Here is a 60,658-nt window from a genome sequence, read left to right as displayed (position 1 = left end):
AGGACAAAGGAGTTCACACATCCTCTACTTGTGGAACTAATATGGTTAAAGAAGTTAGCACGTGCATGAGATTTGCTCATCCCTCTAGGCGTTCCCTTCACTCTTTCACTAGTTGCCTTTTGGACTTGCTGTGGGACTGAGACAGGACAAACTGCAGCCCCTGCACTCTGGTTGCCAGAGTCAAATAAATATTTAGAGGGCAGTGGTCTGTAGGAGACTATGTGGCAATCAGCAAAATAATTGGCTGTTACAGGAAAACGGAGGGCTTGTTGAGCAGTGCTGTGCCAGCAGCACTTTGATTAGTATTGCCAGCACACACTTGAACAGATGCACATATGGTTGCCTGGCTAAAGAGACAGACAAATCAGCTTTCGTTCCCCCTCCCTTTCAGCTCCCAAGAGCAGTATTAACCACAGGACACACCACACAAACCTCAGTGTAACGCACTGACCTCACAGAAAAACCTTAGTATGGCTGTGCTCAGCAGCACAAGAAAGGGAACATGTAGAATAGTCTGAAGTCACTTCTAAAAATCAAGCCCATTACTTCTGGGAAAGGGAGCTGAGACTCCACCAGGCTTTAAACATTGGCTGCATTTTCTATCGTAGTGGCCTTGGAATCACATGGGCAGCACAAGGAACAATCCACATGGAGCAAAGGAAAACTTTTCTTGCTCAATAGCAAAGACCCCAAACAATCGTTACAGCAAACTCTTCTTCAGCATATTCCATTTTGATACAAGCCAAATATTTATATCACAAGCCTTGACAGACATGTAATACAACTCACACAGAGCTATTGCTGCACAAGCCCTGAAGAGCCCGTTTGCAGTCCCTGGACCACAATATGAATCTGAAGGAAAGAAAGCACACACCTTGCAAAATGAAGGGAGAGGACAGAACCCTGTCCTTCTCAGCCTCAGCTTGCATCCAGTGAGCCTGGTGAATTCACAAGCATTCACCACACAAATTATTATGATTATGCAAAAGTTTTCAGAATATCAGCATAATAAAACTGTCAGACCCAAGATGAAAATAATTCAACAAAACACCAATAGTAACTATAGGAAGACACTGAATATTTATTTGATTTACCATTAACTCTAGTGACAAGTCAGACAAGCGTTCTAATTGCATCCATGAATAAGCTGCTCAGAATGGCTCCAGATCTGTAAGGAAATAATCTTTTGTGTATGGATCCTAATGCACAGAGAAGCTTTTTAAGAATAATCAAGTTTAGCAAAAAGTTGTACATGTAGTCATTACTGCTCATCCACAGTATTAGTAGGTCAGGTACTCAAATATGTGTAACTTCACAGAATTCAGAAGGAACACTTTTCCAAATAAGAGGCATGGACACAGAAGACTGCCTGTAGCAGCAGAACAAAGTTGCAAAAAAATACCCTTGTTGGACAAATATCTACCTCAAAACAAGCCAGTCTGCATTCCCAGGGACTCTCCACAAATCAGTGAAGTCTCATAAATGGTTGCTCCTTTGTGGGGCTGTACAGAGCAGGATCCCATCCAGACAGTGCTGCAGCCCTGCTGGAGCCCACCCAGCTTTCCTTCTGCAAGCCCTGTGTCACACAAATCCTCTCCAGTTCTGAGCCAGGAGCAGCAAGCAGCCATCCCAAGAGAGGAGGTAGCTAACACAGAGTCTCCATGCATTAAGGACATGCTTTTGCATTAAAGCCCTCTTTCAAACAAAAATCACAAAGTGAAGCTACAAGGCAGGAACCACAAGCTAAAAAGCTCCTCTTCTTTACAACTTTAAGCGAGAAAGAAAGATGCTTCAGGAAGTCTTGAGCAGAGCCTGCTGTGGGAATCCCAGCCATTGATTTCACCTTCTTTTGCCTCATACATACAGTAAACGAACTTGCAACTTTGATATTTTTTTCAGAGCAAACCTTAAAGAATCTTATTTACAATCTGTAATGACCTCAAGGCTCTGCTAGTAAATACTTTTATAAATCTCTATATTGTAGCAGGGAAAGCAAGTCCCTCATTCACCTCTCTTTTAAACAAAAACAGCTGTCCACTACATACTGTTGAGTACAACAGTGCTCCCCAGCAAACATTTACCGCTGACAGCGTACCTGTAGGCTGACAGCCAGAGGTGGAGGAAGCAGTATCCCAGTCCCCTCTTGCAAACTGAGCTTGTAGTAAAAACTTAGATAAACTTGGAGGTGTATCGGTGGGGATTCTCAATTATATTCACTATCCTCTGCTGCTGTAGTTTTCTTCAAGTTAAACAAACCCAACTAGCATTTCTAGCATATGGACCCTCCCCACAGATCAGCCTGTAAAAGCCCAGCCACACAGGTGTTTCCCATTGCAGCAGCAGCTACAACCTAGACTCCAGCATTTTAGAGTTCTGAGCAAGAAAAGAGGAAAAAAAATAAAAGTAGCATCAATATGGCTGAGTCTCACCTCTCTCCATGTAAAATACCTGGTACGGTAAGGAGAAAAGCATTAGAGGCACTGCACAAGCATTTTAAATTCAAAATTTCAGGAAGAAATCTGCTGCTTCGTTCTCTTAACAGCCAGAAACTCCCTTTGAAGAGCATTAGAATCCAGCATCAAAATTCAATATTACCAAATGCAAAGAGCTTTGAACAACTACTGAGCAATATATTTTTTTCTTACTGTGATGCTTAATTACCCCCTACAGGCCCCAGACCCTCTCCCTATTGCTTCAGTCTGCAGGCTCCACAACGGCTATGGAGCAAATAGCAATTACACATTTATTCCAGCCACATTAATGTAACCTGAGTGGATTCTGTCACTGCATAAATTCTTGCTGCCTAGCAGCAAAATGTAAAGGACAGTCTGAATTAGTAATAGGCTCCTTACTCGCTGCTGCCTCTCACATAAGCATGGCCAATAACAATGCAAGAGAGTCATACTTTATTAACATACATGAATTTCAACCATGATTCCATTCTCATGTATTAGAAAGTAAGTTCTGGACAGCTTTCTTTGCACACATAGTTTGTTGACAGTTCCTCTGGTAAGGTAGGGCAGCTGCACAGCAATATTTAACTCATTTGTTCTGGTGAAGAGGCAGCAAGAGAGCCCCAGCACAGCTTGTAGTTAGTCCTTTTCCACCCTGGTCATAAAACACTAAGTCAATTGTCTCACCCTCAAGTTGTCTTGAAAACCTCACATACAGTGAACCATCACTCCAATGCACCTAAGCTCCTATCAATTCATAGCCTGAGCTTGATGTCAAGAACGCAGATTTTGCCTCTACATGTCCCTCTGCATGAGGCTGGATTTCAGACATTTTGTAAATGTCTGATTTGTTCTGCTCTTACGTGAATAAGGGAGACACTTGCCAAAATCAATTTTAACGCTGCAACATTTATAAACATATTTTATGTAAGATTAAAAAATAATCTAACACTATTCAAGAACCAAACGACGATCTTAACTTATCTGTAAGTTTGTTTTTTTTTTTTTTTTTTTTTTTTAAAACAACTTCATGAAAACAGGTTCTGAAGGTACAGAACTATTTATGAAGTTGAACTGCTTGGAAACAAAGAAGCAACATATTTTCTTCCATAAAAAGCAATATATCTTCTTTGCAGTCTCATTCTGAAGACAGGGACTACTAGAAACAGATTCTTACAGAGCTTATTGTAAGTCACTAGGATAAAGTGCCTCTATTTATCATTTCTTCCTTGTTGCCACATACACTCAGAAGAGCAACAGAACAATGGCATAGGCTTGCTGTTTTAAGAATTGGTTTGTATTAGGAATCAAGTACAAGTTGTATAGCTCACTTGTGTGATCACATAGTTTAAACTGTTATCAAAGTGTCCTACAACAGGAGTGCTGTTTGTAGTTTTCAAAACGGCTGTAGTCCACAGCCTAAGATTATTCATGCACTGGTAACCACAAAATAGTGTTTCTTCATATTGAAATACACATATCCTTATTCAGGGTACGTATTTAGGCAAAATGAAGATATACTTGCATTCCTGAATAATCTTCATATTTTAATTCAACCTGAGCCCAGTATTACTCTTGTAAATAAGTATGCCTCCAGGATGTCCTTAAATACATAGACAGGAACTGGCTGGGATGGTAAATAATGCATTGCTGTTTCTCTGAGGAGGCCATATTCTAGGTTCCCCTCCCCCCCCCCCCCCCTATTTAGGTTCTAACCTTTTTGATTTACTTTACATGAATTTTAAAGGACAATTTTGAGATTAGAAATGTTAATCTTTAAAGAACAAGATGGCAACAAAGGTGGTAATTTATACAGTGATGTTACTTAAGTATTTTCATTGTTAATAAATATGTACTTGTTAACTCTGAAAAAGACTACTACAAGCACATAATCTCTGCTTGTTGCTTAGAAATCCATAGTTCTTAATACTTGAGTAATTGTGCAACAGAAAAAGAACTGCAGATCAGTCTCAGGACACAAGGTAAGCGTCCAACTCCTGACACTCAAAGCAAGCAACGCTGTCTAACACCCACTCTCGAGTCACCACGGCAACATTGTTCTTTTGCTGGATTGCTGCAAGACAAAAACAAAGGATAAAACAATTATAAATTATGCAAATTTAAAGTGAGCTTACTGATATCTTCCACAGTGAACTATATGCTTTGACACCTTAAGAGCCTTGATAAAAAACAAGATTCTAAAAACAACAATGTGACACTACTATTCCTTTTAACAGTGCAGGCTGTATTGCTGCTCCATACAGAATAGAAGCTCGGCAAGTGGCCTGGCAGGAAGTTTGGAACAACACAGGATAAACATTAAAAAAATCAGAGACTGCAGTCCTCATTATCCTTGAATTTAGGACCTAGTGACAGAGGCTCTGTTCCTGTCTACTCAGGTATATGGACCACATGATCTCGGTAAGAGAAGCAACGAAAAAATTAATGAGGTGTTCCCATACTGTTACTGTTTCAGGGTCTTGATTTTCTCTTTTCCCAGTACCATTGAAACAGCTGTTGTATTTGCAACATTACTTTCCTGCTCCATTGTTTTATTGCTCACTAGCTTCCATTCATCCCACAACTCCCACCATCCCATTTTAAAAGTGAAGTCTGAAACACTTGCACTTTCAAAAATCTCATGGCTGCTTCTTGGAAAAGCCTCTTCACTCCAGATATCAGTTAGTGCTTGGTAACTGTATATTCTTTCCAGACCAAGAGAATGTTGTCCCATCCAAGACTTTCTACTAGATCTTACTAATCTTCTAATAACAAGCTTTTCCACCTTTCATTAGCTTTTAGCAGTCAGAATGGTTTCCGTAAAGTCAATAACATGCAGGACAACCAAGCCTACAGCATACATACAACAGAATCACATTTACATATTGTTACAAGCTATGAGACTGTCTGACATACCACCTTATAAGACTGATTCTTGAAATAACATAGCTTACCTCTGCCTTCACAAGTAGTAGTGTTTTATTTCCATTCCTCTACAAACCTCTCTGATATTTAACCATTAAAAACACTGAGGTGATACTGAGACACTCAACGTGTACCATGAAACAATCCATGACAACTAGTTTTACCTTCATAACTTGTGCCTTCCATCCAAGCATCTGGCTGCACAACAACAACAGCAGTAGAATTCTAGGATTCCAAGATAAGAAAATAAAAATGCTACTGTTATCTATCTGTTTTCAAATGACTCTCTCACCTGTCATTGGTGAGTGGCAGAGTGATAACTGGGCTGACTCTGCTTCATCACTTGAGTGGACTTCAAGAGGTGGTGGAAAGAGAACATAAGTTTTTTTTTTCCCCTCCATTATTTTTCTCCAAGAATGCTGTGCCTAAGGTTAAGGAACTAAAGTTTCACTTTCCAGTGCAAGAAGCCTCAGTGTGGATTTCCATAGAGATTAGTTATCTGGCCAGCACAGAATACTTGGATTCATCTTTGACAAACCCATGAAGGCCACTTAACCGTTCAACATGTACATTAATTAACATGGTGAATGGTCTGTAACTAAGCACAACATTCCTTTAACACTTACTACTTTGTGCGTGAACAGATGAAGTTGTTTCACTACAGAGGCACCACAAAGCTCCACTATCCATTCTAAATGTCCTGGAGGAGAAAAAACAAAGCAAAACAAAACAACAAAAGATAGATAAACTGTCTTAATACAGTGCTCTACTAAAAGCGAGATAAGAGGCCTGTTTTGAAGTACAGGAGAACCACCTGAGCATTTTCCTGATGCACCTGCTGGGGACTCCCAAAATGAGGGGAACATTGTTTCTGTTCTATCTATATCCTGAGTAAGTGCTTTGGAATTATCAGGATAAAGGAAGAACAAGAGCATCCAAGAGGTCAAATGTAAAAATCAGTGAATGCAGAAAGTCTTCCTTCACATTTTTATATTTTAAATAAGTATTTCAATAATGAGATTTTCAGTTTCACCAAAACTACATACCTGCAGTCATATCAGTGAAAGGTCCATAGCAGCAGATCTCGAAGTCTTTAAAGATCTGAAAAACAAGGAATGTGTTAATAGAATACACATACAATATATTTACAGGACAACACTTATACCATGCTTGTTTCACTGCACGTCCAGAACTGGTTAAAGATCCAGGCACTGTTTCACAAAGCTTAACTGAAGATTTTTTCATGAAATTCTTTTGTTTTGCACATTATAAAGCAAACAAACAAAAAAAACCAAAAAAGTCAAGCTTGTGCTGTTGTATACTAATTTTATAAAAAGATATCATCCACTCTAAGCGCAGAAGGTCACTTTCATACATGAAAGGTGAGCTCTACCAGTGGCATTGAAAATACACTCTACTTGTACAGCTCCATATATAAGGAACTGGAAAATGTTCCAGATAGGCAGGCTGCAACATACCTTGAACAGTCATGGCCAGATAGGATTTTCTTTCCTGATATGCTCATACCTTTTCAGCGAGAGATTGCCTAGCCCTCTTAGGACCCTGGTGGTTTCTGCCATTGATTACATCTCCTTTAACTTCAAAGTTCTCCTGGAACATAACATAAGCAAGCAACCTTATGTCAGAGACTGAGAACGCTTTCCTGGTCAGAGTTCTGGGTAGAACAGGAGAAAGTTAAGATTGCAGAACTGGAAATTTTTACTTTTCTTCATATACTTGATTCTAAGTGTTTTCAAGAAAGAATAATAGATAGCAGTAATGGAACTTCTGCAGCATCCTACAATTACTAAAGAATCATATATGATATCAGTCAAATGATACAGAAATACAGCAAACAGTATAGAAACAACAAATTCCAAAACTAAAGTTTATCAGGAAAGTCTCATTTGATTAAAAAAAAAAAAAAAAAAAAAAAAAAAAGAAAAATGAAGGATCTATACTGATTGCTATCTGCACATATTTAAACTTCAACACCTATTTTATTTCAAGGCATTCACTTAGCATATAGATTAACAACAAATACAGTGCAGTATTTGATAATTTCAGGCCTATACCTGACTCTATAATAAACTATTTTCCACTCCAGTCTTCTCCAGAACTTCCGCGTAGCCTATTCTAACAGATTGAGGAATAGATGTCTATTTTAACTTGAAAACAACAAACAAAAAATCCCACAATTGATTTCATTATAATTGGAGGGTCTTCTCATTGCTCAAAGCAACGTGAAAATTTGTGACAAGGTTAACAGCGCTCAGTCATTTATGCAGCAACTTCCCCTTTCTTCCCAGGCAGAGAAGGATTTTGATATCCCTTTTGGCTGAGATATTTCTGAGTGTATGGATTTCAGTTCAGAAAGGGGGCATTTCTGCTTGTTAAATATACATAAAATCTGTATTGTGTCATTAATCCAACATTCCCCAAAAATCTGTACTTGAAGAATAAAAAAAAAAAAAAAAAAATCCAATCACTACCCAGAAACACACACACAAAAAAATCCCCTTAAACGGTACCGTAACAAATACGCAGTTTCTTCTAGGAAATGTACTAAATACCGGAACAAGTTTTCAGTAATCACCTTCTACAAAGTTTAATGAAAGATTTATAAAGGCACATCTATAGCTATGTATAGCTATTAGTTTGGGCAGACAGTAGATCTTTTCCTCCATTCTGTAATCCATCAATAGGAACGCTTATTAAAAAAAGTGCCTATAAGCTGTTCCAAAAATAATGGAGACCCATTATGTATTGAGCAACACTGAATACCTATAATTAAAATACGACTTCTGGTAAAACTAGAATTTCAGTTTTCACAGCTGAGTTTTCATGTATTAGATGCCTATGCAACATTTGAGATTACCAATTGCTTCAATGTAAAAACATAATTTACATACCTGACATTTCACTCAAATTAAAAACAAACAAAAAAAAAAACCTTACCTCATCCAGTATCCTGCCTTCTTTAAAAGACTGAATTATCCCTAAATAAAAAGATCAGAACAGAATCATTTTATCCAGCAAAATTTGATACCAAGCAACTCAGATTTAAATTAAGAGGGAGAAAAGGCCATTGGCAGGGAAAAGAAGAATCCAAAGTGGCTATTTAAGAGAAGAAAAGGAAACATTCAGAAGAGAAAGAAGCTTGATCTTACTGTTGTGTTGTTTTGAATATGCTAACACATTTAAGATAGGAAAAGATATACATATGTTTTACTTGGAACAACAGGAGAGTACATTTGTAGTAGAAGGGCAGAGACTACTTTTCTTCAAAATAACTTATACTCACACTGGTAACTAACTACCCATTTTCTTCCTGCGATACCCAGGAAGTACTTCAATGTCCGTTCACATACCAGCTCCTCATCTGCAGAGCAAAAAAGAGCAAAGCAATCTTTCAGTTTTGCCACTAGTGAAAAGCACTTCAGATAGTTTGTACCTAAAAGCAAAAGAATCTTGCTAAGCAAGGCAAGGGAAGTAGCAAGTCTACAGACCAAAAAGGCTCAGAAGTTCTAGCACCTTTTTTAGCTAATCAGTACAGATGAAAGGCAAAGAAACGCACAAATACTGCCACAACACAGGATACTAACTGAGGATTCAGTGCCTAACATTAGAATAAACATTTATATGACTAGCTGTCTAGGCTCCTCTTCTGCTCTACTGAGACTGGTACAACTTTCAGAAGGCAGTTCGTTCCATCTGTATTTATACAAAGGCAGAACAATGTTGCTCTCCTAAACCATGTTGTCATGCTATTTATGATACATGGAGAAAAGACACAAAAATAATTCCATTTATGAAGAATAACAGGACTTTCTGGCTCCCTTTTTATGTTAGTTTTTAAGAGCAGTAATGGCTCGCTCAAGTGAGTTTGCATCCAAACATGAGCCATCCAGAAGTGCTTCCATAACAGAATATAGCATGCCTGCATTCAGATCGGGCTCAAAATATTTTTTTCTGGCAAGTTTTTAAAAGCACACAAAGAAACAAACCACTCCTTCACTGATTCTGTGAATTATAGATTTGTATACCCAAAAGTAAATACACAAAAAATCATCTCCCTTAACTTATTTAAATTTATTGCCAAACCATCTTCTTGTTGGTTAGTTGTTAGTCTAGCTTTTTTACTTGTGTAAATATGGGGTTTATTCACATCACTCCCAACAAACCTGTTTTCATTATGACATGGGTCGTTCCATCAGTAATGTGATTAGAGAAAGTGCTCTGAGTTTTTCTGGCAAACTTCTGGACCATCAACTGAAAAGTAGTTAGAAAATGAACAGCTAGCAAAACATGTTAAAAAAAAAACCTAAACAATTCCAGTTCAAGGGAAAATAAAGTAGCTACTTTAAGTTCATGTTTTTTATTTGTGTTGGCACACATTTAACAAATATAAATACATTCTAATACACATTTAAAAAGCATCAAAGTTACCTTCTCCTTATATAAAGCTGCTATGCACACTATTAGCTTAAACCCTGCAAAAGCAGCTACCTTCCCCCCTCCCCCCCGCCCCATATAAATTAGAACATTACTTAACAGGCAAACAATAATGAACAAAAATCAGTACAACTAAATTTTTACTACTTACCAATTGCAATTTTATTTCTGAAAAGATTACTAACAAATATAAAGATGTAGAAAAGCCTTTTTCCCCTAATTCCCCTAATGTTCTCAACTGTACTTTGTCATCAGACCACCAAACACTATAAATAAATACTGAGAGGAAAGCAGATTGTTTCATTCCTTATGATTACAGTCTCAAGCCAGGTAAGTTTTGGAAAACAAACACAAAAACAGTTTGCTTTTTTTTACTAATTGAAAATTAATTCCAAAAGCTGACTGAATTATAACTGTAAATTTAAACAATAGTGGGCCTGAATTGAGCAATATGGTTGCATTAGAACAATACGGTATTTATGAAGCTGACAAGTCGATGTTTATGATCTTTGTATGCATCTTACTTTAGAAATCTTTAGAAGAGCAGGCACTGCAGCATTTGTTTGCCAAGACATTCTAAATATTCCAAAACATGTTTTGGAATAACATTTTCCTCCTAAACAGTACAAAGTCTCCTAAAATGTTCAGACTTCTCTAAGCTTCATAGTGCTGTTTTTAGGCCTCAGTCTTCATATTTTTTTTAATGAGTGTCCAACCAAGTTTGACTTGGTTACCGTAGTTACAAACAGTAATTCCTGTAAGATTAGTTTCCTCTATAGGATCTAATCTCTATATTGAGGACTACAGCGATCAATGGGTTTATTTACAGTGAGTCTCCAAACATTCCAAAATATACTCACATGTTCACTTTGGTTCAGACCGGATGCCACAATTGACATTTCTGTCCTGTAAGTTGTACCTGAACTTGCAGCATTTTCTTTCCCAGCTGCATTGTGCAATACAGATGTAGGAAAACATACATTTCTCTTTGATTCACGTACTCGAACACTGCTTTTGTTATCACACTGAGCTACAGCAGAATTATTTGTTGTTTGTGCAGTTTGAGGGCAAGGGTGCTTTACGGAGGAGGAAGAGCTATTTGGATTGCTGGTCACATTTCTGCAGAGAACTGGTAAAACAGGTGCCTTACTTAGCTTGGTCTCAGAGTCATGCTCAGACGCATTTTCTAGAGAAGAAAAATAAACCTTTAAATAATTTCACATTTCTTTCATTCATAGTGGAAAGCTGTTGTGTCACCTTTTAAATTTACACGCGGGAGTGTTCTGTGCTTATTTGTTTGCTTATTTTTCACTATTTCAGATATTGTCATTTACAAAAGTAAGATTTCAGTTAATGTATCATGTGGCTAGAGCAGAGTATTAAACAGGCCAATAGCAAAATTGCACTATTTAGTGTGTTACATTGATTACCACGTTACCATATCTGTGTTCACAAGCAGTAGAAGGGCATTTATTTGACAGCTGGAAGGTGCCCATAATTTGTAACAAACTGTCAATGACTAATCAGTTTAGGCTTTTATGAGCCAGCAATCTGTATTCTAGCATAAACAAAAAATTGTATTAATTTTCTGCTCTGAAGTACACTAATCATTAGTTTGCTGAATTAATTCTCCAACATTTTATTTGTAGTTAACTATAGTGGTTTTGCTTACTGGATTTAGCTATGTCACATTTCAAAATCTGTTCTATGAACTGACAGAATATTCTCATACTGCAGTAAATTCATGCAATTCAATGTGCCTTATTAACTGAGTGTGGATTAAAGACTAACCAACCAGTCTCTCAGTGTTAATTACACTGTGATTATTTTCAGCTTAAAACATTAACAAGATACAATAGAACCACAGTAAAAACCATACACAGTAAAGGCATGATAAGTCACTAAATAGCTTTGAATCCCAGGTTTTCCTTGCTATTTACCCGTTTCTTGTCTCATCTGCTCCATTCCAAGCGTTCCTCCACTACTGGAATATGGCAGTTCTCTACATAAGGGCAATACCTCAGTGTCCTGACTCGCATGCTGCTTTAGCACTGCTTCAAGCACAGCCATTTCTTCTTGTAGCTTTTTTAGGTTATTCTGCATAGCATTCTTCTGCTGCAAGCGATAGACAATTGTGCCAGTGTTAGTAAACCCAGTTTTAAATAGTATGATTTTTTCAAGTGCTTTGTAAAGTATCAGAATAATTTTGAATTACTTGTTACTACATGCTTAATAGGCAGCTACAGTGCTTTTAGCATAACAAATAGTGAACAAGTGCTGTATCAAAACAAAATATTTGAGAAGAGATAGCATCAATGTACAATGAACAGTGCTTTTTAAGTTTTACATACGTACTATTCCGTAATATTCTGATATTGAATGCTTTTTTAATCTTCACCCTTAAAAGGTAAAGACTATGCCTCTAAACATAAGGACTTGATTTGCTGGTCTATATTATACAGAATCACAGAATCACAGAATTGTAGGGGTTGGAAGGGACCTCTGGAGATCATCGAGTCCAACCCCCCTGCCAAAGCAGGTTCCCTACACCAGGTCACACAGGTAGGCATCCAGGCAGGTCTTGGATATCTCCAGAGAAGGAGACTCCACGACCTCCCTAGGCAGCCTATTCCAGTGCTCCGTCACCCTCACTGTAAAGAAGTTCTTGCGCACATTGGTGTGGAACTTCCTGTGCTGCAGTTTCCGGCCATTTCCCCTTGTCCTGTCTCCATTCACCACTGAAAAGAGTCCAGCCTCGCCATTCTGCCCCCCACACCTTAGATACTTATAGACCTGGATCAGGTCCCCTCTCAGTCTTCTTTTCTCAAATTATCACCAATTATTGTAAGTCACCATCAAAAAAAAGACAAATGTAGGAAAATCTGAGGCTTCCAGCATTGGTCAAGTACGGAGATTTAACAAGCATCTCCTGCAATTAAGCACTGTAATCCATACCACATAACAAGTTGCATCCATTAGAATGTAATGTCACCATGGAAAACAGTAGGAAAAATAATGGCATAGAAGCAGTTCAACAGTTCTTGATTAATTATGCTTTACTATGGTTATGAATATAACCCAGCTGCACAAAGAATCACACTGAAAGCTGCCTCCCACTGCACTGACTTTGCAGCTTTCGCTTATATCCTAGAATGCATACTAGCCAATTATACTGGAAACGTACATAAACTACTTCTGGAATGCTGAACATAAACTACCTGTGTAGAAAGAATTTCACCCTGAGAAAATGGTTCATGTGAATCCTCTACACGACTTGTTTCACTGTCATATCCAGATGCTTCACCTTGAAAGAGAGGAAAGAAAACCCGAGTTAATTAGAAAAGAAAAATCTAACAATAACCATCCACAGTTCCTCTTATCACACAGACCTCTTAGCCAACTGTTAACTGTAAAGATAAAATGAGAAGGTTGGGAAAGACTTAAGTGAGAAGCAAAGATCTACTTCAAGTGAACATTCCAAAGAATATCATGCCACAGTTACGGCAAAATAAGCAGAAGTCAAGGTAAATGGTTTTAACAGTAATGAGAGTTCTAAATACTTAAGTCATAAAAATATCAAAACAATTACTTCAGAATTCTACAGCCAATTTCAACAAACATTTCATCTGCAGTAATAGCTTAGGTAGACTCTATGAAATTCTGCTGATAGATCCAAGCCTCGCCATTGCAATAGCAACACTAGTATTTCCAGTCAAAAATTAACTTCCACTAGACAGATTCTAGCTGTCCTCTGGGGCCTGGTCTATTCATTTTTTTCTCCGAACAGAGAATTTTACCACACTAATTGTCAGGAAATCAGTCACCAAGGGCTGATTTTTTTCCTGTTCTGTTTGATTGTCCAAAGCTGACACATTACTTTACAAAAGCAAGCCCACAAAGTTCCCATGCAAACATCAAGCACCCAGTGATATTACTAACACAGCTGCAGAGATAAAAATCTTGGTTTGTACCTAGGTTTGCCCCCATATTTGGATCTTCTTGGTACTCATCGTTGGAGTCATTTTTTCTTCTCTTCAGCCCTCCACTGCAACTTTGAAGAGCTTCCTTACTCTTATTTATGGTGCTCACTTGTGTTAAAGTCTTCCTCAGCTCCTGTGCTCCATCAACTGATTCTTCAGATATGTTAGACTGAGAAGAAAATAACTTCACAGAGCATTCTGACTCCTGGCTTGGTGAAACACACTCATTGCTTAGGGTAGCTTCAAGTGTTTTCTGTTCATTATTTTCATTAAGACATTCACTGCGAGGCAACATGCTGGGATTTGCTGAAGACTGTACCACAGATGTCACCTGTTTTTTGATCTGCAAAGGTGTGCTTACTGATGTGCCGAACATTAATTCCTGAAAACATGGTAAATCTTCATCCTCACTAGATTCTTCATCTGAAGATTGCAGTTTCTGGGCTCTTCTCCGAGACCTCTGAATACCTTCAGATCTTGGCTTACAGCTAACAACTGAATCATTTACTATGTTCACCAGGGCAGCACCGCTTCTTTTTACAAACACAGCAGATATGTCTTTCCTATTAGTTACATAAAAACTGGCACTATCTTCAGTATCATTGTCAGAACACAGTAAGCCATCAGGAGTTTCAGACAGATCCGTAAAATCACTGCGGACTTTAAGAGATTCTTCTAGTGCCTCCCTAACTAAATACTCTGACAACCCTGTGCTGACAGTTTGGATTACTCGCTCTTCATTGCCCTTTATCAGACTTTCCTCTTTTTTGCTAATTTTTTTTTCAGTGACTCTGCAGTTGAACTCAGCTGGATTTTGTTGACAAGCTGTAGGGCAAACCATTGGACTGGGCTGAAAACGTTGCATTGGTGCTTTGCCATCAACAACTTCAGCATTTTCCACTTGATTGCTTTCTGAACTGAAGTATGTTTCACTGACTGTGTTCAGGTCTGTTCTTTGGAAAGCATGCTCTTCTGCATGACTCCGATCACTGAGATTTCTATTGCTTACAACTGGACTCGGTCTCAATTTGCTTTCTACCCCTATGTCAGCTGACAATGTCTTTTCACTCTCCTGCTCTCCCTCTTGTGGTCTGTTTCTGCCTTCATTCCTAGCAGCACACATTCTTACTAGTGTCGTCAGATTCCCATGATTTGCAACATTTAAAATATCTTCTTGATGCTCCACAGCATGCACACGTTCAGCATTGCTGACAGAGCACGACACAGGACTAACACAAGCAGATTCACATGTCTTAAACTTCTCACAAACACTACTCGAATTTTCCGCAGTTGTTTTCTTTTCTTGTAAGTTTTCTGTCATAAAATATTTACTACGCCTTTTTTCTACTTGATCAGGACACAGAGTATTCAATTTTTCAGATTCAACATCATCTGTGGTACATGTCTTCATGGGAGCAGGATAAAGACTAAAAGACTGCCGTTTTGAACTCCTAAATGTATTTCGCAGATGTTGCATGTCTAACTCGCTGTCTTCAGCTTCCACGGTCAATTCTGAAACATTTTTAGCCATTGGTGACTTTTCAATTCTGAAGTCCTCGGGAACATTCTGTGAACAGCATCCTTTGTCCTGGGGAAAAACAGTCCATGACCCAGACCTCTTCTCTTCAGTCAGGATGGAAGCAGTGTCCAGAACAGTCTTTGAAGGAGACTGTAGGAGGAAAAGTCTACCTAGCATTTCCCCTTCTTGAGAACCTGCTTTGAGTGAAGGGGAATTAAAATTTGAATGCTGACAAGAAAACATAGGATTGAAGAGACTTCTGTTTTTCGTTGTATCAGCTGAATTCTTCGGACTAATCCGTATTCCATTTGCTACCAGATCAGCACCATTCTGATCAGTGAGCGATGTGCAATTCAGTATATCCTGCTGCTTCCTCAAGTCTTTGCACTGGGAATTGTGAACTAACACATTCCTTTCAACTCCAAAGACAGACCCTTCTGGGCCATTGTCAGAATTTCTTGCTTCCTTAGTTATTCTCATTTTTCCTGTCTCTTTAGAAAGTAGCTGAAGCCTCCTGCTGCGTCTGACTTGTCTTTGCTCACAATCAACTTTGTTTGGTTCTTCACTGCTTGGATAGCTATCAATCAGTGGCTCATCTGGACCAAAGGAATCTGGATTTCTGTCAACTACTAAACGTATAGCACACCTTGTTCTAGTTGAACGTCTGCATCCTTTTGCTGCAGAACATGCATTCTTAGTGCTCTTCTGATCAGAGTTACTCAGTTCCAGCTGTCCATCAAAGGGCATGTCTGACACCTTTTCTATAGCATTTTTCCACTGTAACCCTCCTTCCTCAAATTCTGTTAGCATCCTAACCTTTATTTTTTCAAGGAGGGGATTCTCTTTAACAGCAGAATTTCCATCACATTTTCTCTTCTCAGCACCTTCAAGGCTGGAGTTAATACCCTGAGGGCATTTATCTGTCTCTTCTAGATCTTTCTTCTCAATGAAGTCTTCAGGCTGAAGGACAGGGGCAGGCTCCCTTTTTCGTTTCAGTCTGGATTCTCTGGAATTATTCAAGCACTCCTCTTCAGCAGCCGCAGCTTCTTTTTTTGTAGCAGGCAAAACATCTCTCAAGATAGTAGAGGGATTTGATTTCCTCCCTCTCTCGTATGTTTTCCCAAATATTTTGTCTTTGATGCTATATGTTGTTTGTTTTGGCCATCTCTTGTTTCTTTCAAACACTACGAATTCCACAGAATCTACTATAGGGTTGGTCTTCTCTGAAATACATGAATCTTTATCTGATAGAGAAATATCTCCTTCACCTGAAGCATCAGTTGCTTCAGAAGGATCATTCTGGAATGAACTGGAAGATAGAACCTCATTGCTTTTTGAAAACCATTCATTGACTTTCTGAATGCTTTGCTTCAGTCTCTTTCTAGAGACCTCATGCAGGGTAGGACAGTGAGGTATCTTCGGCTGAAGCAGTTTCTCCACAGGAAGTTCTTTTTCAAGTAAAGAATCATTCATGGGTTCATACATTTCTACATCTTCCACACTTGGCACACAAATATCCTTCTCTTTTATTTTATCCAGAGTACTTTCTGAGCCATCTTCAAAGTCAAGCTCTTGGTTTTTACTACTGCACAGAGATTCCTCTGCATCCATTTCTTCTGCATTATTAGAGAAAGATGTGTAATTGTTCTTTAAGGGACTGGCATTACCTATTTCATCACACTGCTCTGTGAGTAGGTCTGCATCAAAAACATTTGAAGGAGAACTCTGACCCTCAATTGTATTTATGTGGTTAGATTTGACATGTTCAGTGATGTTCAGCATGCTTTTCTTGCTCAAAGCTTCCTTCAAGAAATCAGTTTCACCTGAAGATTTATAAATGTTATAAATTATTAAGCCCTATTTTAAATGCATGAGAACGACAAGCTTAATAACTTTTGATTTTAAGAACTGCTCGTTTCCCTCCAAAACACAATATTACACTGAATAAACCACTCTCAAGAGAAAGGTTAAAAAAAAAAAAAAAAAATCAAATTACATATGACATACATTCATCCAACTCCTTCCATGAATTACTAGATACTTATCTCAACTTACATTATGAAGGATAATATAACGGTTTATGTAGAACAGAATTAGCTTTGCACTTAGATCCTTCTGTGCCTCTACACAAAATATCCACATCCAGCATGTAGTCTACAGGCATTGCCTTATATTATAATGTTACTAGCAGTAGGCATCAATAGAACTACAGAATACAGTACTGCAAGAGTATACATTTAATAATGTGAAAGCAAAATACTAACTAGTGGCTTCACTTTCAAGCTTTCCTCTCAATATTTTTGTCACTAAAATAACAAACATACCTATGACATCTGGTAAAGTTATTTCTTCAGCACCCAGCTTGAGTGACTGTGTATTGCAAGAACTTCCATACTTCTCAGCACTCTTAAATTCTTCTATCTCTTCTTTGTCTTCTAACCTGCTGAGAAGTTTAAGGAGGAAACAAAACCAACACCCTACTTTCATTACAGGGGTAACTTCCATTATGTTGTAACAGGAGCCTGTGTTTAAGTTTTCTCCTTTTTGTTCTTGGAAGTAGCTTTTGGAGAAATCAGGCTGCTGAGTAGAGACAATCATGCATGATTAACCCTTGCTACAACTCAGTTAAGAATGCTGAACTGTTATTTAAAAAAAAAAAAACTAAATCTTCAATAACATCTACTTACCCAGTATCGCTTGCCAGCATAAAAAGCTCTTCAGAGGAATCAGTGCCTAAAAACAAGTTAGCTGTTACTCTTCTTTGGAATGATTCAGAGGAAAATTTCTTGTCAGATTCAGTTTTTATCATCACAGAAGTGTGCATGCTTTATAGAGCGTTCTTTATAGAGGTAGACGTTTTCAAATTTTATCAGATGAGATCAAGTTCACTTGACTTTAATTATTACAGTCTTTATGTGCAAATACAACTCTGATATAAAGTTGTGTTATCACATCCATGATATGATGTTTTTAAGTACAATAAATACTGATAAAATAGGAGTTAGCAACAGTTCTAATTTCCAAATTTGTACAGAAACAGCTGCCATCATCTAGAATTTAAAACCAGAAATCAGAGCAATGTGTCTCAGATTCTTTGCTTGATATTAGCATAAACAAAAAGGGGGAAAAAAAACAAACAAACCCAAAAACCGAGGTAATGAATACTACCTATTAAAATGAACACTTGCTACGTTGAAGGAACAGGGAAAGAAACAGAAAAAATAAACCAAGAACAACTATTTACTACATCACATCATTTCTTGAAGCACTCAGCATCAGGTAGAAATGGAGATCTGAAAAGCCAGAACAAGTAGAAATATTTTCTCACATATCATTCTTAAATATATTTAAGAAATACGGCCCTAAGTACTAACAAACAAGTCTTAGTCTGTAGACAACAGCAGTAATCATTATTAGTAATAAAAAACATTTTACTTCTGCAGTTGTCTTCTCTGGATCTTGTACACTGAGCCTTGGATTTTTCCTATAATGCAATAAACCATATAAAAAGTACTTTTATTTACCACCTTTGGTAAATCTGTTTAGTCTGTGTAATCTCCTTTGTTTGCACTTCAGGTGTTGAATAGAAATTAGTGCTTAAAAAGACTGAATTTCAACACCTTCCATTACTTTGCAAGTGTTAGACACAAGCTCAAAAGGTACGTATGTACATGCTACAGCTCTTACCAAGCTCTATAAGTACACCTCTTCCAATGCCATGCTTCTGTTTTTTGCTTGTTAGGTAACACTCTTCGACTCTGTTATCTGTAATCTGTGGATCCACATTAGCTTCCTGCTGACAGGAGATTAGAATGAAATAGTTATTAATAACAGTAGGTTATTAAAAAAAAAAAAAAGGAATTACTTAAACTGCATAGGGCACAGCCTCTTTGAATACAAAATTCTAAAATATCCAATTTATCATACTCGAATCAGGAATGGAATTTACTACAAACTCCTCCAAAGCTCCAATCATTAACAATTTTATCATACTTAATATCCTATCTGGTACCGGGTAAATGAAGTAAGAAAGATTAATAATGCATCATGAACAGACTTAAACTGAAAAGTTGGGGAGGAACTTTTTATAAGGGCAGGTAGAAACAGGACAAGGGGAAATGGTTTTAAACTGGAAGAGGGTACACTTAGGAAGAAATTCTTCACTGTGAGGATGATGAAACACTGAAACAGGTTACCCAGGTTGTGAATACCCTCTTCCTAAAAGCATTCAAGGCCAGGCTGGACAGGACTTTGAGCAACCTGGTCTAGACAGAGCTGTCCTTGCCTATAGCATGGGTGTTAGGACTAGATGATCTTAAAGGTTCCTTCCAACCCAAACCATTGTATGATTTTATGATTCTATACACATAGCAATCACCCAAAGCTGAAAAAAAAAAAAAAAATAATGCCTTTAGGAATACTCATTTGTCAGCCTTATCAAACAAGTTGTAGAGGAGAGAAAAAAAAAAAAAAAAAAAAAAAGCTTTTGAACCTAGTTTTGACAATATATTTATTGCAGTAACATTATATTTTTCAAGCTCAACTCACTTTCTATAAACAGCACTTCAAAGACAGAAGTATTTAGATGTCCTTATCTAGAATAATATTCAAGCAAAACAGGGATCTGAGAGCAAACCAAAAACCATTCCATTCATCTACGTATACATACATTCCAAGTTAAAAAACCCACAAACAACAGCAGAGCAATTAAAAAATAAATTGCACAAAAAAAGTCACCAAGGTATAGCTGTCTTGTCCATTTTCTTTAGCAGATATTTTCCTGTTTCTGAAACCCTTACTCTGGATGACAGAACGGTTATTACCCAGGAGCTCGGCACTAGCAGCTTCTGTGGGTGTTTTAGGAAAATGACTGCTTAAAACTGAAAAGACAAAGAAGATACAAAAATATTTTCTCACACTTCGCAAGACAATACGTATTACTTATCCCATAAATATTCACAGTACTTACATTTTACTCCAGTGTCAAGCTCAAATGCACTGATAGCTTCTAACAATCCTTCAATCAGCTGCTTAAATCTGGAATTTTCTTTGAGACTTCTGAAATAACACCACCATATGAAATGTTTCTAAGAAAAAATGTATGGGACAGCTCACAATAACTCTCTTAGAATTTAGAGTTAACAAAGAAGGAGCAAAACCGCAGACTGGCAGATGAAACAACAAAATAACTGCTGCCAAGTAGTACAATTCCCTAAAGCAGCCCACTGCCAGAATTAAAACATTATCGTAAAGGAAAATTGTCACAGTACTGTCCCTCACATACACCTAGCACAAAGAAACTAGTTATAATGACTGAAGAATAATACTACCTATACTTAGTAGCACTTACTGTCTCAAACAGTGACTTAGCATTTCTGCTACGAGGCAATAATTCATCTTTTCCTTAGAGAAAACTTCTTATCCCCAAGTGCACTTGCAAAGATGCATTACCTCTTGGTAACTTCAGTCTTACACAGAGGACACTGTATTACACCCTTTTTCTTTTTGCTGAGGAGTTTAAACATGCAAAACCTAGAGAAAAGAATAATCACAATGTACCACTTAGTAGATATTCTTCATTATTACAATGAATTCCTCTATTCTTGTTCTAATGTTAAGATGAATTCATTGATCCACTTTGACATATCTGTACATCTGCAGTTATTTCAGAATGGACTTTTCCACTTTAGAAGCTATAGACCGGGTAATCAAAACACAATATACATCAATAGCAGTGAAGAGAAGCATATGTAGAGAATAAGAACAGGTTCACTAGGCACTGTGATTTTAAGTTTGCAAACCTACCTGCAGAATATGTGATCACATTTTGTTGAGACTGGCTCTTTTATTACATCCAAACTGTAGAAAGAAAAAGGAAAAAGAAAAACGTAACTTCTGTGTTCTTGCTTAAAAATAGCAACAGTACAAAATTCAGAAATACAATCATTTTTGAGGACTTTAAAAAAAAAATCACAGTGGTAAAGAGAAATATACCAGATTTGATCATTTCCCATTTGAGAACCAAATTGCTTCTGCAAATGTTAAATGCATCTAGAACGATTAAAGGATTTAAAAACATTTTCCACCACAGACAAAATAAACTTAAGCATTTTGATTCAACAGATGCAAGTCTTTTAAAGGACTATCATGCATCCTAAATAGCTAGGCTTGAACTGAAACCTGTGCCATTGTAGTATTTCTCTGCATCTAAAAAACTATGAACTGTGTTTAACTTTTAGAAACATGACAAATATCCAGGCTAGCATGCAAACAATGCTTTAATCAGCTAATTTTTTCCCCCACCTGGATAGAGCACCAATACTTTTAGGTTGCAATATATAAGAAATATTTACTGGAACACAGGAACAAAATGTACCTCCTGTCACAAATGTACTCTTACTTATCAATGTATTTTGTTTTAATAACACTATTCTTTGTGTTTTCTCATGACCACGGTATTGACAAAATGTTTGAACAGAAGAGAGAAAAATAAAGAGCATGTTAATTATTTTAATGTCTACCAGACTGGACACTCCAAGTTCTTCTGCATGGCTGAAAGCACATTTTGCACATCTCCAATGGCAATCACTGACAAGTCCATCCTTCAGACACCAAAACACTCTACAGACAAACAGAAAGTATTGTTTCAGATCTGTTGCATTCAATGATCATGCTTTCTTCCATGTAGCTTTCCCAAGATACATGAAATGACATAGGCCAACTGTATCCTGGGCTGCATCAACATAGGGGTAGGTAAGGGAAGGGACTGTCCTCCTCTATGCTGTCCTCGTGAGGCCACATCAGCAGCACTGCATCCAGGCTTGGGGATCCCAGAATAAGACATGGTTTGAGGGGAGCAGATCTAGAGAAGGCCATAAGGATACCTGGAGTCTTGAGCATCTCTCCTACAAATACGTGCCAAAGGAGCTGGGCTTGGTCAGCCTGGAGAAGAGAAGGCTGCAAGGAAACCTCACTGTGGCCTTCCAGTACTCTAAGGGTGCTTACAGACAGGAAAGAGATAGACTTCTTATGTGGAGAGGTAGGAAAGGACAAGACAGAATGATTTAATATTAAAAGGAAAGATTTAGGTCAGATGCGAGGAAGAAATTCTTTACTCAGAGGTGGTGAGGTCCCGGCACTACTGCCCAGAGCAGCGTGGGTGTCCCTGGAGGTGTCCAAGGGCAGGCTGGATGGGACCCTGAGCAGCCTGATTTGGGGTAAGTTTGGCAGGGGCTGCAAAGTCCCTTCCAACCCCACCATTTCACGATTCTTTTTTGAGCAAGGCTTACTCTGCGCATTCAGTTAAAATCCATTCTGCCTCACAGCCCAAGGCTAGCCAAATCAGGCTGACAGGAACAGCATTCAGCAGAAATTCAGCAAGCGAGCCCACAAGCACGTCTGCGAGCTGAAGGAGCTTTCAAGGCAGATGCAGACACAGAGGAGGCAGCAAGAGCACTTACCTAAGGGACCCCGGGGACCGTCAACACCGACCGGGAGAGAAGAGGTCACCACGCACCGTGCAGCACACCCTATGAGAAAAAAAAAAAGACCAAACCAAACGTTTCAGCCATCGTGCAGCAGCATCTCAGGGCCCTACAGCAGAAAAGACCAAAACAGGCCCAGCTCCACTAACCAGCTCACTTCTACCATGTCACACTTCGCGCCCTTTCCGTCAAGGCAGAAACCGGCGCACTAAAAAGCCAATCCTGCGCCCAGTTTATATCACGTGGCCCGAGAGGCACCATCCTATTCGCTCCTTTTCTGGCGCGTGCGGCTCCCTATCCGGCCACAATGAGGCGGGACAGAAAAGAACATGTTTGATTGGTTCTACTAGATGGCCCCACTCCCGGAAGAGGAATGGCATGGTAGGAGTCCCGGAAATGCATGCCTGATGGCACGGTGCCCACCTACTTACTTCCGGCCTCCCTGGCTGTGTTTATTGTTGTAGTTCTAGTGCCCCTGGTTCCGCCCGACCTGCCCAATCAGGGCGGCGAGGCGGATGAGAGGCAGGCCGGGGAGCCAATAACATCGCGCGAAGTACAAGGAGCCTGCCTAAGCCGGTCCGCCATGTTAGGGCCGTTGCAACTGGGGTGGAGGGGGTTTTAGTGCTGCGCTGGTGGTTGTTACGTCGTGAGCTACTGCTAGAGCCGTGGCGGGCGGTGAGTGGGGGCCCCGACTGCCTGTCCGTTCGTTCCCCCCCTCTCCCCCCCTCCTTCCCCCCTCCTTCCCCCCCGAAATCTGGGTCAGTGGGTGACTGCGGGCTGGGGCTGCCTGGTAGGGTTGCCTGACAGGGCTTCCTTTGCCTCCTGAGGAGCATGGAGCCGCAAGTGAACCTTCGCGTCAACTACCGCGGGGAAACCCAGAGCTTCCTGGTGTCAGACACAGCGCACACGACGTGGGCCGACGTGGAGGCCATGGTGAGCACTGCGCCACTTCTCTCTGGGCTTCCGGCACTTGCTCATCTTATAGGGCATTAAAACGGGTATTTTTTCAATCTGCTGTGGCCTCTGTTTTTTTGTTCGTTTGAGTGTTGATAGTGACTTTTACTCTTTGTTTTCTAGTTAAAATAACCTGGAATCACTTGTTCTAGATAGAATTTCATACGGGTTGTGGTTTTTTTTTGTGTGCGTGTTGTTGTAATCCACAATTGTGGATGTGTGGAAATAACAATATCGAGTAGAAAAACATGTATAACTGTAACATGTATAAAACGGTGTTTTACTACTATCCTGCTGTAAAGCGCACTTTGTTTTGCTTATGAACCATTGTTTTGTTCATTCAGGTAGGCAAGATTCAGTAATACTCACCTGTTGCTTATAGAGTGTCTTCCTGATTTTGTTCTCTGGTTTATCTAGTTGCTAATATGCTGTATGTTTATTTCTGGTTCTAGTTACTGCAGTCTCTTCTATTAGATGAATTTTAATCAGTGCAATAAAGATTCTGTTGGTTATGATGTAGTGGCAGTGTTATTACTTATTTATTCTGTCACAATCCTTTTGTTTTTCTTATTTGTTTGCTTTTAGTTTGTTCTCCAAGTTGCATCTTACCAGTGTTTTATTTTCTCTCTTTAATTCTCTTTAAGCTAACGTAATATATGCAGTGGGATATTTTTTCATGAGGGACTTACTCAAATTCAAAACTTAAGCTGTGTGATGCTTTCCTAGTTGTATTTCAGCCTTCAAGAAGAGGTGTTAATTCAATCTTACAGTAGTTGTTGATGGGTAGACTGCGTAGGAATGCTCGAGTGGGTTTGTTTCCACTTGCATCAAAGCTGGAAGCGGATTGCTTTTAATCCTCAGCATTCAAAGAATGAGTGTGCTTAGTTGAGGCATGAGCCTCTATTGTATTAGGGTTACTTCTCTAACCAAGGGTGCTTCTCCACTTTGCGGTGTTTTGTGGTAGCACTAGCTAAACTGACTACTGTGTTTTTACTGTATTATTATATATGTCTAGTGTTTAAAAAAGACAGGCAGACTTATGGCTGTAGCTTGAAGTTTTGGGGAAATAATTTGTGGCATAGAGATATGTTTAAATCAGCATTTTCTTCACAGTTAGTTTGTTCTTTCGTTGCACTTCAAAAATTTATTTGGGCTGTATCACTGAAAGGACATGCTAGTCACATACAGATTCTGCAATAGAAGTAGCTCTTGTGAGGCTGTCCTGTGATCCACCTATTGTCTTCCAAGATGGCTAGAGGTCTTTTGTTAGAACCAGACAGGCAGAATAGGTCTCAAGTAGAGCAGTCTTGGAGGAAAAGTGCAGTTTGTATGGAAAAAAAATGCATGTGAGCCTCAAAGTCTTACTCAACATAACAGTTGTTTTTGTTTACAGTTCATTTAATACTGTGGATTCTGCCCTGTTAATATAATATAGTAGCTGTTCAGATTTGTTGTTCTTATTTGGAAACGCGTAATGGGTTTATATGTTCAGGTGTACAGTGAATCTGCCAGGGACTAGTAGCATTTAATATTTTGCCCATCTTAGTTCGCATTTATTCTAGTTTCTCAAAACTCAAATCTTTTGGGGGAAGGAAAGGCTGCTTGCCAGTACCACGTGTTGTTTAATGCACAAGATAGTGTTCAAAGATTGTTGGCTTTAGCCTCTGTAAATTGCAGTGTTTTCCATGACTGAGTTCATTAACCCTCAGCAAGTCCCCTTATCATGAAGAGACTATTTTGTGGTCTTGATTTGCTGGGTAAATGTTAACTAGATAAGTTGGAACACTAAGTAATTGACTTTCTGCTTTTCATTATGGCAAGTTCGTAAAAGGTGGGGTGCAGGGAAGGCACTGGGAAGAGTACTTCAGAAAAACAGACGTTGCAAAACTATTTATTTCAGTTGAGAAACTGAGAGGGAAGGGTGAAAAGATAAACCCTTTTTTTTCCTGTTAATAACCATGATTAACTGAAATCTGCTGGAGGCCTGTCTCATTGTGTTTGTTTTTGTTTTTCTCCTTTTGCTTACAGGTTAAAGTTTCATTTGACCTGGATGACATTCAGATAAAATACATCGATGAGGATGATGACGAGGTATAACACTGCCCCCCGCCTCTGAAATACAACTGCTGTGAACCTTTCTGCCTCTTGCAGTCAGTACTTCTGGAGCATATGTTTTGCAGCTCAGAGGTGGTGAGCTTTGTCCCTTTGAGGAAAAAAAAAAAAGAAGCCCTTAGTCTCTTGGTTTCACTCTTAATGTAGCATTCCTAATTTCAAACAGAAGCTATTGCTTCTGTTTTTCACACCAGTATAACTCAACAGAAACGGGTAGTAGTTCTTTGTGCTCTGAGGAATGGGTAGTTCTGTTGATGAATTGGTAATTATTTTAGTTTTTTGTTTTTTTTTTTTTTTTGTCAAAGTAAGGTACTTGTAACTGCTTGTGCCTGAAGCCAGGATAAAGCCGTGTCTCTTCAATCTACCTTCATTCTTCTGGGATCCCCAGGCATTAGCATATGTTTACTTCAGTGATCTGGTGTACTTAAATCTCCTGCTTATTTAATGTGAATGCTATAATCTGCAAGCAGATTACTGACTCAGAAGGCAAATAAGTTACTTCCAGTTGTCCTTGTTGAGTAACTTCCTGCTTGGCATAACTTTGACCTCATTCCTTCTGCTTATCTAGAGATTTAGATTGGAATGTAGCTGTCAAACAGAACACAATTGCTGAGCGCTCTGAGCTCCACAGATTGATTTGCCACTCGGTTAAGTTGCAGAGATGAGGACTAAACTAAACAAACAAATCCTAATAGGAAATGTCAGGATGTTTGCAGAAACATTTCAGGGAAAGATTCTGTCCTTATTTTCCAGCCATTATGTCTCTCCTTGTCCACATACGTGTATATTTGTTTAATGTGAGTATCTGTTCAAGATCTTTCACGTGCTAGTAGAGTAAATAATGATCAGAATTATGTAATGCTGTGGTGATTAAATGACTCCTTGTATGAGTAACTTCTTTGTGCAAATTTTGATTTAAAAAAATGAGCACGTGTGGTAGATTGTGTTGCCTTGTTCGTGATCAAGAACACCTTAAGTGCTGCATGCTTGGCATTAACAGCAACTGGGTCCAACCTCTGCTTACCTGTGTAGCAAGCCTTGTGATGTCAGCATTGGCTTCTGCTCAATGAGACTGTGCTTAATTTGGGTACCAGCAGAGCCAGGGGCCTTGCTAATGGTGCAGACCTAATAAAGAACACGGTCGACTCCAAAACACTTTAGCATTGGTTAATAATTAAACATTGAAGCAATAACAAAAATCTGAAGGAGCGATAGATACTTGGGAAACTGAATAAAAGTGCATTTACTTTGAAAGCATGTTAATTTCTAAAACTACAAAAAATAACAGGCTGTTACTCATTATTATTTTTCTTTGCAGGTGTCTGTAAATAGCAAAGGTAAGCTGCTACTTTACTGAACTAAAATCAGGCTTGTTAATAGATTTCAGCTGTTACCTTAGGGAGAAACAGCTGAGAAACTTTGCTTGTTGGAATTCTGTATATGGCTGGGTATCAAATTCTTCCCAGTGGAAGAAAATTTATAGTACGTTGTAACTGTATTTTTTCTTTAATGAGTGAGTTAATCAAATGTTAAGTCTCAAGTTTGTAGGCTACATGCCTTTCCTTGGTGCTGCATGTACAACAACCTCCTCAGTAGCACTACTTTAAAATAACTTATGGAAGGTATGGAAGACATTCCTAGATGTAAGAGTTCTTAAATACTCTATGTTAAATTTACATGTATTTGATGTAGGAAGCATTCACATATTTCTCTTTTCTCTTCAGAGGAATACGAAGAAGCTCTGAAGGTAATTGGTCTCTGAATTTTTTCAGTCTATTCAGCTTTCTCTAATGAGAATTGTTGTAGCTGAAAAAAAATAGCATTATCTAGCCTGTGGAGATGAGAATAGCTCATTCTTCTTGCTTTGGATGATAGCTTGAATGTTTTGCTATACTTTAGTCCAGCCAGGTGAATTTTGATTTGGTATTAATTAGTTGAATATGTAGTTGTGATTCAGTGCTCTCAGCACACAGTGAACAATTACTGGTGTTATTAAACACCAGTAATGTCATGTTTGGAGGTACTGGGCTCTTATGAGATCCATTTAAAAATCTTGCCATGCGTTCTCCAGTGTTATACTCTCTGGCAATAAAACTTCCTTTCATGTTAAGAGCTTAGTTACTTCATCTACAGTTGCTTTTTCTTTTTTTCTAGACCAAATAAGGATTGCATTCCTTTGAATTGAACAGTACTAGTGCTTTTAGAACTTCCGGCTTGAATTTCTAATCTGAATATAATGCATGAAAACTTATTTCAGCTTCCTCATGAGATTTTTCTGTTGTTTACTGGCTTGATGTAAACAGCTTTATTGTAGATTTTAAAACTCCTGTAGAATGTCTGCCTAATAAACTTCTTGTTTGTAGTGGTCTTTCTAATAAGCGTATTGGTTACAAAGCAGAATATAAAAAGCAGGGTGTGTTACTCAGTTTTTCATGTTTTTTGTTGTTCCCTTCCTGTCTCCCCCTTCCACTCCCCACCACCTGCCTCTCTGGTGCAGTATAATGCTGTATTTTTACAGGATTTTGTATGTTGGTTTTAAGTGGAGTAAATCTGGTATATCGTGTAATGTTTATTTAGATTGCAGTTAAACAAGGAAATCAACTTCAGATGAATGTGTATAAAGAAAGCTCTCCTCTGAAAGAAACTTCATCTTGTTCTTGGCAACTGCATGAAAAAACAGTCACAGAGAAGTTGGCGGTTCTTAAAGATGAGCTGACAGCTCAGGTAGGATGCAGAGCTGGATTATATTCTCATTAAAACAAATAATTGGTATGTTATTCATTTCATAGCCTGATTATCATTTTTACCCATACGTTAAAAAACCTGTTAAGCTCAAATATGGGCTTTGTAGCTACCTGAATATGGCCATTGAAGGTCACAACATTGTTTGAATGTCTGTAAGAGGATGTTTTGATGCTATGTTTCAAAGTACGGATTCATTCTTTTTGACCATTTTGAATACTTTAGTAGATAAAATGGACTTCTGAAGTCCTGATTTGTATTCTAGCAACTTTTGGTTGACTTGATTGCTTTGGCTTCAATGTTCAGTTGCATGTGAATGCAAATAAGGCAGAAATGCTTCAGGAAAACTTTTGTGGCTTCCTTGTCTGACTTTCCTGCTTGTTTTCTAAAGAACTTGAAATCTTTATTGTAAAAGATACTTAAGGAGACAGCTATTTGAAAGTGCGGTTTGGTTGCTTGGTTTGTTTCACGTACTTGATGTGTTTGACCTTTTTTTTTCCTTTTCACCAGCAGAAGTTAAATCACAATAGAACAGGAAGAACAAATGAAAGTCCTCCAGAATGGTTTACTAGCTACTTGGAAACAGTATGTGTATTTTCTTTTGTGCAATACTTTAGGAGTATTAAAATTTGAGAGGTTTTGGTGGAATTGATACCTGCAGTTGCCTGTATGTATATCTGATGTGTATCGGATTTGTTCTCAGTACTTGTGACCTGAATCTTAAATGGTATTTAAACGTCTAATCATTTCGCTATTGCCAAAGCAAATTGGGATTCATTGTCTAACAGTGACTGTCTGGATTGGTTTTTACAATGTTGGTCTTGCTCTAAAAAAACAACAACAAAAAAAACTTTGATGCTTGCCACTTTTGTCAAAACTGGGTTGTTTGGTTTATGCATTTGATTGGTTTGAGTGTAGTTGTAAGTAGCATTATTATTGACAAAGGCTGGAATAATTGAGTCCCTTCAGTGTTTTGGACCTTCTGTGCTAGAATCCTTGTTGCGCTCCAGATGGTAATAGGAATTTTGATGTAGAGCATGAAACGTGGCATTGCTGTTGGAGAGTCTTATTTGACCAGTTTTGGAGGGGTAATAGTTTCCAGAGAACTGAAGCACAACTTTTGATGGCCTTGTTTTTCTTGGTAGTCCAGTTCAAGAAAATGAGTTCAAGAGTCCAATGAATATAACCTATGGATTAATGAGGCATGTTAAATTGTTTTAGGCAGGTAATAACATAACTGAGAAGCATCTAGCTGAGGGTGGTAAGAATTTATCAGCCAGTGTCTTTGTGAATGAAGATATGGTGGTGCAGTGATATCTTTAAACTTTTTCAATTTTCCCTTCTTTTGTAACTACTTGTACAAACTGAAGATCTTGGAATACTAAGGAACTGCATTTATAAAGCTTCTGGTGGATAAAATTGGGACTTAAAGATGTACAGAGACTTCTGGACAGTGTATTGGGAGTTAATTGCCTTAGATTTGTTTCCTTCACTTGGTACAAGGCTATGGAATAACTTTACAATTTGTAATTTAACTTTGAATTTGTAGTTGCTTTTTTTAAAATTTATCTTGTAAAACTAGCATCGTGAAGCTGCATCTCAGTGATGACTTCTTTCCTCTTCAGTTCAGGGAACAAGTGGTGAAGGAAACTGTTGAAAAACTAGAGCAGAAACTATATGAGAAGCTTATTCAGCACAATCAGTCTTCAGAATTCTCCGAGAGCTGTATTACTACAGCACCTCCCAGTTCAGAGACCCAAACAAGGAATGGTAGTCAACCTGACTGGCTAATCTCCTGCTGCAACTGCCAGGCTCGAATTGTTGGAGTTCGCTACCAGTGCAGGTAGAACCTGATGAGCAATGACTGTATGGGAAACTTAACAGGTTAAGCATGTGAATGAGAGTTTGAGAAGCCATCTTCCATGTTTCTAGTCTGATGGATGGTATAGGCTCCAGAACCTCTAGTGTGTATCTCATAAAGAGTTTATGTACTCTGCTGTTGCAAACAGTCCTTATCTGCATAAGACCGAGATTAATAATGTTTTGAAAAAACATTTCTTAAAAGAATATAAGAGAATTTTCAGACTCCTGTTGTTCTCAAGCACTTCGAAACTTTTTCTAACATACGATGTGCAACAGTTAAGCTACCATAACTTTTCTTTATAAGTTAACAAAAGCATGAGAACTATAGGTACCAGTCAGTCAGAACTAAAAGGAGGGTTCTTTTTTTTTTTTTTTTTTTTATGGTCGGTGAGTTTAACGGATATAATGCTTGTATTTTTTTTCTTTTACTTTAAATGAGCTTCCTGTCGTTAGTTTGTTAATAATATGTTTTGAGCCACTTAAGTGAGGTATAGAACATGAGGTTTTTTATTTAAATGAGGCAGTTGCTGTAAAGGCAAGTATTCTAGGATTTGACAGTAGCAGTGGAATGTCAGTAGGGGTTTTCTTTGGGGTATTTACTTTTCTTCCTTTGTATTTCTCTGGGCTGAGGTGACTCTTGTTTTTAACCAATACTGTTCCTGTAAGAACAATTCCATTTACATTCTGAAAACTTAAATTGGCTTTTTCTTTATATCTCCTTGTATAAAGTGTAATACTGTTTCCGGTGTTGGATTTCATTGTCGCATTTTATTCTGTAGAATAACAATTGTCAGTAACTTATGCTAAACAAAGTGTTAAGTCCTTGTGTATTGGAGAAGGAAGTGGGAAGTGCTTTGTTAAGAGGAGATATTTGATCTAGATGTTCCAGATACTGATGTATGAGGGGACGGATGAACTTCTTTCACTCAGATACTGCTTACAGTGATAGTTTGATGCTGACTCTTTTTTTTTTTTATTATTTTTTTTATTTTTTTAATAAATGGAAGGATTAATTGTTATTTTCTAGTGTATTAATTTTTTGTCTACCTCCTGGTAACCTTCTGCCTTTACTACTTTGCAGTCTCTGTCCAGCCTACAATATTTGTGAGCAGTGTGAAGCAGGAATGTATGCACACGATCCTAATCATATACTGCTAAAGCTACGAAGACCTATGCTATGTATTGCTGAAAACTATGATGTTGCACAGTTTTCTCCTTGCCAGCCCACTACTCTGGAGCAAGTTAGGTAAATGATGGCACCTGTCAGTACCTGATAAGATTGTCCTGGCAGTAAAGTAGAAAAACCTGTCTTGCAGTTGGTATTCTGCTTTTATGAATTCAGATTTATTCAAAACAGGAGATGGTACTCTGCAGTGCAAGCATTTAAAAATAACTCTATACTTGCAAAATGGCTTTAGTCAGGAAGTATACAGAGCTTTTAATAGCAAAATAGAAAAGATGATAGGTGGATAGTAGACTTTGAGTGCTTGCTTGCTCTTTGAGCATGTTTGGATCTGTCTTCGCTTTGACCAAGGCTTTTCTAAATACCTTTGTCAGCAGCTATGAAGTTGTTCTTTGAGAATCATCTGGTATCATGTCTAGAAGCAGGTGGCATTACCTGAGGTGTTCTGAGACTGTACTGACTAAAGATAAATTTTAATCAATTTAGTATGCTTAACAAAGTGACTCTCTCTGCAGGCTCCAGAAGCAGATAGACAAAAGATTTCTGAAGGCAGAAAAGCAGAGGTTACGAGCAGAGAAGAAACAGCGAAAGGCAGAGGTCCGAGAGCTCAAAAAGCAGCTGAAGTTGCACAGGAAAATTCATCTGTGGAACTCTGTCCCTGTATTGGAAACCAGTGGCTCGCCAACTCTGAAGCCAGAAAATCTCCAACAGAGTACCATACCGTAAGGGTTGTTATTAGCTGATCAATTCTTAGTTGCACTGTCTGGCTGTCTGTGATGACACAGAGTTAAAGTAATGAGGAAGGCTGTGAAGTCAGTCACTCATTCAGAGTATCATTTGTGATTGAATCCTGTGAAAATTTTGTCTAAATAGAATTTGCAAGGTGGAGTGTTCCTTCTAAAGAGAGTAGCAGAAGAAAAAAAAAAAAAAAAAGCAACTAATGATTATGTGGGGTGATGAGGGAAGGAGAATGCCTAGGATTACATGTGTGTACATGCAATATAAATTAATGTTGCTGCTAGCTTTTTTTGAAATTCCATGTTTTCCTGTTTTAATTGTCTCCTTATTGTTATGTATATTTTGTGTACACGCATTCAGTGTTTTTTTCCTTTTTTTCTTCGGAATGAATTTAGGATGAGGCATGTTAGGTAACAGCCTTTCAGACAAGGCAGACTACTTTGCATTTTTGAGTTCCTTTAGGTTTTATGAATGCACTGGGCATTTAAGGGTAGTTTAATAACTTCTGTTTGTGAGGAGCTTAAAATAATTACGGCATCCTCCTGACTGAACAGAAATATTAAAGGAAACTGAGTGCTGCTATTTGGAATCTTTTGAAGTTGATATTGGTGGTGAATTGCTTCACCAATCCTCTGTCAGTGCACTAAACTATCAGTAGAGCTTTTGATTTTATTTATTTATTTTCCTTTCAGACAAATCTGTGGTACTTACTGAAAAAACAATATTGTTTGTAAGGCCAAATAAGAAGATATCACTGAACTATAAGTCATTGATTCAAAATCAGAAAGATAATGACTTTCTTCTGTAACAGCGTACTAGTATTGCCCAAAGTGTTTTATAATTAAATTAAAAATCAACTGAAGAGCAGTGAACTTTTCTTCTAATTTTGGTGTTGTAATCATAATAGAGATTCTTCCCAAATGAGCAGATCTTATTTTTGTGTGCTTCCTTTCTAGTTAAGCAAAACAAACTGCTGTGTGGTGTTTAGGCTTGAGATTAAAACCATTACGTTACAATTAGGAAAAATGTCTAGAGACGGGGAAAAAACCATAAGTAAGTATGTTATTCTGTTTTAGCTATAACAGCTGAGTAACTTCCTCAATTTTGGTGTTTTGGTTTATTTTTCTTCACCCTCCTAGGAGTCTCAGTCAACACTTCCAAGCAGTTGTCCCAACACTGAGTGCAGTTTTTGTGGATGAGAATTTGCCAGATGGGACTCGCTTGCAGCCAGGAACAAAGTTCATCAAGCACTGGCGAATGAAAAATACTGGCAATGTGGAATGGAGCTCAGACACAAAGGTATCTTTCCTTTGTTAACTCTTGCACACTAAAATATTTGTAGAGAAATAAAGCTTATATGATTAAGAATCTGAATTCTCTCTTTGAACCTGTTTATGATTTATTTTGACCGGTTAAATCAAGGGAAATGTCAATGAAAATGTCTTCTGTTGTTATTCTAACGTAGTAGTGCAATCTGGTTACAGCAAGTATGTTGCACTTCTGATTTCTGGAACATTTTCTGCTGTGTTTACTGAATTCCTGTTTAAAGATGAGTACCTTCTTACTGTGTGATCATAGAGACTAATGTGAATCTTTACTAGCAGCTGCTCTTTGTCTAGCACTTGTATAAAGCCTTTTAGCAGAGAAGTTCAAAATATTTCTTCCTCGCTATTTATAAAGAGAAACTTGCAAAGTTTTTTGCCTTTTTCTATTTCAGCTGAAACTTATGTGGGGAAATCTCACTTTGGCATCTTCTGAGAAAAAGGATGTGTTGGTACCATCCATATCAACAGGACAAGTTGGGACTGTTTCAGTTGAGTTTGTGGCTCCCACTATAGAAGGAACTTATACCTCTCACTGGAGGCTGTCGCACAGAGGGGAACAGTTTGGACCTAGAATCTGGTGCAGTATTGTTGTGGATCCCTCCCCAGCTACTGACTCTTTAGAAAACAGTTGGAAGGATTTTGGTAAAGATAATATATCCAGTAACAAACAGGCAAGTAACTCATCCAGTTTTGGGGCACTAGCGAATTGTTCGGTAGTTTGAAGAATATGCATTGTTCTCTGCAGTGGTGCTGCATTCCTAGCTATACTGATCTCTGGGGGATTCTTTTAGTAGTTTGCTTCTGTTTTTTTTTTTTTTTTTTTTCCAAGTTGTTTTTCTGCTCTACTAAGAATAATAACTTATTTTGCATTTTAAGTTCTGAAATAGTAATTCTTTTTGGACAGACATGCAGTAAGTTACTGATCAGTTTCAGCTATTTGTCTTCTTTTTTTTTTTATGATGGGACACGGATTTTCTTCACGTTAAGTCTTGTCCTTTTGGCTTTAAAATGAGCAGAGTTTAATATTTTTCAAATTGCTTGTAACTTAAATAATATTCAGGCTCAATGTTTTATGGCTTAGATTTGCTACCTAAGGTATTTCTGAGACTTTTTATTTTTTGTTTTTTGCAGGATGCTTACTTGAAGACAGAAAGAAATGCTCACGTTACAGGTGAAATTGTGGAACAGGCTGAGATATCTCTGCCAACTTGTCCTTTGAAGATGAAAAATCTAGCCAGTGAGAGAGAATTCTATATCCCATCTGTTGATCTTCTCACTGCACAGGTAAAGTGCTTTAAAAAAAATAACATCATCATCCATAAGAATAAGTAGCTTTTAAGTTTTAGAAGAACCACTGTTTTCAGGAAGAGTATACTGCATTTTATATAGCAGAACTATTTCTCTGAATTATTACAGGGGGCTGTCAGTGCAATTAAGGTATTTGCTAAGATTTTCCTTGAAGAATTGTGCTTTAGGGTTTTTCTTTGACCTCTGACAATGGAGTACTTAATTTTCCCCCTCACTGCCTTAATTTGTGTATTGTTTTCTCTAGTGAGGGGTGGACTCTATGGGAAAATGCCCTCCATCTGAGGCCATGCCAAGTAAATAACAGAATGGAGTAGGCCATTTTAAAGATACTGGAATTACAGAATCACCAAGGTTGAAAAAGTCCTCTAAGACCATCCAGTCCAACCATCCACCTATCACCTATATTTTCCACTAAAACATGTCCCTCAGTACAACGTCTAAACATTTCTTGAACACCTCTAGGGTTCCACCACCTCCCTGGGCAGCTCATTCCAGTGCCTGACTGGTCTTTGAGAAGTATTTCCTAATGTCCAACCTGAATCTCCCGTGGTGCAGCTTGAGGCTGTTTCTTTTAAGTCCTATCACTAGTTACATGGGAGAAGAGGCCAACTCCCATCTCACCACAGCCTCCCTTCAGGTAGTTGTAGAGAGTGATAAGGTCAGCCCTGAACTTCATCTTCTCTGGATTAAACAATCATGAATTCCAGGGATCTGATGCTGGGAAGTACCACGTTAGGATTCCAGTTCATTGCTTATTGATGAAAACTGTGGGATTTCTTTCTCTAGGATTTGCTGTCCTTTGAGCTATTGGACATCAATATTGTACAGGAATTAGAGCGAGTGCCACACAATACTCCTGTTGGTAAGGATGTTCTGCTGAACTGTTGCTATAATTCTAAGTTACCGTTTACTCAATGAAAACTTGTCTGGGCAAAAGCTTTTGTTCTTTGGGCTAAAGTGTCTTCCCAGCTACTGTGTGGTTTTTTTTTTTGTTTTTTTTTTTTTTGTGCATCGTTAGAGGAGATTTAGTTGTCACTTGTCACTTTTAGTCTCTTGTTCAATTTCACATCCCCAAGACCATAAAATTCTAGGCGTTCTAGAAGGTTGCCTTTTGCATTCCTCAACAAGTACCAGTAATTGCAAAGTTAATTGTCTATTTTGCCAAAGTATCTTGTAAGATAACTGTGCTGTCTTGGAAGAAATTTTTTTTTTTTTTTTTTTTAAAAGAAAGGATCTTTAAAAAGCTACTTCCTGAGGGAAGGTTCCCATTTCTTTAACGATGGTCATCTTCATAATCTTTGTTTTACAGACATGACTCCATGCATGTCCCCTTTGCCACATGATAGCCTCTTGCTAGAGAAACCTGGCTTAGGTCAGATAGAGGAGGAAAATGAGGGGAGTGGATTTAAACCAATGTCTGGTAAGCAGTAATGATGGGGAGCTTGAGAAGAGGGAGGGAGGGAGGATATTGTCAAATCTGGTAACTGGACAGAAGTTGTGTTTTATTTACCTAAAGAATTGGAACTCCTGTTTTTCACCTTTCTGTGGAAAAACAACAGGTTGTTTGTTTGTTTAGAATTGGAGAGAAAACTAAGAATTTGCATTTTAAAGACTAGATTAGACCCTCACATTCAATTTCAACTGGAAATGAATTCCAAAATCTTCAACTTCTGAGGAATAATCAGTACATAGAATCAGTATTGTTAGCCTTGGCTAGGTTTAAAAAAAAAAAAAAAATAGTTTTGTGTTTTCTTGTGGTGACATTGAAGTAATCTACTGTGTTTCCCTTTCAAAGGAATGATTTAAGTCTGCTGTTCTACAGGTACTTGTATGGTGAAAATGAAAAGTGAACATCCACTGAACCAAGAAGAAGGGGAAGAAGATATGAGCGGGACTCAGTTTGTCTGCGAAACTGTAATTCGCTCTCTGACTCTGGATGCTGCACCTGACCATAAGCCCCCACAAAAAAATAAATCCCTGAAGAGTAAGTACTGTATTTAGCTGACTTCTGTGGTGTTACTTTCCTTGCGGATATTGGCTACAAATTGATTTATACTGCAGCTAATGATAAATTTTCAAATTGTTTTTACTGATTGTTGTATTAGATTCTTTGCAAACATTCCAAGACGCTTTCAGTTGTAATGTGATAAATGAAGAAACTTCTAGGATAAAAACTCAGTCTGTTTCTAAAAAGGAATCAAAGATCCATCAGTCAGAGGCAATGGCAGAAAATGGCAATGGTAAGTAAAATAAGTCTGAATTGAAGGTGAAGTTATAATAGGGACTGCAGGAAAAAAAATCAGTTACAAAAAGGTCGCTGGTGTTGTAGGACTCTGGCTCTCTTGATGTAGCAGGAATCAGTGTTGCATCAGAAAATTGGTGTCAGTGCTTTGAAAAAACAGCTATTTTGAGAGCTTTGCTTTAATTAAAGGAAGAAAAATAAAAAGTGAAATGGAGATAGTAGTTCCAGTCAGTTTTCTGTTCATTACTCCAGTCATTCAGATAAGTGCTCACAGATTATTCATGGCTGCCACTTTCATAGTTTGCGTAGTTTGAAGCCTGTGCTTACACCTGATACATATAATTTAGGAGCTGAAAACTTCTGTTCTCAGTGTAGCTGTTACTTCTGTTATATTCCCCCTAAATTTAATATAAGATCGATACCTACCTCCTCTTGTCATGAAATAATATTAATAAAAAAGCTCTTATATTGTTAACGTTGGTAGCAAAGGCTTAAAGTTATTTCTGAATAATTGGCCTTTATGTCTGGAACAGTACTGCCTTTGGTCTTATCCAGGCAAAACAGACAATTTTTAATACCCTTTTTTTCTTTTTCTCTTAGATGAGCTTCTACTGTCTGATGAGAGAACAGACTGCATTACTGTCAGATTTGACGAAGATGAAGGTGATGATAAAGATGACGTTCAAAGTCAAGGCTCGTCATCTTCATCAGAGGATTATATCATTATTCTCCCTGAGTGCTTTGATACCAGCCGTCCTTTAGGGGAGTCCATGTATAGTTCAGCTCTTTCTCAGCCCAGCCTGGAAAAGACAGGAGAATCTGAAACAGGGGCAGGGAATTCAGAAGGGGAAAGGCACCCACAGACGCACAGCATCGGTGAAGTTTTGACAACTTCACAAACACTGGCTGTAGTACCGTTGGCCTCAGAAGTTGTGGACACCTTACCCCAGACAGAAAGGTATGCTTCTAGGACAAGAATAAAGAGTTGCTGCAGGCTTTACAGGATGTTGCAGTCAAGTTCAGTGTCCAAACAGAAGTTGTTGCAAAAAAAAGAAGAAATCAATTTTGCATGTGCTTGTGTGCCCTATATCCTGTAACTTTTTTTTATAAAGCCATTTGTGCTTAGCTAATCACTGAGTAGAGAAGGAAATAAGGGAGTACGTGAAGATTTCTTTTGCCTGTTTACCTAGACTTACCTATATGTGGGCACATTGAATGGAAAGGAAGAAGTAATTGTTTTGCTTTATGTTTTCAGAAATCTTGCATCTCTTCAGAATCATATCTTCCAAGAGCCAAACATACCACCTTCAGAGAACGTCTCTTCCACTCCTTATAATCAAATAAGAGAAGGTATTGACTGTACTTACTGAAGGGTGCATACATTAGTTGCATTCTATTCTTTACATCTGCAGTTGAATTTTGTGTCTCGTTATTGAGGGGAGCATAAACCTACCCAAGTAATAACAATCTGTTTCTCTCGGGGCGTTTAAAATTTTATCATACAGAAGACTTGAATAAAGCAATAATCAACTTTGTGAATCAGGTTAGAATAGTGTTTATTGATTAGAAATGGTAGAAGAGCACTCAGAAGTGCCTGTATACATGTAGAAGTTTATCTTGTTTTGGAATTAGTGTGCTAAAGCCATTGTTGCAGTTATTTGGAGCTCAGACAGCAGTTCATATTGTCGGGAAGCAGGTACCCACTGACTTATCAGTCAAAAATGAGTCCTAGAATTCTTTTAATTAACTGTAGTGAGAATTTTGCATGCCGAGCTTGCATCTGGGTCACCAAGCTTTAAAAGTTTTAATCTAGACTGAATCTCACTTGATGTTTATGTGCATGTTGAATCTCTTCAGCTTTTAGTTAAATGTATGTGTTCTTATGGTATTTTTTTCTTCTTTCAGAACCTAGTGGTGAAGACAGGCATGAATCAGAATCTTCTGTATTTCTAACTAGTATCCGGAAGGGCTCAGAACACGCAAGGTAATGAAACAGAAGCTTCACAAATTCTGTTTGTTCCATGGCCTTTCTTTGAAGATTGAGTAACTAAGAATTAGTGGAAACCAGACAGAAGTTACTCTGATCTGGATGGATGTATCACAGCTTCTGTGTACGTAGACTGTTTAATCCTTTCAAACTTTCATTTTATGTACAGTAAGCTAATGTATTTTAGCATTAAGAAAGTAAGTACAGATTAGCAGAAGGGTTGGAAAGCTTGATTCCTGAGCAGCAGTGATTCTTTTGGATAATGGGTTATTCTATCCAACAAGAATTAAGTCTCAATTGAGCCATTCGTGGGAAAGATTTACATATCAGGTGAAAGAAATATGGCTTTTGCTGACCAAATGTAATATCTAATCTTTCTACAGGCACCCACAAGGAGGCAGTATTGCAGGAGATCTAGTTAAAGGAGCTTTGTCAGTTGCTGCCTCTGCCTACAAAGCATTATTCGCTGGACCACCCATTACAGAACAGGTAAATGTCTTTTTCCCATGTTCTGTATGAGTTTTACAGAATTCCAGCATTAAAATTGTAGGTGTTGCTACCTTAATAAAACATACGTTCTCTGTATTGATGTTTCACAACACATTGCTGCAACAGTAAAATGTTATGCTTGGTGACATCCCTTGGAAGCATGGCACTCCCACAAGACGATAGAGAAGTCCATGCTGTGGAGATATAAGCATGTCTCTTTGAGCATAACGGAAAGTAGGTGCACGTTGCTTCCTTGTGGATAAAAGGCCTCAGCGTCATCACTGCATTCCAGTATAATGCAGGACCACTGCTCAAGATGGCAAAAATAAGATAAACAATCTCTCCCTTGTTTTGTTTCTGTCAGCCTGCAGCCACAGAAGAGCACACTGCTGCTCTTCTGTCCAGTCTGTGTGAGATGGGATTCTGTGACAGCCAGTTAAACCTGCGACTGCTGAAGAAGCACAACAATAATATGGTTCAGGTGGTAACTGAATTGCTTCAAATTAGTAATGGTGACTGGTATAGCAACAGATGCTGAACCTTCCTGGTGGAGGGATGAATCACCTTAGTTGAGCAAATTCTCACTAAACACTACATTAGCAGGCTGACCTTCAACTACTTTGGAGATATAGATAAAACTTTGACTTCTCTTTGAGCTTTTGACTTTTTCCTCTCATGGAAATGTCAAACAATGCTTGTCAGAACATTTTACAAATCGGAGACAGAATTTCACCTTTACTTTTGCTGAAATCAGATGTATTGAAGTTGGTAACTTTATACTGAATCCTTTTTACCTGGAAATGTTATAGAATGACTTCAGCCTGCACACTTCCCCTTTTATTATATGTAAAATAGTTTTAGGCAGCTGGGAGCTCGTTTTGTTGATTTCTAACACATTGTTTCCCGTTACAAAGTTTAAACTGCTTCTGTAAAATGTGGTCTTGTCTAATTTACAAGAGATACCTGCTACTTGGAGGCTGTTTCTTCTGATATGATATAGTTATCAATTTTTGTCCAGTTCATGATAGCAGTGTAACAGATTTAAACCTTACGAATCATTCTTGGGGGCGTGTGGGGGGAGGGTATACAGGGAGGGGGGAGGGGGGAAGGACACGTTGCTCATATGTTAAAATTAGTCTTGAACCATCAAATGACTTCTGAAAAGCCTGAAGTTAATTTGAACGGATGTATACCAGGAAAATCACCGTTTCTTGTAGCAGAATAAAGTGTAAGAGTTAATTTACCAGCAGCTATTAACTGTAACCATTTGTAGTAATTATAACAGTAAACTTATGTCTAACAAAAAATATAGCCTACATAAAATATTTTGTTAAAAATTGAGTTCTACTGTAGGAAAAACCTTTCGAAGAACCTTTGAGAAGGTTCTTTAGGGGAAAAAAAAAAAAAAAAAAAAGAGGTGTAAAAACTGAACCCCTATGTTTTTTCTGTGTTGTCCAGACATCTTAATACTACATAAAGAGTTAGAGTGCATAAAAAGCCAAAGTTGAACTGGAGTTTGAATTCTGGTCACATTTGGGAAACAAACCCCACCACCACCTGAGGTAGGGGTTGTGCAACCTACCTTAATTTGAAAAATGCAACTTAAGCAGTGTTAAATATGTAGTCTCTGGCAGTGGTTCTAGCTGCTTTTGTATTTCTATAAACACATCTATAGAATTTGCTTTTTCTCACAATTTTTCCTTACATACACATACTTATTTCGAAGTTTAAGAATTCCCTCCCAAACATCCTGAGAGGTGATTTGATTCTGAAGAATCGCAAGAAACCAGTTTACATACGCTGCTGTGCAGTGGTGTATCTATAGATAATTGCTCTGAAAGTGACAGCAATGTTGACTACATTCTTTCTTTTGAGTAAGCTTCCTTAGTTGCTGCAGTAGGAGACCAGTGATCCTGAGATATGAATACTACTGCTGCTTCAAAATAAGGTGTTGTTATTTTGACACAACATAGCTGAAGCAGCTATCAGTACTCAGACTGATCAAATGATCAGTATTAGTTTTTTAAAGACCTAATACTCTCCATGGTAAGGTACCATTAAAATAAGTGAAGAAAAATATGTATCATACTGTTTCTGTTTTAAACCTATTTTTATAGATTGTGGAAGGTAAACTCTTAAATGCTTATTTTGGAATACAGTAGGACTATTTTGCGGTGTATCCCATCTGTCTGTACCCCAGTACAGCTGTCTACTGTGGACCAGATAGACTTTTCTGTAAATTGAAATCATGGTATTTCTCACTATAACTTACACATACTGATTTGAATATCTTTTGGCTTGTGCTTACTGAGGAGGAGGAGAGGACGTGGATAAATGTAGTAGCTGGTGAAGTTATTAAACTTAATCTGGTTGTCTGCTTTGATCTGTAATGTCCAGCAGCACTTGCTCTTTCTGTGTATACCCTCATACTTAAGATTTTAATGTGTTCTATAAATAAACAAAACACTATAAAATGTTTGAGGAAAAGCACTTCATTGCAGATTGAATTGTGAAGTGTGAAATAATGTTTTCTTTAGGTTACCTTTTACTAGAGGCTAGATAGTGTATGCTCAGGCTTAAGATGTATTTCTGTTGGCTTTGTATATTTTGTTAATGCATGGTATAATTTATAATATATTCTATAGTACAAATATGACCTGTACCTTGTTTAGGATAAGCTCTTTAAATTCAACTGTGATGTAGGGGAGAGAAGGGTAGAAGACCACGTTTTCCTCTGACCTTACAATAAATCTCTTTATCTGGCTTGCTCTCATTGGCCTCTTTACAGGTGGCTGCTGTAGCTGGAGTGCTCAGCTGTGGCTGTTCCCCTCTGCCCTGGCAGCTCACTGCCCTGCCGTAGCATTAGGACCCTGGCGAGGTGGGTGCCCCGCTTCTAAGGAGGAACATATGCCTGCCCTGTGGCAGTGGTGGGTGATGGATAAGCAGGGGGAGGTGAGGGGGTGGACTGGAGTGACTCAGGCAGTGCCAACTGCGGGGATGCTGTGCCCTGTTGGGGCTGCAGGCATGGGGCTTCTGGGGCAGTACTGGACTGGACCTAGAGAAGCCTGCTTTCAACAGGGGCTGAGTCTAAATCTAAAAAGCCCAAATCACTCGGGCATTCTCGTCTTTCCCTTCTACTTCCCTTGCATGCTGCAAGAGGGGGGAGAATACTAAATTAACTGCATCAGACTGACTTGGGTCAGACTGTCCTGCACACTCAGAAGTTCTAGGAGTACTCTAATGTACCTTAGAGGACAGGCCTTTGGAGGCCTCTAGGATACTAGGAGGAGTATAAAGCACTTCAGCAGATGCAGCTGATCTCTGGGAGTTCTGTATTTTATCTTAAAACTACACTGTGGTTCCTGTGAGTTTTCAGTGTTGCTCTGGAAAGAGACCTGTGAGCACTGGGCAGTCCTTGAATTACCATAGAGCATACTGAGAAGAATCTAAGGCATCTGAGAGCACCCTGAGGAGCTGTGGAGGTACTGTAGGGTGCAGGGGTGTCCTTGGCCCTGTCAGTCACACTGAGAAACACTAACAGCAAACTGAGGAGCTCTTCAGTGCTCCCAGAGGCAGTACTTGTCCTGTAGGAGTTTAAAGGTACTGTGCTGTTTAGCTAGGTGTCCCCCACCACCTACTGGGATGTAAGTTAGATTCTAGCATGCTGGGGGCACACGTCTGAGCACAATAGCTCTGTAAGGTGACAAGTATACAGCTAGGCCTGCAGTTGTGCAACATCTGCTTAGCTCTCTGCATATGTACCTGCAGACACGTGCCTGAACACCCTTGTATGCATGCATGCCTGCAGCTCTGCTTACCTCTCCTGGTGGCAGCAAGGAAGGTCCTGGGGGTTAAGCATGGTACTTGTCCCCTGTACTCCCTAGCTGCAGTTGCAGCTATGCATCTTCCACCACCTGCGCTGGGGCTTCCCCATTTCTCTGTGCTTGGCCATAATGACACAAAATTACTCTTTTTCTCTAATTTCTCTTTAATAATAAAATTACAGCAAAGTACCACAAAGGAACAATCTGGGGCAGGGGACACAGGGACCTCAGTGTGTCCCTGCAGGCTTGGGCAGGGGGACAAGGAGGAAGCAATACAGAGCCACCAGGCTAAGCCTGCCCATCTGTTCACATGTGTGCATCTGGGACTCCCTGTCCCCTGAGTTCACCCCAGGGCAGCTCCCCTGTGGAGATCATTAATTACAGAGTTAATTGCGGGCCACTTACAGGGTAGGGATATTCTGGGTGTCACCGGAATATAGACACTCCATCCTAGGGGAGGCTCCTGTATGGAGAAACTGAGGCAAGGACAAGACCACACGGTGGCACCGTCTCCTGGGATAAAGGGAGGGCAGCTTTTGGCAGTGAGTTAGCTGTGTCAGCACGGGGCAGGGGAGCGGTCCCATATCTCTTTTCCCCCTGCCCCTCCCCCCCTCCCCCAAAGAAAATAATCATGGTAGGTGGGAGGGAGGGAGGAGCTGTACCCTACAGTGGTGGTGCTGAGCAGGGCATGCTCATCACGGTGGGCCTCAAGACAGAAGTAGAGGGGTGCGTGTGCGCGGATGTACACACATGCTAATAGACCCAGGTGACAGGCACCCACTGGGGCTCAGCCCGCAGGTGCTCCATGGCCTCTCGCAGCTGCCCAAAGGTGTGCTCCAGGTTGTCGTTGGTCAGACTCAGGTCAAAGTAATGGCTGTAGCCATGCTGTATGCGACTGCTCTCCTCTACTGTCCGCCGGGCGTCAGCCTCCTGCCCACACCAGTGCTGCCTCAGTTTCCTCACTGATTCCACCTCCCCACTCCCACTGCACTGCGCCCCTTGTCCCAAGCACCCACCGAGAGCTGCTTGATAGCCACACCACTCTCCAGTGCTGCACGGTTCATGGCCCGCAGGGTTTCAGCACTGGGAGCTTCGATGAAGACCACATAGGGCACAAATTCTGCTGTCCTGAGCACCTTCACTGCCTGTAGGGAAATGGGGTGGGGCTGAACCCTGCAGACCTCCCCTTAGTCCTCCTCGTTCAGGTGCTGCCTACCTGTGGGTTGACATCCAGGATGCACATCTTGCCAGCGTTCACCACAGCACGAATGGAGTCAATCTTGGTGCCGTAGAGGTTTCCCTCATACTCGCCGTGCTCCAGATAGTGACCTGCCTTGATGTCTGCCTCCATCTCACCCCGTGATACGAAGTGGTACCCATGCCCATCTTTCTCGCTGTCCTTGGGCTTCCGTGACGTGTCTGCCCGCAATGTCACCCTGAGCACCCAATGCCAGCCCACCCTGGGAGGTCCCATTCAGTACATGGTGATGGTAATGGGGCTGTGACACAACTGCATGGGGCTGGATTATAGTGCTACTCATGGGGGACAGTGCTGCTCTTAGGGGATGGTAATGTACATGGGGAGGCAGTAATGCTTTTATAGGCTAGTGATATTCGAAGAGAACAGTGATTATACCTGAAGGTGACCATGCCTATGGGGGACAGCAGAGTATTGAGAAGACAATAATGCCTTTAGGGAGGTGGCAGTGTTTTAGGGGACCATAATAGTCATTGGAGGAAGGTGACACTTGTGGATGACATGGGAACACTCACAGGGGATGGTGGTGCCGTAGCGCGCTTGGTCGAACATGATGAGCTTGTTCTTGAGGCTGCGTCGCCCCACACCCTGGGCACCGATAAGCACTAGGGTTTTCCTTCGGAAAGGTGGCATGCGGGCCACCTCCTCATAGATCAGCAGCTCATGGCGGTCAAACTCTGTGCAAGGGACAGACACTCACTGTGTGCCATGGGGATCCCAGCACAAGGGACTAGTCTAGGGACTGTTCTTTAGGGATCCTCACCTGCGTTCTTTGTGGTCAGGTACATCATCCTCTTCTTCCTTCTCCCACTGAGGCTGCTGCACAGGGCCCCTGCTGAGGGCATGAGGCTGGCTATGCCAACCAAGGCTAGGGACAGCACCAGGGCACAAGGACATTGCTATGGGAGCTGGGGACCCGCAGTGGGGCAGGAAGCTTCATACCAGATGTGGGGGCCACCTCCAAGTCTCGCTTCACGAAGGCTTTTCGCTTCTCCTCCAGCAGCTGGCTAGGGATAAGTCCCGCACTGCCTCCTTCCACATGGCATGCCTGAGGGGGACAGTGTGGTACGTGGGGATCCCATGTCCCCACAAACCCTCCCCATACTGCACTGCTGGGGGGAGCACAGTATGGCACATTGAGGTATTCCTCCCCAACCTCAAGCTCCCCCGCCCCCCCCAAAAAAAGCAGCAACAACACCCCCTCAGCAGCCCCTAGGCTGCTGGGAGAAACTGGACTGGGAGACAAGGGACAACAATGCTCAACTCTTACCTGCCACCAGTTGGGATCATCCTGGTTGACAATCTGCAGAAGGTCTCCAGCAGCAAAGCGTAGCCCAGCCTCCTTGCAGGGAATGAGGCTGTCGGAAGCTGGGTCATAGTCAAAGTGGCACTTCACAAAGACCTGGGGAGAACGGGGGTTACCAGAAACACGGGAGACACACATGGGTGTCATGCTCCTGGCTTCCTGCAGCACTGTGCCTCAGTTTTCCTAGCACTATGCACACTCACACATGCACATACACACATGTCCTCCCTGCCACTTGGTGCAGGCAGGCGTGCAGGGCAGCCATGCACACACAGGCAGCACCCAGGACAGCACCCAGACACCACAGCAGTCCTAGGGCAGTGCCTGCACACAGCCCTGCACCTACACACAGCCCTGCACCCAGGCACAGTGCAGCCACAGTGGCACACATTTGTGCATGCGTGTGCAACGGCAGTGTCCAATCCCTGGCTGGGCAGGAAGTGTGCACACAGGCAGCAGCATGATGCTTGGGGACACACAGTGCCAGGCGGTGCAGTCCCAAAGGACCTGCTGACAGTGCTTCTTTGTTCCTCTCTGGGTGACAGCATGCAGCTGACGTGGTACAGGGTAGGGAACACAGCAGCCAAGTTCCGCTGTGGGCAGGGGAATGGAGTCAGATGAGTGACACTGCAGCCACTACGGGTAGGAGTGGGGTGCCCTTGTGGGTGCCCAGAGTGCAGGACACAAAGAGGCAGTGGGACCTCAAACTATGAGACACCCCCAGCTGGTTCGCAGGGGACGTGAAGCTCAGGGACCTGGAGACATAGGACATAAAAGCATGAGTAGATGGGACACAGGGTACATGGCAAAGGAACAGGTGACGCTTGGGTATAGGGCATGAGCACAGTGAAAATGGAAGCATGGGGACAGCACAGAGGTGGAAACAATGTTGGCATAATGCAGTGGGACTCATAGGCATGGAAGCTCATGAGCCATAGGCAAGGGAACTGGTGCAAGGTGCAACATGCAGAGTACGGATATAGGATGTAAATGTGAGTACCTGCCGGGGTGGGTGTGGCTCCTGGTAGCTGGGCAGGATCTTGAGGACGACGCTACCACTGGCATGGCGCAGGCTGTCTTGCAGCACCCGTGGGTCGCTGCCCACCTCCTGCCCATTCACCTCTCGGATGACATCCCCTACGTGCAGCAGCCCCTGCTGGGCCACCATGCCCCCATGCAGGATGCGGGCAATCACCAGCTCCCCCCGCTCCACCCGGAACGTCACTCCCTGGGTGGAACAGTCCCACATCAGCTCTGACAGCAGTCACCTCGCATCACTGCCCCAGCACCGGTGATTTCCGCAGTATCCTGCAGTGTTCCCACTACCATGCAATATCTTCAGAACCATCCAAGGTATCCGTGCAATGCTCTCAGTAATATCCTGACATCCTGCAGTGTTTCCAGCACCCAGCAATTTCCCCAGTACCCTGCAGTGTCATCAGCACTGTGCAATGCCCCCAGTATCCGAAAATTCCCCAAGCAATGCCGTCAACACCCATTAATGCCCCCCTGCAACTTTAATTGCCCCCAGCACTCAGTGAAGTCCTCAGCATCATGCAGTTTCCCCAACACCCTGCGATTCTCCGAAATTATGCGATGTCCCCAGCACTGTGTAATGCCCTTGCAATGCTTCCAGCACCCGGCAATGCACCTTGCACCTTATATTGCCCCCAGCATTGTCCTGATCCAGCTTACCAGGTTCTCTCCAGCTGTCTTGCGAATGCCCACCATACGCACAGCGTCAGGGGGCACAGGCTGGTTGCTGAAGGTTGTATCCAGAACAGGGCTGGGCAGGGGTGTCTCATAGCTCTTGGAGGCCACTGAGTCATGGGTCTCCAGCAGGGACTGCAAGGTGCACAGCTGTCACACATTGTACACACGCACCTTGCACATGTATGGGGTTTGCACATGCACCTTGCATGCACAGGGCTTGCATGCCTCCTGCCACACCTGGAAGTGGGGCTCACGCAGGATGCGGGCCAGCTCGGCTGCTGCACTGTCCTGCTGCACCAGGTGCCCAATGTCATGCAGGATCTCCTGCACCAGCTCCACGTTGTTATCCCGCACTGCCTCCAGTTTTGTCTCCTCCAGTCGCTCATGGGCCTAGGGTGGGGGCAAGGGACTCCTGCTGCCACTGGTGCCCACATTTGTATCCACATGGTGCACACACACGCATGCATGTACACTGTGCACATACACTTACGTCCACATGCACCCTCTGCACGGGCACAGAGCCCTGCATTCACATGTGTAAATTCACCTGTTTGGATGCACATCTGCACCCAGCCTTTCATGCACACTACCACACCAACCTGTGCATGCATGTGGCAGTGCACACATGCATATACAAATACAAACACATTGTGCTGAACATGCAGGACATGGTCAATCACATGCACCCCATAAGCACAGCCAGCAACTGGCACACGTGTGAATACTCCACCTTGTACACCACCTCTCCCCACTCATACCAAGCCCCCTCTTGCTGCTCCCCAACTCCACATACAGCTGCAGCACAGGACCCTCATACACATCTGTGTACACGCACTGCATGCACATTTACTTCCATGCATGCACACAGACACATGTGCGAGCATAAACACACCTTCCTATGTGTACACGTATATGCATGCACACAACCATGCACCCATACAAGTACATTCTCACACATGCATGCACACAGATGTGCATACCTTCTCATCACACAGATGCATTTGTGCATACATATGCAAGCAGACACAAATGTGCATCTTCATCTGTGCAACACACACACACACACACACTTGTGCCCATTCACACTCACCCATCCATACACCTCCATTCTCCCACATCCCCTCCTTTCCCCATGCTTCAAGGTGACAGGAGGAACATAGTGCTACCAGTGCCCTGCACCACTGTACCTTTGCCAAGGACCTCACTATTGGGCTCTCCATGATGCCGCGGAGGAAGATGAGATCAAGGTCAGCAGCACCTGGGGCACTGGGGAGGCCCAGGAGGTTGTCGAGGACTTGCTGCATGGCTGGGGACATGGGGATGTGGGAACACAGGGATACAGGGACTCAGGAACAGTCAAGGGAGGGGGACAGGGACAGATTTAGGGTCTCCATATCCCCCTCACCTCACCCCAGGGTACTTGATGGTGTGGTGTGATGGGATGCCCTGCTTCAGTGGGGGCTAGTGGCTCTACGCCATGTCCCCCCTCCCACCCATGCCTCACTGCCCCCCTGCAATTAGCACAGCATCTCCTTGCAAAGGGCTGCCTCCCCAGTTTCCCACCTATTGTTGCAGGAGGCTGAACTGTCCCTCCAGCCCCCTCACCAAAAAACATCACTCGTGTGTGGGGGGGGGGGTGTTACATTGGGAAAGGAGGGAACTCCTCAAAACCCCCTGGAGGCGTATTCCCCACACGCAGTTCATGCAGCAGCAGGCAGGTCTGCAGTGCAACTGGCAGGATGCAGTAAAGCTCGGAGGGGAGGAGGTTTGCAACACAACCAGGCAGTGCAACGCAAACAAGAGATGGCAGTGTAAATGGGTGAGGGGCGGGGGGCAGGTTGGGGGGGTGGTTGGGGATGGGGGACGACACAGCACTGCAAATGAGGAGGTTGCAATGCAAACACGGGAATGTAATACATCTGAGGAGTGCAATTTAACCAGATGGTGTGATGCAATCAGTGAGGGGACTGCAATGCAAACAAGGGCTTGCGATTCAGCAGGGAGCGCTTGCAATGGAAGGAGAGGCTGCATGCAATGGCGGGCAAGGCTTGAAAAGCAGATGAAAAAGGGGGAAAGAGGGGAGGTGTTGCTCCCAAATATCCCTCACTCCACACCTAGGGGGAATCACAGCATGACCCAGGAGATCACCTTCCTTTGCCCCGCTCCACCCCCCCTACCCCTGCCCCCAGCTTACCCCTAGTGCATCCCACAGCCACCAGCCCCCGCACAGCGTCACATTCTGACCCAACCTCCGCGCCCGGGGATTCGCCCTACCTTGGGGACCCAACGGGGTGCCGTGGCCAGACGGCGAAGCCCCAGGTTTGGGGCCGCTGTTCATGGCTACAGGCAGCAGAGCCCGGCCTCCTGCCCGCCTCCTGCCCAGATCCGGGTACCGCGGCCCCCGCCTGTGCCTGCTGCACCCCGAGCCTCGGCCGCAGCACACGGGTGTGCAACAGGAGCATGGACATGCAAAGGGAGCACGGGCGTGCAGAAGTTGCACGGATGTGCAAAAGGAGCATGCATCCTCTGCTACGTGCTCACTGCCTCAATCATGGCATGTGGAAAGCCCACATATGCATGCAGAGTGCATGCTTGCTCACGTGTCCCTGTACACAGCATACACATTAATGGAGATGTGTGTATTCTCATACACCTGTGTGATTGTCTCTGCACAAGTATTATCATGTTGCTGTCCACACCTCCCTCTGCATGCTCACACATGCACATCTCTGTGTGCAACCATGTGAGCATCAGTGTTCAAGCACAAGACCTGTGTGTACTCATACACTTGTGCACAATGTGAACAGCTGTGTGCATTCAAAAGCACATCTAATATGCCCCTGATATGCACACACGTGTGCACAGTCCTGGTCAGCTACAAGCCCGCAAACCTGAGACGCTCACACGCATGTGCGTACCCATGCCCCCACCAGTGCATGCTCACATGAATGTAAACTCGTGCACATGCAGACACACGCCACACGCCTCCCTTTGTGCCCTCACACTTGTGTGTACACACACCATGCATGTTCACATGCAGATCTGCATGTTCATACCCTGTGCATGCCTCCCCTGCTTGCACATGCCCTTGCACACTCACACTCTCCCCCCATGTGCTCACCCGTAGGAGCCCCCGGCTCACTGCCACACACCTTCCCGGGGGTTCGGGTGGGGGAGGACGGCGTGTCCCCTTTAAGGGGGGCAGGTGATGTTGCCATGGCAGCCGGGGGACGGGCCAAGAGCTCCTTACTGGTGAAGGGGGCACAGATTTAAAGGGGCCGCACAGTGCCCAACTTCCCCCTCTCCCACCTCGAGCCCCTCACATGGATGTGGTATCCTCCCTTATGCATGCACGGTGAAATGCTGTCTGTTCACACCCGGAGCTCACTGGGGCAGGGACAGGCACACTTAAACATTATGCACACACACGTTCACGTGCAAATGCTCTACCCACATGTGCCCACACACGAGAGCCTCCCCCCCACTCTCTCCTACACCCCCCCATTCTCCAGCCCAGAAGCGAAACTATGTGTCACCCCACATGATATCCCAGCATCGGTATCCCCAGCACCAGTTTTCCCAGCTGCCGCCTGCTGAACAAAACATACTGCAGGCTCTGCTCCACGCATGCATGGTCGCGTAGAGGCTCTTGTGTGGCGCGACCGTGCACCACGGGAAAAGGGGGATGGTGTAACTGGTTTCATAGTGTGGGAATCAAATGTTGTTTCTGCATTAGAATTGGATAATTTTTTTTTTTTTATTTCATGATCTCCGCTATCCACTTAACCTACCCACATGCTGTGCAGCCATGGAAAAATCACATTTCCCTCAGCACATGGGAGTCCAGCCTTAGTTACCAGCTGCTGGTTGCCCATCACACACATCCACATATACACCCACTGTATGTGATGGCACCACAGAGCGCTCTCAGAGGTTCTTAGTGCACCCTGGAGTGCCATATTGTGGCCCATGGAGCTCAGGGAGTCACCTGGTGTGGCCCAGAATTTACTGGGACATACTTAGACTACAGTAGAGTATACTGGAAAGCCTTTAGTGAACCCTTGAGCATCCCAAAGAATTCTGGGAATATTGTAGGATGCCCCAGAGTCCACTTAGGAATTCTTGGAAGCCTCTAGAACAGATTAAGAAGTTTCTAGGGCAGCTTAGAGAACATAGATAAACTCTGGGATTTCATTAGCGTGCCTTAAAGTACATTAGGGCGGCCAGGCTCCACCCCTTCCGGCAGCACAGGTGAATGGCCTTCACCTGTGCTCCTCTGGCTGGCTCATTGCTCTCCTCAGGTGATCAATCAGAGGTTCAGGCCATGACTCAGCAGTTCCCATACAAGAGCCCAGCTGGAACATCGGCTTGCAAAACAAGTCTTCACAAGAACAAGACCAAATACCAGGGATAGCTCTCTCTACAAAACATTTGCAGCCACAGCCACAAATATCAACTCCCTTAAAGCTGCCAAAATACCGTATTCAATTCCAGGATCATTCTTCAGTCAGGGGCCGTTAGGTCCCCAGTATAACACCCCAACAACGTCACTGCCCAGTGTTCACTCCCTCATGTCACCCACCCTTCCTCCCCAAAAAGCCCCAACATCACCCATGCCACTACAATGACATTTCAGAATCACTCTCCAGTGTCACCCCAATGTCACTCCCAGAGTCGCGGGTCAACTGGTCCCAGGGGCCAACAATGTCACCCCGCAGCATCACAATGAGTCACCCCAGTGTCTCCATCGAGTATCTCTCTCTCTCTGATTCCCCCCCCCCCCCCCCCCCCGCGATACCCCAGCATCATCCCCCAGCGTCACTCTCCAGGCTCAGTCCACAACTCCACCCCAGTGTCATCCCAGCATCACTCCATGGCATCACCCCAACTTGCTTGCCAAGTAAACAAGGTCTGGGACAGCAGCTCCTAGCGGGGCTGTATAAGCTTTCAGACACCGATAATCGATTGTTAATCACCACCTTCCATCTGGTTTCCAAACCAGATGACAATGAGTTATGTGGGGAGTCTGTTCTGGAAACGATTTGTCTTTTCTCCAAACCTGCTATGAGTTCAGAAATCCCACATCATGCTGCAGCAGAAATGGGGTACAGTGGTACGTTAGCGACCCCTGCTTCAGGGAGCACAGGGGCTGCATAAAGTGCACACCCTGCAGCCTCCCTATTTCTTTGGAGTCTGGGATTGAAACTTGACCCAAAAGGCCACACACTGCCATACAGGCAGGTGCCAGGTTCACCCACTGAGGATGTCAAATCCTGAATTGTTTTCACGATGGTCTTTAATTGCAAAGAAAGTAGGCGACACGTTTCTCACTGGAGAGCCACAAGCTGTCCCCACTAGTTTGGCAAATAGCGCTCGCTCCGATCACACCGGTAATCTCAACTTTGCCGTCCAGGCTGCACACACAGCTTTTCAGCATTTTGTTGTATCAGTACTGAAATTTGTGTGCTGTATCAGTACTGAAATTTGTGCTCCCCTATCTATTAGAAATTTTACTGAACGCTTTTGAGGACAGACTTCAATCAAAATATGCGTGCCATTGTTGCTCATCCTTTGATCAAACTCCCCTTGCCGGACAGGCAGATCCAATCACCTGCTTGTTATTAGTCTTTTTTTTTGTTGTTTACAGTCTGAAGCAGTGATTGAGCACCTGGTGAGGGGTGTGGCCAGCCCTGCCAGCACAGGTGGAAGCAATTTGCCTGTGGGACCGGATAGGGCTGAGCTTGGCTCCACCCCTCCCTGACCATATTTAAGGGCTGGGAACAGTGAGGGCAGCATTCTGCTTGGGGACTGCCTCCTTGGGGCCATTGGGAGTGAGTTCTGCCCTTTGGAATGCTTTGGAATGGGGTGAGTGATTGATGCTTTATTGCAGGGCTCTGGTCTTTCTGTTTTTGGGGATCCTGACTGTTTTTAAGGGCTGAAAGCTGTAAGGACAGCATTTCTCCATGGAGACTGCTTCCTTTGGGGTGTGGGCTGAGTGTTTGTTTTTGGAATGGGGTCATTGATTTCTTCTTTATTGTTGGATTATAATTTCACTTTCTGGGGGGCTCCTGACCACATTTAAGGTCTGTCAGCAGAAAGAGCAGCAACTGCACCTGGAGACTGCTTCCTTTAGAGCATGGGGTCAACCCTTGAAACAGGGTGAGTGATTCTTTATTCCAGGGTTGCAATATCTTGTTTTTGGGAGGATCCTGACCCCACTTAAGGGCTGGCAGCCTTTAAAGTGGTATCTGTCTTTAGAGACTGTCTCCTTGGGAGTGTGGGGTGAGGTCTGGTCCTTGAAAAAGGATGAGTGATTCCTTCTTATTTTAGGGCTGTGACCTTTCCCTTCTGGTTTTTGGGGCATCCTGACCACGTTTAAGTGCTGATAGATGTAAGGGCAATGTTGATCTCTGGAGACTGTCTGCTGTGGAGCATAGGTGAGTTTTGGCCTTTGAGAAGGGTGTAAGTAGTTTCCTCTTTATTTCAGAGCTGCAATCTCCTTATTATTATTTTATTATTATTATTTTATTATTATTATTTTATTATTATTATTTTATTATTATTATTTTATTATTATTATTTTATTATTATTATTTTATTATTATTATTTTATTATTATTATTTTATTATTATTATTTTATTATTATTATTTTAATCCTGACCACTTTTAAGGGGTGGAAGCCATAAGGGCAGCATCTGTACCTGGAGACTACTTCCTTGGCAGTGTCGGCTGAGTGTTCATCTTTGGAATGGGGTAACTTATTCTTTCTTTATTTCAGGGCTGTTATGCACTGCTTCCAACCATGCAGAGTTGTTTAAGGGCATTCTGTGCACCCTTAGGTGTAATAAATCTTCATCTTTATAGAAAGCCAAGGATTGTCCTCTTCTGGACTGCTATACTCAGCATCACCCCAGATATCTCCATCCTAATTGTCTGGAGATGCTGTTAGTTTCCTAATCTGTATGACGCCCAATTCCTCTTCTTCCCACCCCCTGACCCGCATTCAATAGCTCTGCAGCTCTGGTTCCCAACAGCGTGATGAAGTGAAGCCAGATCAGGTTGCCCAGAGGCTGACCCAGCCTCACCTTGGAAGGGACAGGGCATCCATCATGTCTGGGTAACCTGTTCCACTGTGTCACCACCATCACTGTTCAAGATTTTCTTTATATCTAAGCTAAATCTTTTCTTGTTCTTCCCTTCAGGTATTGAAAGGCTGTTACCAGATCACCTCGGAGCCTTCGCTTCTCCAGGCTGAACAGCTCCAGCTCTCTCTCTTTATAGGAAAGGCATTCCATCCCTCGGTTCATATTTGTGGCCGTTCTCTGGATGTGCTCCAACAGCTCCACGTCTGTCCTGCACTGCGGACATCCACAGCCAGACACAGCACCTCCAGATGAGGTCTCAGAGCAGAGGGACAGGACCACCTCCCTTTGCCTACTGACCACACATCTTTGGATGGAGCCCAGCGTACGGTTGGCTTTCTGGGCCATGAAGGTACATTGCTGAGTGCCCACTACTCAGCCTGTTGAGGTCCCTCTGGATGGCGTCCCATCCCTCTGGTGTGTCACTGCACCCCACAGCTTGGTGTCATTAGGGTGCACTTGACCCCACTGTCGATGTCACTGATGAAGGGGCAATTCCAGATGTTTGTACAAACTCAGCAAAGACCACCTTGAGAGCAGCCCCACAGAGGAGGATTTGCAGATCCCGGTAGGTGAGAAGCTGGACATGAGCCAGCAGAGTGAGCTTGCAGCCTGGAAGGCCAACTGTGTTCTGGGCTGCATTAAAAGAGGAGCGGCCAGCAGGGAGAGGGAGATGATAGTCCCCATCTACTCAGCTCTTGCGAGGCTTCATCTGCAGTGCTGCATCCAGGCCTGGGGCCCCCAGCACAGGAAGGACGTGGAGCTCATGGAGCAGGTCCAGAGGAGGCACTGAGATGATCAGATGGTTGGAGCAGCTCTCCTACAAGGAAAGGTTGAGGGAAGTGGGCTTGTTCAGCCTGGAGAAGAGAAGGCTTGGGGGAGAACTCATTGCAGCCTTCCAGTACTTGAAGGGAGTGTATAAGCAGGAAGGGAAACAGGTGTTTATGAGGGTGGATTGTGATAGGACAAGGGGGAATGGTTTTAAACTGAGACAGGGGAGATTTAGGTTGGTTATTAGGAGGAAGCTTTTCATAAAGAGGGTGGTGACGCACTGGAACATGCTTCAGAGTCACTTCCAGGAGGATCTGCTCCATGATTTTTCCCAGCACGGAGGTGAGACTGACATGTTGGTAGTTCCCAGGGTCATCCTTTCTATCTGTAATAACAGCTGTGCTGTTGCCTTTTTTTCTGCTCACCAGGGACTTCACCTGACTGCCTCACCTTCTCAAATACCACTGACAGTGGCTCATTGACTGCAGCACTGAATTCCCTCAGAACTCTGGGACTTGTCTCGTCAGGACCCAAAGAATCCTGGATGTTCAGGTCCTCAGGTGGTCTAGGACCTGATCTCCCATCACAGTGTGGGTTGGGGGGGGGGGGGGGGGGGGGCGGCATTGCTTCCTCAATCCCCACCTACCAAACCAAAGGTGAGGGCAGTGTATAGTGAGCAGTTACCAGAGAAGATGGAAGCAAAAATATTGTTGGGTACCTGAGCCTTCTCCTTGTCTGTTGTTCTCAGCTTCAGTGCTGCTGGTAAGCAGCATCGCGCACAGAGTGCAGCCATGTTGCTCTGAGAAAGGAGCACTGCAGCGCATGTCTGAAAGGAACACTGCCCTACATCTGCAATGCCTTCATTACTGCATTGTGTCCCACAGGTGGCAGCAGAGCTGCAGTGCTCCCGAGTGCCGTAACGACTGCATGGAGAGGTGTGGGTCTTCACGGCAGCAGCAAGGAACCAGAATCTGCATTTCCTGGAATGCCCCGGAACCCCACTTTGCTGGCTGGTAATTGTCTGCCCAGCAGGTAAGGGCAATGAGCTCCCACCAGTGTTTACCCACTCCATAGCATGGCACAGCACGGTGCTCCCAGAGCTCTTAATTGCACTTCATGGTGCCTGGAAGGCTGCCTGTCCTTTTCTTTCTGTGTTCTCCTTGTCTCTGGCCTTTCACTGCAGTGTTTTCCTTCCCTTTGCCATTGGTGTTCCCTACTGCATTCTCTTGCCCTCCTGTTTTTGTGTTCCATGCCACGTTCTCTTGGCCGTTGCCCTTGGCTTTCTTTGCCATATTCACTTCGGCATTCAGTTTTGGCGTTCCCTGCTGCGTTCTCTTGCCCTCCTGTTTTGGCGTTTCTTGCCGTGTTCTCTTGGCCATCATCCTTGGCATCTCCTTCCATGTTCTCTTGGCCCTTGGCCTTGTCTGGGCATTCCCTTGCCCTCCTGTTTTTGTGTTCCATGCCACGTTCTCTTGGCCATTGCCCTTGGCTTTCTGTAGCCACATTCTCTTCAGCATTTGATTTTGGCGTTCCCCGCAGGATTCCGTCGCCCTCCTGTTTTGGCATTTCCTGCCACGTTGTCTTGGCCCTTGCCTGGGCATTCCCTGCGGCATTCTCTTTGACCTCCTGTCTCGGCGTTCCAGCCGCATTCTGCATTGGCCTTCTTTGCCACGTTCTCTTTGGCCTCCTATTTTGGCACTTCCTGCCATGTTTTCTTAGCCCTTGCCTGGGCATTCCATGCCATGGTCCCTCGGCCTTTTGTTTCGGCATTTTGTGCTGTGTTCTCTTGGCCTTTGCCCTTGGCCTTTCCTGCTGTGTTCTCTTTGGCTGTATATTTTGGCCTTTCCTGTTGCGTTCTCCTTGCCCTCACCTCAGCTTTCCATTGGGTGCTCTCTTTGCTTTTGCCCTTGCCTTAGCTTGACTGTTTGCTTTGCATTTCCCTTTGCCTGCCCTGGGAGTTCTGCTTGCCTTTGGCACTTTGGGATCAGCTGGGAGGCAGCGTTAATGTTAACCTTGACCTGAACCCATAGCTGAATGGGAGTTCTAACGATAATTATGTTAACCTGCAGCGTACCTGTGAACCAAACCTTTAACCCAGTGTTAAAAATGTCTCTTACTCTAAGTGCTGCCATAAAAATAATGCCCCATGTTTTCTGTCAAAGTAACCTTAATTGTAATTGTAGTGCAGAATACTGATGTTAGACTAACTGTAACTTCAAACCTATCAGTAGCACTAATCATACCCTTAACGTTAATTGTAATTATAACCCTTGCGTCATCATTACAGCAATGTGCTCAGGGTGCAGCCCTACATATGCAGGGCAGTGCCTTCATTACTGCATTGTGTCCAACAGGTGGCCGCAGAGCTGCAGTGCTCCTGAGAGCTTTAAGGACAGCACGGAGATGCGTGGCTCTTCATGGCAGCAGCAAGGAACCAGAATCTGCGTTTCCTGGAATGCCCCGGAACCCCACTTTGCTGGCTGGTAATTGTCTGCCCAGCAGGTAATGGCAACGCACACCCACCAGTGTTTACCCACTCCATAGCATGGCACAACACGGTGCTCCCAGAGCTCATTTCTGCACTTCACGGTGCCCGGAATGCTACCTGTCCTTTTCTTTCTGTGTTCTCCTTGCCCTTGGCTTTCCCTGCTGTGTTCTCTTGCCCTCCTGTTTTGGCGTTCCCTGTGGCATTCTCTTGGCCATTGTCCTTGGCCTTCTTTGATGCGTTCTCTTCAGCCTTCGATTTTGGCCATCTGTGCCACGATCTCTTGCCCTTTGTCCTTGGCCTTCTTTGACACGTTCCCTTTTGCCTTCCGTTCTGGCATTCCCTACGTTTTCTTTGGCCTTCAGTTCTGGCATTCGTGGCTGCGTTCTCTTTGGCCATTGCCCTTGGCCTTCTTTGCCACATTGTCTTTGGCCTCTTGTTTTTTGCATTCCCTCAGCGTTCTCTTTGGCCCCTTGTTCTGGCATTCCCTGCAGTGTTCTCTTTGGCTTCAATTTTGGCGTTTCCTTCCATGTTCTCTTCAGCCATTGCTCCCGGCCTTCTTTGCCGCTTTCCCGTTGGCCTCTTGTTTTGGCATCCCTTACGGTATTCTCTTCGGCCTTCGGTTTTGTCTTTCTGTGCCGCGTTCTCTTTGGCCATTGCCCTTGGCCTTCTGCATTGGCCTTCCCTGATTCGTTTTCTTTTGTTTCTGTTTTGGCGTTCTCTGCGGCCTTCTCCTTGGGCCTGGCCTCTGACAAGGCGTTCTCTTCAGTGCTCTCCCTGCCTTTGCCATCCCTTTGCCTTTGACGTTGCCTTCCCTTGGGTGTCGTCTATGCCTTTGCCCTCTGTTTTGGCATTCCCTCAGCTGTTCTCCTTGCCTTTTGCTCTTAGCTTTGCCTTGGCCTTCCCTAACGGTCACTCTGAGCCTAATCCTAATAAACCTAACCTTAATATCTTCTCCCTAACCCTACGCTCTGAACTGAGCCCTGAACCCCAAATGTAGTGTTAATTGCAGCCATGACTGTATAGATAACTGTGCAAATTAACCCTGAACCTTCAATAGTGCTTTCAACTGGTCACTAAACCCATCTGTAACCTTCTGTGTAATACTAACAAAAACCCCACAGCTTCCCTGTTAAATACTCCTAACCTTACTCTCATGCCACTTCTTGGAGCGGTATTTGGCTTCCACGTTTTGTGGGGGTGGGCTTACAGTGAGCATCATTTGTGTCTTGGCATTCCTCCTTCTGAAACGTGTCTCTCTGTATTACAGGTGAAGATGCCTTCAACGCTTCCAGTTGGTGACTTCCCCCCTGCAACGCCACTGTCTTTCCAGGCCTCCCACACTCACCGCCAGCTCGGTTCGGTCGAGCCGTTACCCGAATTCCCGCTCCATTCCCTTTCCACGATCTTCCTGTCACTCTGCCACAAGCCCCTACCGCCGCCCAGGTCATCGCAGGCAACGTGTGGGATGCGGCACTCCGTCTCATTTCAGTTCATCCCATCGGCCTCAGCCCAGCAATCCAACCCACCCGCACCCTTCCTTAGGGCCCTTCCACTCCCAGGCCAATCAAAGATTCTTTCTGATGCCATCTGTGTTCCTTCCTGCCCGCTTTAAGATTCGTGCCCCTTTGTGGCCATTTTGAGAGTTGCGCTCATTTCAGCGTGTGCATTCAATTTATTTCAATCAAATTGGCTTTAGTTTTACATTCAATTAGTGTAAACCAAATTGGCTTTAAGTTTGCATTGCTTACAGGGTTGGGTTAGCTTTGCTTTGTTTGTTTCTAGCGCAGGGCTAACCCAACCCCGTAACCAACACCCGAGGGCTGTTGGAGGTGATTTCCTTCCCGGCCAGTCTAAGACTCGCGCCCTGTTGCGGCCATTTGAAGAGTTGCGCTGATTTCAGCGTCTGCATTCAATTTATCTCAACCAAATCTGCTTTAGCCTTGCAGTCATTTCGCATCAACCAAATTGGCTTTAGTTTTACATTCAATTAATGTAAACCAAATTGGCTTTAAGTTTGCATTGCTTACGGGGTTGGGTTAGCTTTGCTTTGTTTGTTCCTAGGCAGGGCTAACCCAACCCCGTAACCAAGGGCCGTCGGAGGCGGTTTGTGTTCCTTCCCGGCCAGTCTGAGACTCGCGCCCCATTGCGGCCATATGAAGAGTTGCGCTGATTTCAGCGTCTGCATTCAATTTATTTCAACCAAATTGGCTTTAGCCTTGCAGTCATTTCGCATCAACCAAATTGGCTGTGGCTTTGCATTCAATTGATTTCAAGCAGATTGGCGTTAGCGATGCGTTGGTTGCGGGGTTGGGTTAGCTTTGCTTTGTTTTTTCCTAGGCAGGGCTAACCCAACCCCGTAACCAACGCCCAAGGGCCAGCGGAGGCGATTTGTGTTC

The 60,658-nt window shown here is 42.4% G+C and overlaps 3 protein-coding genes across 3 annotated transcripts; 1 reads left to right on the top strand and 2 right to left on the bottom strand.

Moving 5' to 3' along the window:
- Positions 1-4,423: 4,423 nt before the first annotated feature.
- BRCA1 (BRCA1 DNA repair associated) lies at positions 4,424-21,933 on the bottom strand (the record flags this gene model as incomplete). Its single annotated transcript, XM_079547150.1, has 20 exons — positions 4,424-4,527; positions 5,543-5,603; positions 6,005-6,078; positions 6,425-6,479; positions 6,906-6,989; positions 8,337-8,377; positions 8,683-8,760; positions 9,563-9,650; positions 10,694-11,019; positions 11,774-11,948; positions 13,052-13,137; positions 13,805-17,155; positions 17,657-17,772; positions 18,020-18,065; positions 19,020-19,125; positions 20,070-20,212; positions 20,302-20,390; positions 20,784-20,864; positions 21,138-21,191; positions 21,854-21,933. The coding sequence occupies 20 exons, from the start codon at positions 21,931-21,933 to the stop codon at positions 4,424-4,426; spliced, it is 5,238 nt and encodes a 1,745-aa protein (XP_079403276.1).
- Positions 21,934-23,622: 1,689 nt separating this feature from the next.
- NBR1 (NBR1 autophagy cargo receptor) lies at positions 23,623-40,297 on the top strand (the record flags this gene model as incomplete). The annotated part of the gene is made up of 20 exons (XM_079547076.1): positions 23,623-23,749; positions 25,799-25,861; positions 27,201-27,219; positions 27,607-27,629; positions 28,460-28,606; positions 29,135-29,209; positions 30,250-30,467; positions 31,569-31,733; positions 32,186-32,392; positions 33,548-33,707; positions 34,126-34,404; positions 34,865-35,017; positions 35,828-35,903; positions 36,351-36,461; positions 36,864-37,025; positions 37,884-38,241; positions 38,539-38,633; positions 39,189-39,267; positions 39,654-39,759; positions 40,124-40,297. Exons 1-20 carry the CDS (start codon positions 23,648-23,650, stop codon positions 40,295-40,297), a joined length of 2,772 nt encoding a protein of 923 aa, XP_079403202.1. The 5' UTR covers positions 23,623-23,647.
- Positions 40,298-44,336: 4,039 nt separating this feature from the next.
- Positions 44,337-49,164, bottom strand: MPP2 (MAGUK p55 scaffold protein 2; the record flags this gene model as incomplete). The annotated part of the gene is made up of 11 exons (XM_079547290.1): positions 44,337-44,513; positions 44,600-44,728; positions 44,800-45,002; positions 45,357-45,518; positions 45,605-45,673; positions 45,784-45,889; positions 46,112-46,243; positions 47,148-47,375; positions 47,843-47,992; positions 48,098-48,250; positions 49,048-49,164. 11 exons carry the CDS (start codon positions 49,162-49,164, stop codon positions 44,337-44,339), a joined length of 1,626 nt encoding a protein of 541 aa, XP_079403416.1.
- Positions 49,165-60,658: the final 11,494 nt, after the last annotated feature.

Source organism: Tetrao urogallus, assembly GCF_951394365.1.
Source record: "Tetrao urogallus genome assembly, chromosome: 26".
Classification (NCBI taxonomy): domain Eukaryota; kingdom Metazoa; phylum Chordata; class Aves; order Galliformes; family Phasianidae; genus Tetrao; species Tetrao urogallus.
This window is presented reverse-complemented; position numbering and strand designations above follow the sequence as displayed.